Here is a 60948-nt window from a genome sequence, read left to right on the forward strand (position 1 = left end):
TATTAAAATTGTTAAGTTTCACCTAACTAAAAATACAATTTGTTAGTCAGAGAAAAATTAATTAAAGAAAAAAATGGGTTTCAAAATATTATAACAAATAAGTTGTACAATAAATAAATTAAAAGTTTTTGATAAAAAGGCTTCAGCTAATTAATAAAACATTACTCTTAAAGGTTGTGTTTGTTGTTGAAGTTATGTTTATTATTGAGGTGCATTTATCATTGATGTTGTGTTTATCATTGAGGTTGTGTTTATTATTTAGGTTGTGTTGACCACCTTAATTACATGTAAATTGAATAATAAAGGCATATATTTTGGGGTATTTTAACAATCAAAATGTTGATATCACCTTGATAATTTTTTGAAGCATTATTATAACTTACAATATAGGTATCAAACATCACTATTAATAAAAAATATATTACTGTATTTTTTGACTTTTCTAAATACAGTTTCTTTTGTAAAGTTTATATATATGTCAAGTCAGCAAAAAATTTATTGCTAACTTATTTATGACAAAATTAGCTATATCTCAATTTTATATTGTAAAAAATAATTGTTAAAATCTTTTTGAGGGAAATAATAAATTAATTATTTTAAGTTATTTGCAACTAAACATATTACCAACCCCCTCCCACCCTTCCTCCTTTTTTTTTTGTTTTTGTTAAAAGTATAAAGACAAGTTAAAATGAGAATTTTTTTGAGTAGCCATATTGTGCAAAGTAGCATGAAACTAATATTTGAAATCAGAAGCAATAATATAATAATAAAGTAATAAAAGATAATACCCTAAGAATAATACCCTGACAGCCTGGTCAAGTTTTTATATTTAAAAAAATGTTGGTCCTTTACAAAAAAATAAGCTTCAATAAATAAATTTATTATTTCAAATTATTACTCCATTAGGCCTCCAAAAAACTTCAACGAAAAATTTGTAACAAAACAAAATTTGGAAAATATTTGATTCGGAAAATATTTATTTATTTATTTTTTTTTTTTTTTTTTTTTTTTTGTTGGGGGATGGGGTAATGCCTAATTGCCCCCCCCCCCCCCCAAAGTTTCAGAATGGTTCTACGTTTTGTTCATAAAATATTGCTATTTCAAGAGGAAAAACAATTTTGCAAAAAATGCTGATGCAGCTTAAATAAGACAATTGATTCCTGATTATCTCAAAAATCGTAAGGAGAAAAAACTAGCAAACTCCAAATCATTTTTTGTTTTTTTCTGCTGATTTAACATAGAATTATCCTTAAGTGCGTCTAATATGAAAGTTATCTTTATAAATTACAGCAATAATAATACATAATATAGTAATACAGTAATAATACAGTATAATTTTTAATAAGTACAACAGGTTAATCTGTTGTTAGACATATTTTTTTTTTTTTTTTTTTTCTATATTATTATTTATATTATTTTTGGATTTTTATTGTTCAAAATCTTATTATTTACATTTTTGTAAGCTGTTTATTTTAAGTTAGGGAAGTTACAAAAATTTTTGCATAATAAAACATATACGTCTTATTTAATGATTTAAAAATGCTGTCAGTAAACTAAATTGGCTGGGAAAGTATATGATAAATATCAACAACAAAAAAATTAAAAATAAAACTTGTAATTATGTTATAATTGTGTTAAACATAAAAGAGTAAAATTATATTAATATAAGTTGTTAGTTTATTTACTAATGCAAAAGTTTTATTTACTTATACAAAATTTGCAAATACAAAAATTATTTTTTTTAATTTACAAATACAAAACTTACTAAATATCTAAATATGTCGTTAAAATTTACTTGCTGCTCGTGCTGTTAACAAATCTCACTCTGCCCTTTAAATGTTTACAAGAATAGTTTTTTTTTAGGAAAAATCAGATAATCTGGTTGTTGCATATGTTAATTATCTTCATGAACAGTACATGTTAGATTCTCAAATTTTTGACATCTTGGAAATTCAACAATGTATAATGTTACTTACAAATAAAGGATTTCGATCTCCGTTTGATTCTTCTAATCCAATATATTTTGGACGTGAATATAACAATGACATTGATCTACAAGATAGCTTTCCTTGTAAGCAGGCATATTGTGTTATTTATAAATTAGTAAAAATGTTGAATAATAAAATAATATTAAATTGATAAAATTAGATGAATTGCAAAATAACATTTAATGCAAGGTTTAAACACTATCTACACAAAATTAAATATTTATTGAGTGATCTGATGTTTTATTTACTATTTTTTTTAAAAGAGGTTATGATGATGATGATGATGATGATGATGATGATGACGATGATGATGATGATGATGATGATGATGATGATGATGATGATGATGATGATGATGATGATGATGATGATGATGATGATGATGATGATGATGATGATGATGATGATGATGATGATGATGATGATGATGATGATGATGATGATGATGATGATGATGATGATGATGATGATGATGATGATGATGTAATTTAATTCTTGTTTAGTATAAAATATTATTAACTAGAATAATTGAAGAAAATTTAAATTTAAATAAAATATTTACTATTATATCTTAATTACAGTTTATTCTGAATTATTACACTGATTATTATTTTAACTAATTAATATTTTTTATCACTATTTCAAACAGTATTTTACTGTTAGGTTATTTTTATTTACTGTTAATTTTTTATAGCTGCTGACTGGACTTTAATTAGCAGTTGTTATCTTAGTTGTTTATCTGACATTGAAAAAGTTTCTCTAAAGCGCTTCTTAAGTTCGTTGTCAGTACATACATTTATGGTAGTAAGAAAGACAATTAAAACTCTTCATGTTTCTGATTTGGTTAGTTTTTTTTTTGGTTTACTGATGTTTGCCATTGTTATTGCTGTTTACCATAGTTATCACTGTTCACCATTGTTGTTGCTGTTTACCATAGTTATCACTGTTCACCATTTTTATCACTGTTTACCATTGTTATTACTGTTTACCATTGTTATTGCTGTTTACCATTGTTATTGCTGTTTACCATAGTTATTGCTGTTTACCATAGTTACTACTGTTCACCATTGTTATCACTGTTTACCATTGCTATCATTGTTTACAAACCCTAACCCTAACCCTGCTATCACTGTTTACCATTGTTATCACTGTTTACCATTGTGATCACTATTTACCATTGTTATCACTGTTTACCATTGTTATCACTGTTTACAATTGTTGTCACTGTTTACTATAGTTATCACTGTTTACTATAGTTATCACTGTTTACAGTGAATTACCTGCTTAAGTGAATAACAAGCTTATGCTTAAAACTATTTCACACATTGAGTTATATTTGCTGCTTTAGGTGTCGTCAAAAGTAGTGAAAATATTTTTGATCTTTTCTCAGAGCCAAGTTAAATATTTTATGCCTATTTTTTACCTAATGAGGGTTTTTACCTGATAAGGGTTACATTACGTAATGTTTGAGTTAAAAAAAAAAACTTAAAACTATAAAAACAAAAAGAAGAAAAATTTGCGAAGTTTTCAAAGAGGTTTTTGAAATAAATTACTAAAGCAAAAAAGGTTTTTCTTTTAAAATAAATTTCAGAGGTTTTTAGTTAGTTTTACACAACCTTTGTATAAAGAAGATTTATCTGTACATAAAACACTTAAAAAGAAAAAAATTCAAAACTATTCTACATACCTTGACGATCAATTAACAGTGTGGGGAGGGGGGGGAAAGCAGATATTGGCGTCCATTTGTTAAGCATCTTAAAGTAATGATTTAGTTTGTCTGCACACTTGAGGTAAGAAAAACATTTCTCAAATAAAAAAGCAAAAACAACATTTGTTGAAAATATTATACAAGGTCTTAATATGCTCCAAGGGGGTCAAAAAAAACTTTTAAAAAAAGTTATTAAACATTTGCCTCTCACATCCTTCACCTCTTTCATTATTTTTTTTTATTACATATCTATTTTTATTACATATCTACAAATCAAATTTTATTACATATCTACAAATCAAAGTTAACATCTGCTATGACTACCTTCATGATTCTTGCATGTGTGGGTTGGATACCTCTGGTATTTACATTAATGCTTTTTTTTATTTATTAATTAGATTGCTAGTTGTTGGGAAAAATATTTTGAAACTTGGCCACAGACAATTGATGATGCTTACATAATTGACGATCTCGAATGTCCTGAATTTAATCAGGTAGTTGATAGTAAAAGTTATCGAGAGATATACGGCATGCTGGAAGAATTCGATGAACGTTGGAGTAGCGAATTTTCTAAGTTTAATTTTATAAGACCTGGATGTCTTGTAAAAAATACTTCAGGAGAGGTTATATCATCTACATTCTGCTCATTTCTTCTCAAGGTATCTACATTCTGCTCATTTTACTTTTTTCAGGTATACATATTGTTAATTTCTACTAATTACTACTTAAGTAGAAATTAACAAATAAGTAGAAATTCTTGAGGTATCAGTTTCATTATCTTTATTTATAACTATTGATTATACTACATATATTCTCTTTTTTAATATTTGTGTTTATGATATTTGTTTTTATGAATTTTTTCTTTTTAAGGTTTCTGTTTTATGATAATATTATAATATAATAACAAATATTTATTTTATTATAATATTTAATATAAATTAAGTATTTTAATAAAATATGTCAATATTTTAATAAAATAATATTTATATATTATGATATTTTTTATATTTTATTATTATATTAATTATATATTATTATTATAATGTTTATGTCAATATTAACTATATTACATTAATACATTAATTATGTTTATTTCATCGGGTGTATACGCTGCATTTCGCTACATTTTTGTCTCAATTTTCTCTTAGTTAATCGATCCTGTTAATTTAAGTTTAAAAAGTGTTGCACCTTAACATTATCCTCTCCACCCCCTTACTTTGTTCTTTATTCGCCGCTCATTTTTTTAATCATAAATATGTTGTAATTTTATTTTCTCGTCTTTTTTGTTAAAGCTTTCTCCTAATGTGATGATTAGAATTAGAACCAAATATGCAACTAACCATTCATTTCAAATAGGAAATATTTAAAATGATAAAATTATTTAACCAAATATGCAACTAACCATTCATTTCAAATAGGAAATATTTGAAATGATAAAATTATTTAACCAAATATGCAACTAACCATTCATTTCAAATTTTTGAAATGATATTTTTAATCAGCTTTGGCATCTTTTTGATATAAATGTCATTTTAAATTTTTCTAATAACATTGAACATTAAAATTAATTTTTTTTTTCCTCTTTAATTTTAGATGCGATCTTCTGCTTGGCTCGCTAACAATGAAGATGAAAACTCCTTGTATTGTCCTCGAGACCTATTTTTAAGGAATGATCGTTTATTTTCTTTATTGGGGAATAAGGTTAATTATTTAACTAACCGAGTAAAGTCAAAAAACTTTATTCTTACTCTAGGAGTACAAACTGAAGTGAATTTCAAACGGTTCGTTAACGAGTTTATGAAATGGCGTGAACAGACTGTTTTTACCACCAATTACGCCCACACACAAACAATTTATCAATATTTTGAACAACAAAATGCTGTCTATCATGAGATAATTAATGAACTTAAAAAAGATCCGTTCATATTTTTGCCAAGTAATCATTGTAATCAGATTTTTGCTGAATCTTCTGTGGTAGAAGGCAAGTTTTATTCCATTACCAAATTATGTTGGGAGGATCCTTCGGACATACTAAATTGTACAAAAGATGAGGTTGATCACAGGCGCATTCTTAAAGGATACTACCCAGAGCATATGCAAAATTATTTTTTATATACATTAAGAGTAAGTAGATATCCAAGTGTTTGCGAATATGTAAAACTTGCGAGTACAATTGCATCTCAAACCATTCTTCCAGATCGAGACGGATGCGCCAAACTATTTACAATTTTTTCGGTTCTTGGACAATTGATGATTTCTGATAACAAACTAGAAGAGCTAAAAGATTTGAATTTTCCAGAATCAATGGAAGAACGTAGACAGCAATATGAAGGTCTTACTGCTTTTATTGATCCAATATTATCTATGCATATGCAGCAAACAGATTTGCTTAGAGAAAAAATTCTCCCGACGTCTAAAAATAATTTTTCTTGTTTGTCAGATATGCCGCTACTTGTTGATAATAAAGATTTTGCTCATATCTTTCAAGAATGTGAAAAAGTTCCATTAATATTTTTCGATTTCATATTAAACATGATAAAACTAAGTAATTCGTTTCGCTCCAAGCGTGCATTTGAAGCTTTTGACTTTAAAATGATTAAAATCATGGTTTTTTTTAAAGCTTGCGGTGTTTCACTACTTTCTAAGGTTTATATCGAACCTGAAGTTATCACTGAAAATATGAAAAGAGGTTGTGCCACGTGGGAAAAGATTATTCACGAAATTTCTCCAATTGTTCAGCGGTTTTTATATGTTAAATATCCGGTTTTTTATAGCAATTTAACTGCAAAATCATACCACGATTATCTTCAGAATTCTACACTTTTTTCTGTCGATACCCTTGAAACCGTTTATCGGTTATTTGACAGAAGTGATGTTATTGTATCTCGAAAAAAAGTTGCCTGTGTTTCTGATGCAGCTGGAAAGCGTGCTCTTATTTACATAACATCTCAGTATGCTTCTGAAAAAAATATGTTTGAGCAAATTCTTAATGAAGTTTTAAATTTATATGTAAGTCAAAATGAAGAAATAAAAGAGGAATTGTTCGACTTTATTCAAATGTATAATGCGGTGTCAAACAAAACAGATTATTTAAAAAGAAAAAACATTGCAGAGCTTTCTTCCTCTGATATAAGATGGACATATCCAGTAAGTGTTACATATAATGAAAACCAAATAGTCAGTAAACCCAGTCAAAAATTACCACCCGTACAATCGTCTGCCGTAGAAAGTAGCGGGTTAAAATGTTGGCCTCCTCGAAATCCAGTTACTACTGGTTCTATTTTAAATACAGAATCCTCGAAATATACTGAAAATGAAGTTAACGAGAAGTGGAAACCACCTGAATCAACAGTTGCAAACGAAAATTTGTTCACGAGAGATTTAGATATTTTAACAAACGATAATCAAGAATTAAACAGAAAGCGAAAACTTTCTTCGTCTGTACTCGTTGACATTAATGACGAACCGCAGTTGTCTAAAAAAATATGTGCGGGATTACCCCATCCTTCATTGCAGCATGATTTGTGCGCTCCTATTGTTAAAGATGGATTAGTCATTGATAATGAAAGTCCAGCCAATCGTTGGAAGATGACTAAAGTAGATTATGTTCCGTCAGCTGCTTGTCAAAATGTGAAATTCACAAATCAAATCGATTTTGCTCTTTTTGAAAAAATGATTTTGGAAGAGCAATACGATGATCTGCCAATTATTCTATCTGACAGTTATGAAAAAGACTTACCTAAGACAGACCTAAGTCTTGATCAAAATGAAACAGAAAGTAAACAAGTGGTAGGAAAATTAGGTGAAAATCTTGTTTATCGGCATCTGTGTGAAATTTATAAAGACGAAATTTTAAGCGGCAGAACTAAAATTACTTGGCTTAATGAAGTAGAAGAAACCGGCCAGCCGTACGATCTTAAAATTGACTTTACTGATTTAGAGCAAAAGTGCATTTTTATCGAGGTGAAAACAAGTTATTTAGATGGGAAAAAAGAGTTCGAAATTTCACCTAACCAACTTCGATTTGCTTTTGAAAAACAATCAGCTTTTCATTTGTATCGCGTCACCGGAATCAACGCAAGTTTACGAATAAGACGTTTAGTTAATTTATCAATGTACATGGATAGTAAGTCAGTAAGACTATTTATGTTAATTTAAAACATTGCTTTTTAAATATCTTTTTACATTCATGGTGCGTTATGTTTATTTTGAACGCTAACTTTAAATTTAACCCTCACTCTTGGGTTTCCCTAGAATTGTTACGGTTTGAAAAGTAAGATCTTATTTTAAATAAATCTCCTGACTTGAACGCTTAAATTATAATGATATTTCTTTTTGTAATGACTCTTTATTTTAAAGACTTTTTTGAAAGTTTTAAAAATCTTTCTATTGAAAAACTAAAATTTATTATTTTGACCTCTTCTTTTTGATTTTCACCAATGGTCTTTCTGAATTTTTAACATTATTTGAATTAACAACACTTATGATAAGTGTTACCGATATAAACCATCTGATAACAAAAACTCAGCATTAGGATGTCTCAAAAATAAATTTTTTTCGAAAATCAATATGTGGAAAAGTTCAATCATTATGTATTAGTAGCTTATAGTGAAAGTTTCATCCTCCCAAATCAACTCGAAGGAAAAAAAGATGGTTTTAGACAATTTCTATACAATAGAATTTTTCCTGAATTTCTTTGAATATTTTAAAGTTCCGAATATATATAGTTTAAAATGTAAAACACTCACAAAACACTGGTTTCGATTTAAAATATTTCTAATAGAATAAAGAAGATACAGATTTTGTGTGACAATTTTATTTCAGATAATAGTTCTAAATTGAATTGAAAAGCAACAAAAACGTGATGACAGTTGTGAAACTTAATAGATGTTCTGCCGGTATTTCTCTATAACTTTCTTGAATACTTGCTGTCTGTTATTATGGACAACCTAAAAAATAGTCAAGAAAATCAAAAAGGCAGGTTATTTTGTAAAATAATTAAATAATCCTAGCAATAAAACTCCAAGTTTTTAAAATTAATAGCTTAGTTTATTAAATAAAATAATATGGAAATACTTTTAAAAGTTTTACAGACATTATTGTATTGCATGCGCGTACATTGGGCGGGGGTAAGGGTTTGTTAGGTGCGATTGACTTCCTTTTTTTGTTATTAAAAATGAGCATGATATGTGTTTGCTATATATTTAATTGCCTAGTTTTTCAAAAACGACCTTCTCCCCTATTAATTTAAACGCAACAGGTCTGTATAATAATGTTTAGTAATTACCTGAAGAGTATCCTGAAGTCTATACTCGTTATGTCTCCTTCGATTAAAGTCTTGGATCAACTTTATGTGACGTTCTGCCCAATCATTTACCACTATAAGCTGATTTGCACAAGCAGAACTTGACAATTAACTTAGGGGCTCTTTCACTTTCGCAAGCATCTATACCTTTCTCCCTCCACAACAAAAGCTCTTCCTTAGTGATTTTTCCTAGGAGAAAAAAGAGAGAATAACTTTGCTTAGTTATAAAATCATCAAGAGATGACATTGGAACAATGACTGACTGGGTTCCAGGTTTCTCAAGCACCATATATTATTTTTCTGGAACGGCAAAATGCAGCAAGTTTTTAAGGATGTTGTTCTTAACATTGGCATCTAGATCCCTGTCAGTAAAAGACAAACTACAAGCTGGGGAGCTAGATACGAAGTGTGCCGTAGAAGGCTTTTTTTGAGAACTTTCCCAATCTCTGCATAGTTATGTAATCATCTGGCATTTGGAGCTGATAAACTTAAAAGCTCTTTGGTCAATTGAAGGAGCTTGAATTACCATAGGACTCTTCATAAAGAAAAGACCATGGAAAAACACAATTTAATTTGTAGCAGTGTTTGTGTTCTTGACTCTACTGTTTTTGAATCATTCGGATGATAGTTCTGTGTCATCTGCAGGACAAGAAGGTAAAAACAGTCACTCATAAACTTGACCTCATGGGGAGCTCTCGGCTGCTTAAAGAAGAAATTATATCTGTACCCAGGAAGTAAGCCAGTAGCTGGCAAAGATACTTTTTTTTTTAAAAGTCTGAGCAAGTTTAAAAGTCCTTACGGTCTTTTAAACTTGCTCAGAGTTGGGGTTTGAACCACGGAACCTTTGTTTCTGAGGCAAGTGCACAACCACTGCGCTACGGCTGTAGTCTGTAGTTTTGGGAAGTGTTTCTCTGAAGTGCTGTGGTGCAACATTCTTTAGTTTCAACTGCAAGTTGGTGCAAAAGAGCACCTGGTCTAAATCCTGAGATCATTCAAATTTGACAATTCTTTCCGGTTTATTAACTTCTTTATGTATTTGAGGCTTCTGAAGTAAAACATAGAGGTGTTTGCTTGGTCTTTTTGTTGTACCAAAAGCAAGTTCCATGACATGTGACACATGTCTCTCATATATGTGATGTCTGCACATTAGCTAGAGAACAGGCCTCCCCAAAACATGGACAATAACACTCCTTATAGCTCCATTTTTCTTTCCTGTATTGCTAGCTACGGTGCCAGCATACGCCCCAATCATTTGATCTGATAGCTCATAGTATTCGAAAATACTTTGAATGGCTCGAAAATCCTTGAAAGCCTTACAAATAAAACTCCCTACGCTTTCTTGCAGCCTGTCTTAAATCTTCAGCTGGCTCAAGTATAGTATTGTAGCATTTTTATCCAGAAGCCATTTCCCGAAAATATAGCTAACAGTACAGTATATAAATTTATATATGTTTATAAATTTATAGTACAAATATAGCTTGCAGTGCAGTAGTTTGTTTCATAACAGCGTACTATTACAAAATACGCATTTTTTTTTTGTAAACCAAAATAAAATGCGTATCATGCACAGCATACACGTGTTGTTTTTTATTATAATTATCTACACTTAGCAAATTATTTGAAAAAAAATCCTCTTAACAATTGAAAAATAGGGGGCGACTGAATAAGTGCGAATTTCATAACTGCGAATCAGCTTAAGTGCGACTGGCATAAGTGCGAACTGGCATAAATGCGAACTGGCACAAGCGCGAACTGGCATAAGTGCGAATCACTTGCAAAAACTGGCATAAGTGCGAACTAGCACAAGCGCGAACTGGCATAAGTGCGCCAAAAGAATTTGCAAACATTGGCATAAGTGCGAACTGGCATAAGTGCGAACTGCCATAAGTGCGAAACAATTGCAAAAACTGGCATAAGTGCGAACTGGCACAAGCGCGAACTGGCATAAGTGCGCCGAAAGAATTTGCAAACATTGGCATAAGTGCAAATTGGCATAAGTGGCGAATTGGCAAGTTCGCACTTATGCCAGTTCGCACTTATGCCAGTTCGCACTTATGCCAGTTCGCACTTATGCCATTGTTTGCAAATTCTTTCGGCGCACTTATGCCAGTTCGCGCTTGTGCCAGTTCGCACTTATGCCAGTTTTTGCAATTGATTCGCACTTATGCCAGTTTGCACTTATGCCAGTTCGCACTTATGCCAATGTTTGCAAATTCTTTCGGCGCACTTATGCCAGTTCGCGCTTGTGCCAGTTCGCACTTATGCCAGTCTTTGCAACTGCTTCGCACTTATGCAGATTTGCAGTTATGAAATTCGCACTTATTCAGCCTCTTCAAAAATAGACTTTAATGAACTGAAAACTTACCTATTATGTAAAACTTTCAAAAGTCCGCGCGCAATTTTAATGTTAGGAGAATTAGCAATCAAATCTTCTTTTTTTTTTAACGTCTAATTATAATTAATAAATATATTGTTTTTCATTTTTTAAAAGATTTTTGTTATGTATTACAAATAAAAATATGTAAATAATTAAAAAATAATTATATTTATAATTTTAATAAAACATTTACATAAATAAAAAATAAGTATACTAAATTCTCCTAACATAAAAAAAGTTATTGCAAAATAATAAATTCCTAATATAATATTCAACTATATAGAAATTGATTACAACCACCTTCTTTACCTTGGGGTTGATTTGAAAGGCTGAAATATTTACTATAAGCTACTAATACATAATGATAACGATTGAACTTTTCCACATTTTGATTTTCGAAAAAAAAAAATTTTCAAGATACCTTACTCAGCATTTAAAAATTTTATTGATTGGTCCTATGCTAATAAACTCGACATCAATTGGGATAAAATTAAAGCAATCATTTAAACAAATAAGCATGCACCTAAAATAATTGCCAACATCAATCATATTAAATGATAGAAATAGTTATAGATTTTCTTTGCTTGGTGTCATTATAAACAGTAAATTACATAATACATGAGATAAATTCAAAAGCAAAAAATTATTCTCAATAACTAATGTAATTGGTCTAGCCTTCAAAGTTCGTTTACAATTCTTCAAAACATTCATTTTACCTAACTTTGATTAGTGTTCAAGTAAATTTATTACACAATGAAAGAAATACAAAGCCTTAGCAATGTATACTATATGATTTTATTTTTACTACTCAAAATTAATATTAAAAACAAAGAAATATTTCAAATCAATCAACAACTTAAAGCATACAACCTTTCATACAAGTTTTCATCATCGATTTTTATCCAGAACACTAAAACTATTCCTTAAAATAATTTATTACAAGAAACCAATAAACTTATTCAAACAATTTGATTTTATTAGCCTCGATAACATCAAGTACAACACTTTAAATAAAAACTTTTTATACTTCAAAGTGTCTAACAAACACGATATCCGCCGATATTTTGACATTTCCAGTTGGAAAAAACGTCTTTGCATCAATGTTTCTAGATGTCCTTCAACACTGCCACTTACACGATCTATGTTCACCTGGTTCTGCATTATCCTCGGCAATTATCCTCTGCAATTATCCTCTGCATTGTCCTCTGCGATTATCCTCTGCAATTATCTGCAATTATCTGCCTCTGCAATTATCCTCTGCATTATCCTCGACATTATCCTCGACATTATCCTGTAGCAGTTCTGAGACTGAACCTTGTTGTCAAAACTGTGCTAAAAAACTATTAATTGCGTTTTGGCTAGGTACATCACTGGTGTTGTAATATTTTTACATACTCGTTACGTCAGTAAAAGTAAATACCATCTGCAATAGTAAATTTGGTTCGATTAGTCCGTTGCTCGTTCGCGTAATTTTGCATGTTGGTGTGGCAAAACAGCAATCTGAAAATAGCAATAATAAAAAAAAGATAAACTTTTTTTTTGGTCCATTCTATAGTTTGTCTTTATGTATCAAATTTCTTTTTAATCAAAAATTATATATATACTCAAGGTTTTAAACTTAAGTTACGCAAATTGAAGTGTCAACTCGATGTTCGTAAGTATTTATTCTCTCTTAGAGTTGTTAATATTTTAAGGTGATACGTACCCTTTATTTTACAAAAATTAAAAAAAAATCAAAAAAACTATTATTACCATATTTGACATAAAATTTAATGAGAAATACGTTTTTAAAGTTATTTTTTAATATTTTAATTGGTAAAACTGGTTTAAGCACCTTTTTTAATGTCTTAAATTTTTCAGACATATCGACGCCCTTTTTCCCATCTTTCCACTAATTCTTACTTGGTTTTATGGTAAAATGAATTACCAGCTTTTGACAATTATAAGCCCTTCAGCTGCATGTTAAGTTAAATTTATTAGTCATACTTTCAAATCAAAGTTTAGTTCAGTGGAAGTTTTGCAAAACATGCAAATGCACGCATTGTTCATATGTGATTAAAACAATTTTGTAATAACAATATAGCTTTAATTTAGAAATTTATATTTAAATAATATAATAAGAACTCATTCTGGAAATGAAAATAGATTATTTACTTATAATCAATATAGACACATAAAAAAATAAGATTTAACACTCGTTAGAATCTAGTGCTTTGCTGTCAACAAGGGACTCTGACCAGGAAAAATAATACTCGACCAAATAATTATGGAAGACAAAGATAGTTATAACATTACGAATAGTTTTAGTTTATTGAGATTTTTTTAATGAAAGAATGTTGATGTTAAAAATAATGCAGTTAAAAAATAATGAAGTTAAAAAATAATGAAGTTAAAAAATAATAAAGTTAAAAATAATGAAGTTAAGCCACATATCATTAGTTTAGAACTACACCTATCATGTATTTGAAGTTCTTGTCAATGGCATCAAACATTCAAAACTCAAAAGAGTCTTATTGCTTATATATAAAACAAAAACTATAGCTCGAAAGACTTTTGCAAAAACTTCTTTGCTACTAATGATTAAATAGTGGTACCATTTTGAGAAGATTAAAGAGTTTATGGAGCTATAAAATCTTTTACTTCATTATTTGCTTTTTTTTTTTTTTTTTTTCTACCCTCTATTTTTTAAAAACTTACAACAATATTATTATTGCTTTGCATGGTATAAATACTAGTCATAACAAAAACATAACAGTGACCTGAACAGTTTCTGTTGATGGTTAATGACAGAAGAGAGGACACAGCTCACTGAACATCTAAAGGATATTTTTGTATTATAAAAAGTTATTGAAATAAGTATTTGTTTTGCATTACTAAGATTAATGATGAGAATTTTGGTTTAGACCAATAAAATAAAAACTTTGCCAGTTTCACAGTTTATGCTTAATGCATTTGTTAAAAGTAATAAAGTGCGCATAAAAAACATTCATTGAAACCAATCAAAAATAACATCATCAAGATAAGCCATATATGTTTGAAGAAAATAAAAAGCCACTAGAAATGAATTTCAACATAAAATGAAATAGCATGGAGAGTCTCCATGCTTATTTTGCAGGCTTATATTAATGAATTCATAGTGTTTTTGTCAGTTTAATTTTATTTTTGCGTTTTTCTCAGCTTTTTAATAATTAACGATTTTGTTAACATAAAAACATGATATCTTAAAATCAACATAAGCTTTTTGGTTGAAATTTTCACAGTATTTTATTTATAAAATACTGTGAAAATATAAAAAAAAAAAGTGAAAGTATGACAATGAAGAACTAGTGAAAATTTGAAGTCTTGAACTATTTAGATATTTTGTTTACAAAATACCATTTTTTCAGTAATAATCAAGACAAAAAGGCTTGATTAAATATTTTTTTAAATTAAATTATTTCAAAATATTATATTTTGAATAAAAACAAATTAAAAAATTGTTGTATAAATCTTATTCTGAATTTTATTTTTTATGGGTATGTACCACCTTAAATAATTTGCGGTCTAATGTCCTAAATGCCAATAATATCCAGCTTTAAAATAAAAATTAACTTCACCAGTTTTGAAAAATAATGTTCCTGGTAACTGCATCTCATTTATCACTTTTCGCTTATGTTATTGTTGTACTTTATTTATAGTTTTTGTAACCCTTTTTTGTATATTTTTTATATTATTGAGGGGCATGCTGCTAATCTTAATTTTAATTAATTTTATATTTTGAACGGGCCTGCGCGTCCTTTAGAACATGTTCTAATGTTAAATAATAAATTTAGAACTGTTCTAATAAATTTAAGTTAAATCAAACCAAAGCAGGAGAAAGTATAAATTTTGTGGATTATTTCCAACTCGAAAAGTTGTAGAAATGTAGATTATCTATCATCATTTTAGTGATAAAAGTTTATCTTTTTTATCAACATTATGTTAAATTAGTTTTTTAAACTCTTAATTGCTAATTTAACTTGTACCATTAAAATGACAAGTGTTGAAATTATAAAATTTTGTTCATTTTGCAATTGTTCATGATGTTTCAGTGGATTTTGTGCCCTAAAAAACATTTTGGGGAGAGTGTGTATGAAAGAGCCAGGTTTTGAAGGAGCCAATACCATTATTTCTAACTTACTGGTATCCGATCCTTATTGTATTTAATTCTTTGTATGGCAACACTGGATACCTGTAACCCACAAAAAATGTACAGTTCTACTAAAACAAATAGCGTCGTAAGGGAGCACTAAAGATTTTGAAATTGAAAAGTAATGTTTTGGTGGTTTACTTATTTATTTTTAAGTGTAATGTTTTATTTGATAAATGAAACATGCTGCATTCTTATATATATATATATATATATATATATATATATATATATATATATATATATATATATATATATATATATATATATATATATATATATATATATATATATATATATATATATATATATATATATATATATATATATATATATATATATATATATATATATATATATATATATATATATATATATATATATATATATATATATATATATATATATATATATATATTTGCCCTTCATTTACACAAAAAATATCTAAGGTTATGCTATGAATAAGCTGACCTTTTTATTTACCTTTTTTTATACTAAATAATCGTTTTGCGCTTTAACGACTTCATATCTTATTCGTAATGCTTCATTGAGCTTATTCTATCGAAATTAGTTGTTTAATGACTTTTCCTGAAGTTGTAAAACATATCACCGTTTGACTTTAAAATAATATTTAATAAAATTTTTAAAAGTCAAAGTTCTGAAAAAGTCTTTTTTTTTTTTAAAGTTTAAATGATTTTTTAAAACTTTTTTGGTATTGTTTGATTCATTTTATTATATTCTGGCATTTTATTATATTATATAGGCCAAACTTTGGTTATACTAAATATAGGCCAAATATTGCAGATAATAAAACTATTTTAAAATGTAATTGTTTGCAGCAACTAATGCCATTAACTGATTTAAGTTTAGCTCTTACAAAACTATGTAACTTGGAATTTTTTAAATTGGTTTAAAAAACACGAAAATTTCTAAATATAGGTACGATTTAAAGTTTTGCCTCAGAAAAGGTGAAACTCTTACATATAACTACTGAAAAGGATATAATTTAAATTTTATCGCAGTATTTTGGTTAAAGGTTTGCTCTTTTTTGCGTAACTTTTTTTCCTTCTAAATAGTTAAATTCTTAAAAAAGCTTTTTGTTTATAACACAAAAGATCAAAAGATTTGATTTGTCTTGGCGTATAATTTAAGCAAGCATTGTGACATTAAGTTCATTTACCTCTCCTTGAATAATTATAAATTGTTATATATAAAACCTAACTAGTGTGTCACATTACCAAGTAGGGTTAAAATGAGCAGCTTTTTCTTCTTTTTTTTTTTTTACAAAGTTATACGTGATACAATAACGTTAACAATAAAAGTTCCTTTACAAATATATATATATATATATATATATATATATATATATATATATATATATATATATATACAAAGCGTGATAACAGTGTAATAAAAATCAGATAACAATAATAAAAATCCAAATATAAAGTTAAATAGTAGATAAAATAATTAGTAATGCTGCAAAATGTTATTAAGGGAAAGAATTAAGTTTTTTATTTTGTTTTTAAAAAGACAAAAAGAATTTGGTCGATCAAAATATTGCAAAACTTTATTCCATAAGTGTTGTGGATAATAGGCAGGACAAAATTGATTAAAACTTGTTTGACATAAAGGTTCCTTAAAAAATTTTTTTTAAGAGTGTATTTGTTGCTGGGTTTTAAACTGAAAGGATCTTTAAAGACGGAGGGTGGGAGGGAGATAATAGATTGTTTTATCCGCATATAAGTAAAGCATAAAATTTTCAAAACGTTGAGTTCAAATATATTTAAAACTTTCATTTCAATAAAATAAGCTTTACAAAGAAAAAAAAGATCAGCAAAGTTAATTATGCGAATAGCTCGTTTCTGACAGCGATAACGATGATGAACTTTTTTCAGTACTTTCCAAAGGCATCATTAGCGTAGCTTATGTAGCAGTGATAAGTGAGAAGTAAAGTTGTTTTAGGTTTTTCTTATTGAAATAAGTTTGAGCTTTGTATAAAACTCCAATGTTTTTAGAAACTTTAGCGCATGCATAATTAATATGCTGATTCCAAGTAATGTTCTTATTGAGATAAACTCATCGAGTTTCGAAAAAAATATATAATCAGTGATGGAAAAAATAATAAATATACTATCTAAACATTTAGAATGCTTTTTATTCGCAGCAATTAATGTTAAATGATGTTGAATTTTTATGTTTTTATAAATTTTATTGTTAAAAATTATATTTAAAAAAAAGATTATGAAATTTTTTTCAATTTTTCAAATGTTACTAACAATTTTGATTGAAGTAGACGGAAATTTACTGGAAAAAATAATAAATACAGAAATGGTTAATTTGATCGTATATTTGAAAAAATTAAGAAAATTTAATGTTTATAAAACAAATATTTAACAAAATAATTAAAAACAATTAAGAACAAAAAAAACTTTTCTTTTTTTCTGAAAAAAGTAATTACTTTATGTAATATTTACAAAAATTGCATAATATTTTGTTCCATGTCATTTATTTTTTTTCTTTGATTAGCCTTTTGGGCATGCTGTTGATCAATTAATCGCATGTTAATAGTAGAATAGCGTACCATGATGTTTTCACAGCCTCCCACAGATCCCTTTTGTTCCGAGGCTTTTTTTTTGCAACCTCATCCTTTACAATTTTCCATAAATTTTCTATTGGATTTAAATCTGGCAATTGTGCTGGCCAGTCCGATTGTCTTATACCATTATTTGGAACTATCTCTTTGTGATAGAAGCTGTATGTTTTGGATTTAATTTGTTGAAATATCCAGAGCAGCGGCATGTTATCCTCAGCCTAAGGAAGCATTGTTTCTTTAAGTATATTAGTATAAATATTAGCTGTCATAGTGTCTGTTATAAAATAGATAAGACCAATACCAGATGACGAGAAACATCCCCACACCTTAATGCTACCACCACCAAATTTAAGTGTTTTTTAAGTGTAATGTGGGTCAAACTCTTTATTTGGTGGTCTGTGGAAAAACTGCTTACCATCTGATCCAAAGATATTAAATTTAGATTCATCTGTCCACAAAACTGTGCCCCATTTCTTATTTGAATATGCAGAATATTTATGACAAAACTCTTTTCTGGCTTTTATATGTCGTTTTTTCAATAAAGGCACACTTCTAGGTGATCTTGAAAACAAATTAGCTTCAACTAAATGTCCTCTAATTGTTCGTGCTGTTACATTTTACTCTAAGTTTTTTTTAATGGTGAAGCTGCAGATAAATGGGTTCTTTTAGCTTCACGAATAATTAATTTATCTTCTTTGTAATTTGTTTTTCTTTTGCGACCTCTAGTTTCCACTCATATTTTGGGTTTAAAAGCGTTTTGAACCATTCCAACAGAACGCTTAGTTATTTTTGAAATCTCCCTATAAGACTTTCCACGGCATTTAAGCCGTTGAATTACTAAGATCTCAGCTGAGGTGCAATGTGACTTTCTACCTATAATATCTTAAGTTAAAACTGTTGTATGAATTAAGTTACTAATATACATACTAATATCACAATATCATATTTTTAAATATTGAAAATACTTACAGATTAAAAGTAAGAGGCAATACCTTCAACTTCAGCAATGTTATTTACTCTAATTGTAATTAATTAACTGAAACTATATTAGTATAATATATTAGTAAACTGTAAATAATTAACTGAACATAATTAAAAAACTTATTAAACATACTATGTTTCAAAATATAAAGTAAAATATTATTCAGTAGGAAGGTCAGTTTGAGAGGGAGTGACTAAAACAGTCAGGGTTGAAGATTTGAAGGGGAAGGTTGAGGGAAGTGATCCTCCTATTAAATAAAATTAGGGGAAGAGACTGTTACTTCCTCCAAATCCTCTTCCTACGAGGTATTAACAATAACCAGAGTCAAACACATACTTGAAAAGTAATAAAAGTTGAAAATTAAAGAAAACAAAAAGATTTTTCATTATTTATTATTTTTTTCAGTAAATTTTCGGCTACTTTAAGCAAAATTGTTAATAACATGAGAAAAATTGAATAACAAGTTTATAATTTTTTTTAAAATATAATTTTTAACAATGAGGTTAATAAAAGTATAAAATTTAATATCAGTTAACATCAATTGCTGTAAATAAAACGCATTTTTATAAATGTTTAGATATATTTATTATTTTATTCACCACTGTATTTTTTATCGTAATTGGTATGACAGTTGCAATTTATATGTGTGCACTGGATACAATGTTATAGGTGTTGATTTAAATTAGTTTAATTTGTGTTAAAACTACTACAGTCATGGACAAAAGTTTGCGACAACTGCAATTTTTTACAAAAAACACTCAAAATTTAGAAAAACAAGTAGTAAATTATAAATCAGTACATATATTTCGAATGTTTATTCACACTATACAGGTTAAACAGCATGTCTATCATATTTTAGTATTTACAATGAAATCCTTTATTTTTGAGAATATTTTCAATACGTCCTGGCATCAATTCACACAGTTTCTTGCAATAGTCCGGCGTAATCTCCTGCACCCACACGCGTTTAATCCAGTTGATGAGGTCATCTTCAGAACTTGGGCTATGTGCAGCAATCTTCTGCTTCATTACAGTCCAAACATTCTCAATAATATTGAGATCTGGACTGTTGCCTGGCCAAGGCTCCAGTAGCGGGATGTTTTCAGAACGCAGCCAGTCCTTAACAGCCTTGGTACCTTGACAAGGTGCGCCATCATGCTGGAAATGAGTGATACCATGTATTGGTACAAATGGTGGCAGCTTATCCATCAGTATACTCAAGTAAACAGCACCATTGATCGTTGTATTTTTAGGCATAATCCAAATGCCGGAATAACGGCTACCAGAGACTGCTCCCCAAACCATAACTTTTGGAGCCTGTTTGACTGTCGGTATAACGTACTTTGGATTATGCCTCTGGTTTGGTGGGCGTCTGACATGTCTAAAAAATGAGTAGAATTGCGTGAATGTTGTCTCATCTGACAACATCACTTGTTTTCACTGGGCTGGTGTTCACTGCCTGTACTTCTGACAAAACGCTATACGATCGCGAATATTCTTTGGTGAAAGCTTCGGCTTCCGTACTGGTCGGTAAGATTTCAAGCCTGCATCAAATAATTGTCTGCGTATTGTCCGACTGTTTGGTTTCTTGGATGGTGATCCAGGCAGTTTGTCTCTAATGGCACTTGAGGATGCTCTTGGTGATTTTTTTGCTGCCTTTATTATAGCATTATCCATACGGTTGCTTGTAACCTTCGGACGCCCAGCGCGTGAACGGGATTTAAAACTCTTTACAGTAGCTACAACAGTGGAATGTGAAATACCGAGCTTTTTGGCTATCTGTCTTATAGAAATATTCTCTTTGTACAAAATAACGACCTGAGCTCGCTTTTCAGATGTCAGTTCTTTACCGCGTACCATTTTAACTAGTACTGCTTCAAGTAAGGTCTCCGTAATATAAAATGTTCCAAAATATTTCAGTTATATCTGAAAATAAACATGTAAACATCAATTTTAGACTCTAATTGACAATTAGCACAAATTGGTACAAAATTGTAACACTAAAGTAGCTCAAAAGCAATTCAGAGTAGAATACATTGAAAAATATGCGAAAATCGCAGTGGTCGCAAACTTTTGTCCATGACTGTATGTAAGAATTAACGAAAAATAAAAATTTTAAATAAAAAAAAAATTATGTTTTAGTAACAACTCCATAATTGCGTGTGTAGCGCAGATTCTCTTGGTTGACCGTATCAAATACAAAAAAATATATATGTAAAAAATGATTTGGTTTTCGAGGTGAAGTTGATTTAATCGGTTTGTTTGTCCAAATTTAGTAAAAAGTGGTTGTTTCGTATGTATTTTTTAAAGAAAGCCCTAAAATAGATAGAAACCTACTTTGGAGAAACATGGTTGGAACACGAGATGTTGAGTTAGCTGATAAAGTCGTCAATTCGATTAACGAATCACTTTGTCAGTCGATTGCGTTAATTGATCAAGTTATATTAAATACAACCAAATAGTAGATATTTAAAAAAAAAGGTGATTTACACAGAATTTAAAAGTTACGAAATTTCTTTTTTTTGTTCTTTATTACAATATTTATTCAAATGTATACAAGAAATAAAATTACAGGCAAAAAATCCGTTAAAAAGAGTAAAACTTTAACAATATTTAATAAACAAAACAAAGAACGTGGACACTCGAAAAAGACCATTAGGTCTTCTCACCAAGAACTGCTAAAAAAAAAAAAAAAATTACATTACGTTACCGTACAAAAATAAATATATTATGTTACAGTACATGCAAGTAAAATAAAGTCAACTCATAAATATGATCAAAAAACAGTAAAAATTCATGTTGCAACATATTTATATAAATACGTATTTACATAAAGTTTAAGTAACTTATTACAATAAGCTCACGTAAAAAAATAAAAATATACACATACATATACACATAAAAATTGAGATTCGTCTACGTTTTAAAGTATATAATTATATTTTCATGGAAAAAATGAGTTTTTTAAGATTTTTTTTAGGTGGTAAGCTGGTAAAAAAACATGAAAAATTTGTATTCAAACTTTATCATAGATTTCAAAAATGTATATTGTCATTGTATTTTTTTTATTTTTTATTTAAAAAAACAAGGTTTTTTAGGGTATGGTAAAAACTTAATTTAAAAAATTTTTGCGGTGCACAAAAAATTATTGAAATCGGTCAAATTTATTTTTTTCTTTATTACTTAATTTCAATCGGCATGGGATATCCAGGCCTGTATGGGTTTTCTGCTTTTAAAAAGCAGTTTGGCGGAGTCAAAAAACTATATTGATCTAAAACTTATACGCGATTCATAATTGTTTTTCATCTCCTGATGTTCAACTTCCAAGTAAAGGTAATCGTGGTAAAAAATCGTCCGAAATAAATGTAAGATCAGTTATTGCATTTCGTGAACTGGGTAAAGGACATGAAGCACTAAAATCTTTTGGGACTATTATGAATATGCTTGCACCACTAGTCTATTCAGCATATGATGACATTAATAAATTTCTTTTACCTGTTTATATTGACAGTGCTATTGCTAGTATGGGTGATGCAGCCAAAGAGTTACACTGTACATTAAAACCTGGTAATATCGAAACCGACATTTTTGGTTGTAGAATAAGTTTGGATGGTTCATGATAAAAGCGTGGTCATTGTTCGCTGAATGGCATTGTCAATGCTATTTCGACAGAAAACAAAAAGGTAATAAATTACAAGGTTTTTCAAAGTTTTGTAAAGGATGTTTAAATTAGGAAAATCGAAAAGGAACTAATGAGCACAATAAATGGATCAAAACGCATAAGTGTAAATTGAACCATGCCTAAAGTTCAGGAGAAATGGAATCTGCTGGTGCGGTGGAAATATTTTCTTCATCTATTGAAAAATATAATATTCGGTACTCCCATTACATTGGCTTTGGCGATACTAAATCTTTTAAAAAAGTTAAAGAATCAAAGCCATATGGTGAAGATTTGGAACCTATAAAATCTGAATGTGTTGGTCATGTTCAAAAGAGACTTGGCACACGGCTCTGCAAACTTCGTGTTAGCATGCAAGGTAAAACCTTATCATATGGCAAAGGACTTTGCGGGAAGGAAAGATTAACTAATAATATTGTTAACAAAATGCAGAACTATTTTGGCATGGCTATTTGCCAAAATTCTCTTTCAAGTTGGAATGGTAACAAAAGTACTGCTTTGTATATGATGAAAAAAGGAGTACTGGCAGTATTGTGGCACTGTACAGGTATTAAAGATCCTGAAGTTTGTCACCAGTTTTGTCCCCGCACTAATGATACTTGGTGTAATTACTGGAAAAATATCGAGCGGTACAAACCATCAGTTAATTTATCAATTGCAGTGAAAACTGCAATCTATCCAATTTTTAAGGATTTACGTAGCGATGATCTTTTGAATCGCTATTTAGATGGATCAAAACCCAAATGAGGCTTTGATTCAAATTGTGTAGAAAAGATGTCCGAAAGATGCTATTGTTTCAAAAACCACTTTAGAAATTGGAGTTGCATCTGCAATAATAAGTTTTAATGATGGTATATCTGGACTTGTACGACTTTTTGATAAAATTAAATTGTCTATTGGAACAAAAACAGTTATAGGTTTAATCAAAAAAGACGCACTTCGGATTAAAAATATGAATAAAAAATCAACCAAAAAGAGTATGGAAAGAAGAATTTTGATTAGAGCAAAGAGAAAAGGATATTTGGATAAAGAAAAAGAACTAGAAGGAGAGGAATCATACCGACTTGGAAATTTTTTAGATTTTGTTTTTTAATGTATTGTTTTCTTGGTTTTCCGAAATCTCGTTGTAGGTCATTAAAAATATAGATTTTGGAAGATCTATTTAAGCTTTCATCTTGAAATTTTCAACACTTGTTTAACTTATAGAGCACTAGTGCCTAAAGCAGAATAAAGCTATATACTCAAGTACTTAATGAGAAATCAGTCACTGAGCATTGAACTATTTATCTAAAAATTTAAAATTAAAAGAATCTTCGCCATTTTGAAACGGTTGATCAATTTTTAAAAATTTTGCTTTAGGCACTAGATAATTATATATTCTTTTACTGTAGCAAATTTCATACTGATACTAGTTATGTATCTCTTAAAAACCATGTCTTGCTTTCTAGCTTATTTTTAAAATTTTTGCTGACTCAATTTTTTTTTTTGTAATCTTTATTTTTATGATGACTGTTGTGTGTGTTAATTTCAGTTTCAAACAATAAATATTAAACATTCTAGTTTTTTTACCAGCTTACCACCTTAAAAAGAATCAAACTTAGGTTCTTAAGAAATATCATTTATAGTATTTAAAACTATACTATTCCATAAAAATGGTTTGCGAAATAAAATAAAGAAACTTCCAAAATTAGTATGAGAAAATGGTTGTATAATCAAATTTTCGTTTCCATAAAATATATTTATTTATATCTCTTTGCAAACACAAGTCGCAGAAAGAAACGGGCAATAGGTTGTTTTTACATTTATACATAAAACAAAGAATATTAAAAACATTTAGCTTGTATATATTGAGAGCTTTCATTCTATATAAAAGAGGCTTTGCATAAGCAAGACGGTCCTTGAAATTTATAAGGCGCGCAACATGATACTGTTGCCGATAGAGGGGTTCAAGTTTACCTTTATTTGTACTACCCCATGCAACGTTTGCATAGTTAATATGACAATGAATTAAAGAGTATTATGATTGAATTGAGGTACGCTTGTTAAAAACGCATCTTGTTTTGTATAAAATACCTATACTCTTTGAAATTTTACCGCACAAGTTAGCAATGTGGTTTTTCCATGTTAAATTTTCGTCAATAAGATACCTGAAAATTTTGTCACTAAAACTCTTTCAATACACGGATTTATAGTCTCAGTTCCGTTCCGCGTATTATCTCAAAATTTTTTAGAAAAGTAATTATTTCTAGAATTTGAGAAGATTTGATATTATTGATATTACTTTGATATAAAATCTATGATACAAAATTTTTTTAACGCCTAATATCTTTCCTAGCCAAATTCATCACTAATTTAAGTTCGAAATATTCATCTTACTAAACAATTTTGTGATAATTTACGGAACAGAACTGAGACTATAAACCTGTGTATTATTATACTATCCGTATAAATAAAAGGCTGGTTACAAGGCAGCAGGTGTTTTTTGGGATAAAATTGGATGATATATTCTTTTTCGCATAAACAAACTGCTTTTTTTATTACTTAGATAGCTTTTTAGCAAAATTAAAATATTTGCAGTAATTCTGTACCATTCTAACTTTTTAAAAAGAATTTTGCGATCAATAGTTTATATATATATATATCAACTTTCTTTTATCATAATAGTATCAAAGGCTTTAGCCAAATCAATAAAAACAAAATGTAAATTGATTTTTTTCAAATGAATTAGAAATATTTACTTTTTTCAATTTACTAGAAATAGTAAATTGAAAAATTGCATGTTCAGTAGGGTTGTTTTTTCGGAATCCATATTGATTACTGTATAATAAATTGTTAATAGTAACTAAATTAGCCCTAGACTACCCCAACATGCGCTTTTCTTCATGAACTATCAAAAATAAAAATAAATCTATGTGCTTCTTTAGAAAAAAAAATTCTTCGAACAAAAACATACATACACACGATTTTTAAAAAATATCGGTTGTTTATTTCATAAACTTGGGTTTATCGCGAGGGGTAAATAAATGATTTTTTTTATGTCCTACAAACTAAAAATATAAGTCGCAAAATACATATTAAACTATCCAAGGAAACAAAATAAAAAAAAGTATTTAACTGCAATAAATATTATAATCGATTATCCATTATATAATCTCCATCACTATCTTGCACTTTTGTCATTTTGTTAGTAATCTTGTTGGTACTTGTTGGTACTCTTAAATCCCTATTCATAAAATTATGGTGAATTTGAACGTCATTGACATTTTAAAAACTTTAAGATTCAGCTTTTGTTGCGTGAACAGGAATAATTAAAAATGGGATGGTGCTATGTCTAAGAAATATTAAGGATGTAATAAAACCTCCGAGTTTTGTTGTCTTTTTTTTTTTCTTGGGTTAATCTTGCATCATGCTGCCAGACATAATGCAAGATTATTATGTTATTATATTGCAAATTTACCACATTATTATATTGCAAAATGACTCCTTTTTTGTTGAGCAGACCTGGTTATTTTACTAACATTTGGCTATGCAATATATCCAATACTTTATAATTTTAACCGAAAGTAACTGTTACGGCTGATATCCAACAATTGGATACATTGCACAAACAATTTTTGGCAAAATGACCTAATGAGAAAATATATATATATATATATATATATATATATATATATATATATATATATATATATATATATATATATATATATATATATATGTGCGTGTGTGTTTATATATGTATATATATTTGCATATATATTTATATATATAAATATATGATTTTTAAAATCAGAAAAATAACTAAACTTGCAGGTAATTTTTTTTGAATTCTTGAAAAGAACAGAACAAAAGTTCGCTATTGTAAAAATCTTTTCAACACGTACAAGTTATAGTTAAAAAAGTATTCAATAACCAAGAGCACATCCATCAGCTCTACTGTCTGAACCGCACCATAACACTCGATTACCTTGCTCGTCACGACGAACCTGAATAACTTGACCTTGTCCAAACATCAAACGATTAAAATTTGAAACATTTACAACATTATGACCGAGAACTTTTAATTCTTCGAAAACTTTTTCAGGAATTCCTTCTTCTAGATATACTGTATGGGGTTTAATGCTGTAATGTTTAACAAAGCATCGAGGGTGACAGAGGGCGTTTTGAGGCGACATACCAAAATCAATAAGGTTTAACAAAACCTAGTTTGTAAATTAAATATGAATATATATATATATATATATATATATATATATATATATATATATATATATATATATATATATATATACATATATATATATATATATATATATATATATAAATTAGTAAAAAACACTTATCTAACTTTTTTCTTCAACTTTGAGTTTCACCATTGCTGGATCATCAGGAAGAGTTCTCTTCCTGATGAGGCAGCAATGGTGAAACTAAATGCTCTTTTGCTATTAAATATAAATATGTATAAGGACTTTCAAATTAAAATTACAAATTCCGCTTTTGTCAATTACAAGATGTTCTCTTCTTATAGAAAATCATACTTTTTTTCAATAGAAAAAAATTTGTCAAGTCACTCAAATCATGATTTCTAATTAATAGAACAACCATACTCACCCTGTAACAAGATTTTTCAGATATCATAACTTTTTAATTTATAAGCTCACACCCTATTTATTTATATGATTTTCAAATTGTGTAAAATATAACAATTTTGATATAAAATGATATATTATTAAAATTCAAATATAATGGTTTTAAACCTGCACGTGACCTTGTGGTTGCATAAAACCACCTGTAACTCCGAAGCATGCAAATAAGTCATTGTTTGAAGCATGTGTTACCATTGCAGGAATAATTGTATGATAACTTCTTTTTCTAGGACCAACACAGTTTCCATGGTTTTTACGAAGCAAAAAGTTTGATGCTCTGTTCTAAAAAATTTTATTGTTTTATATATATTTCTTTTATAAAACATTTCAATTTTTAATTATTTGTTATACAATATATACTGACCTGAAGGACAAAACCACAATCTTTTGGGACTAAACCACTACCAAACACATAATAATTGCTATTGATAAAAGAGCAAGCGTTTCCATCGTTGTCAACAACTGAAAAATAGACTGTATCGGTTCCAGTATTTACACCTGAGCGGGAATAAATTTTTGGAGAGGCTCTAAATTTTTTTAAAATTTACAGTTGAATTTGAAAACAACTTTATAAATTATACTTAAGGGTCAAGCTATAATTGATATTTAACGCTCAAAGTAAGTTTAGAAATTTGTGGTAAAAACATATAACAAAAACGTTACTTAATGGCGTTTTAGTTTTGGTAACAAGTTTAACGCTTTACTATGTTTAAAAAGGTAACAATTATTCACATACTTTTCAAGATTAATACTTCGACGCATTTCTTCTGCATATTTCTTCGATAAAAATGGTTCAACGTTATTAGGTTTAAATACAGGATCAGAAATACATTTAAATCCTTCTTCAAAAGCAAGATTTGTTGATTCAATCAGTTTATGAAATAAAGATGACGACATCCTTACTTCTGCAAAGTAAGCATACTATAATTTTTTCACAAATAAAGAAAATGTATATATATATATATATATATATATATATATATATATATATATATATATATATATATATATATATATATATATATATATATATATATATATATATATATGATTTATATAATAAATAAGATAGTGTGTTTTACAAATAACAATAATAATTATAGTTAATGCTGTTGAGATAAAGCGCCAGGCAATATCTATGACAGCCGGTATATATTAATTAATGAACAAGTTATTTCAGTTTCTAAATAATAAAGCATTAATAATAAGCTTTCTTGATTTTTTTGCTATTGCTTATAAGTCAATCAACTGCAAGTTTGATTTGAAGCTCTTAACTGTAATAGATTGAACAACTTCTGCTGGTAGGTTATTTCATTCATCAACAATTTATTGCTAAAAAAGTAATGCCTTTTCAAACAATTTCTAACCAATTCAGGTTTCATTCAACGTTTTATTCCTCTAATGTTAGATGCAGGACCTGATAAGAAAATAGAGTTCATTGTTTGATTTTGTTTAATAACAGTTATTTCAATATCTTTAAATATTTTGAATTGCTGGGTCAAGTCGCCTCTTAGCCGTCTAGCCTCTGATGTTGTCAAATCCAAAATTTCCAATACTTTTTTGAACTCAAGATGTCTTATTTCCGATATCATTTTGGTTGTTCTTCGTTGAACTTTTTCTAGTTCATTAATATCTTTTGTATAATACGGACTCCATGCTAGTATGATTTTCAATTGTGATTGACAAAAGTGGTATTTGTAATTTTGATTAGAAAGTCTTTATACATATTCATGTTTTATAGCAAATGTTAAAATAATAATTATGTTTCCATTGCATTCATATTTGCAATGGGAAAAACCTCGAAGACTACTGGCTTGTACAGGTTTTGCAAGTGGCTGGTACCGGATTTGCAAGCCAGTAATGGTTACTCAATTCATTCCATTTGGCTTATGTTGAGGTACATCTTGAAATATTAGATAAGATTGCTTCATTGCCGTCAATTTTAAATTCAATAGCGTAGCAGTGGTCCTTGGGTTTTAGGGTACAAAATTACGAGACATGCTTTATGGCTCAATTTTGAACAGCTTCATGCAAAAATACAAATGAGACACTACGTAAGAACAGAAAAAGACCTGGAATATTTCAAGAATCCAATGTCAAACGCTTTGGCAAAATCAGGCTGAACTACGTCAAAACGTGCCCTTATAGCATAAGTAAAATGATTACAGAAAAAAAACACATAAAAACTCCAGTTCTATATATATGTTTTTAATAACACAATATTGTGCTTTGAAAGCTTTGAAGAATGAATGAACATTAAATTTAATGTTCATACATAACGAGAAAAAAAAAAAAATTGTATGTTACTTTATAAAGTAACATATAACTTTTTTTTTTTCAATAAAGTTGACAAGTTATAGGAAAACATAAAAGTATTAAAATAATAAAATATGTCCTTAAAGAAAAGAAATATTTGTTATAACACTGCAATGAACGTGCAAAACAATCAGTATGAAAATACATTGAAAGTGTTTAGCGAACTTAAAGAAAGTTTCAAAATCATAAAAGTAAAAAATTAGAAAAAGATGAGGTGTTTAAATAAAAAATTGCAATAAAAGATATAAATAGAAGAAACAATCTACGCTTTGCAGGATTTGAAGAAAACAAAAATGGAATCTAAGAAGAAAGCAAAACAAAAACAAAACTATTTATTAAAAAAAACTTGGCAAATCAAACAACATCTACATTCAAACTAGAACGGGGAAAAAATTAAAGCGGAATAAAGAGGGATTATTGCAAAGGTCTTAAATTTTGACGTTAAAGAAAAAATTTTAAATCAATACAAACATTTTATACAATGAAAAAAAATTAATTTCGAATCTTTTAAAAAACAACTGTCGCTACTATGTTGCAATCAGATAAACTTTTGCGATAATGCAAATCAAATTTATAATAAATTTTTTGAAACATTTTACTCTGTATATTATGCGAACTTTCCAGTTTGTGAAAAAATTATTGGTCCTAAAGTCTTTGGATTACTAATATACTAATTACTAATTAACTAAACAGTACTTGGAATCTAAAAAATAAAGCAGAATTTGAACATAAAATACTAAAAAAAAACAACCGATTTAAATGAAAAAAATATTAATATGAAGAACACAACCATTTATTTGAAAAAAGAATTTATTTAAAAAGATGAATTATCATCTGATTTATCACCTGATAAGTTTGATAAAGCATTTAAGTCTATTAAGAAAAATAATCAACAGACAGACTAAAAAGTAATATAATAATAAATTTTAATAAAAGTCAAAAGTATTTTTTTTTAAAGTTCGATTTCAAAATATTGGGTGTTACCTTTTACACCAGACTGAGTAAAACTACTTGTTTCAATTGGGTAGTAGTTCTAAAGAAAGTAGAGAAAAAACTCAACTTTCCAGGACTACGTACTAGAAACTAGACGTACTGTCACATTTTTTTTTTAAACATCTCGCTTCCAACAAGGCTGCAAGCAACCACTAATTAGGGTTGGAAGTTACTGGAAAAGAAAAGATGAAGGTTGTAGAGCAAGATAACTATTGACAGACGACTTAACCCTTAAAGGACGGCGGGGTATTTTACTACCCCAGAAGAGTTTGTTTTTAACTGCCACATCAACAAATTTTGACTATTTGAACTGCCACTTCAGAACATCTTTTATTATCATTTAAGGAAGATGTTAGTGTAAAATGTTTTTGTTTTACTAATTAATTGACAATAATATTGTTTGTTAAAAATTTAGTTACGTTAAAGACGGTTGGGGTATTTTTATACCCCATGCAAGTTTTCCCATTTTTTAGTTAGTGAATCAATCAATAGTTATATGAATCATGTTTAGTTTAATACTTGTTTGTGTTTTAGTTATTTTTTAATAGGTATGGGGTATGATTTATCTTTTTCATGAGTAAATTATACTATATATGCATTATATATATACAATCACTGTAGCAACAATAGTGTGCTCATGTTGCATATATTTTGTTTTTATGTCAAAAATATTTATATTATTGATACAAAATAATAATGCCTAAAGAATTTGTTATATATTTTTCACATATTTTGTTTGATAAACACTGAAACTATTTTTTAGAATAAATAAACTAATATAATGAGTCGCCCAAGAAGAAATGCTGCAGTTGAGGCTAATAATATAATTTTTAGTTTAAATGAATTATCTTCAAGTGATGACTCAGCTGACGAAAATCTTACAGATGATGAAGAAGATATTATTACAGCTGACGATGAATCAGATGCTATTATCTCTGATGAAAGTGATGAAGAAGTTGTTCAGGAAAATCACATATTAAATCAAAACATGATTTCAAAGAATGGTGAGGAAATTTGGAGTAAACTTCCATGTGTAGATGCTGCTCAGCCACGTGCACACAATATTATTCGACAACCAACTGGCCCAACAAGGTTTGCAGCTCAGGTTTGCGGCCAAAGTGTGGATGCTGCCTTTAAACTCTTTATAACACCAGAAATGATTAGAATTATTGTCAACTGCACTAATGCTGAAGCTCGTAGAATAAGACTAGAAGGATGGATTGACACAACAGTAAATGAACTTTATGAGTTTATTGGAATTCTTCTTCTGGAGTGTTCCATTCTAAAAACCAAAGCATAAAAGAACTTTGGAGTAGATTAGATGGCATACCAATATTTTCGGCTTCAATGCAAAGAGATCGATTTGTTAACTTGCGACGATGCATTCGATTTGATGAGAGAGAAACAAGAAATCAAAGACGGTTTGAACACAAATTTGCACCTTTAAGAAATATAATGGAAATGTTTATTACTAAATGTAAGAGCAACTACAATCCAAGTGCATATCTCACTGTCGATGAGAAACTAGTTACATTTAGGGGACGTTGTCCATTTAAGATGTTTATACCTACTAAGCCAGGAAAGTATGGAATGAAGATATGGATATTATGTGATGCTGAAACCTCTTATTGCATAAACTTGCAACCGTATATTGGTAGAGTAAATGGAGCACGTGATGTTGGACAAGGTACACGAGTAGTTCTTGAACTAACTGATCACTTAAATGGAAGTGGTAGACACATAACAGCTGATAATTTTTTTACAAACATTCATCTTGCACGTGCATTGCTAGGACGTAAAATGACATACACTGGCACCATTAAAAAAAATAAAGGAGAAATACCAAAAAAGTTATTGCCAGCCTTACATCGACCAGTTTACTCTAGCATCTTTGGTTTTCAAAATGACTCTACAATAGTTTCTTATGTACCTAAGAAAAACAAAGCAGTAATATTATTATCAACCTTCCATCACAGTAATGACATTGTTGTGGACCATAATGAAAAACCACATATTATTCTAGATTACAACAAATATAAAGGTGGAGTTGACACATTAGACCAGGTTGTCAGGTGCTACTCGAGTCGCCGAAAGAGTAACCGATGGCTATTTACAATGTTTTTGTAATATTTTGGATATTGCAGCATACAATGCTTTGATTTTATTCTTATCAATTCACCCAAATTATAAAAATGGGGCTTCTCATAGAAGAAGAGAATTTTTAAAAGAATTATCAAAAAGTCTTATTAAAAAATTTGATGCAAACGACAATCTACCACAAACAGTTGCAAATAATAATCTTCGCCAAGTAATTGCACAAAATAGCCTTTTAAATCAAGGTCAACCAATACCAGAGCAGCATATAAAAAGATGCTATATGTGTTCTCGTGTTCATGACAGAAAAACCCGTCTGCAAAATTGTTTGCAATAGTTGCCTTATATAGAAGATATATTTTGTTTTTATTTGAATAAATTATCTCAAATATCACTTTTATTTAAAAAAAAATTGAGAAAATTGATATTTTTGTTAAAAGCACGCATTTTAATTTAAAAAGTTCAACATATTTTGTATAAAAACCTATATTTTTAGTTAGGGTAGTTTAATACCCCAGCCGTCCTTAACGTAACTTTTTTTTCCCGTCCTTTAAGGGTTGAAGGATTGCAAATTATATGAATCAGGAAAGCAAAATGATGGAAACGAATTCCGAAGAACTGATGTTCAAGGAAAAAAAACTAGACAAATAAGAGTTTATGGAGCACCTAAGAACAGTCACAGAAAAAGTGTGAGACTTAATTAAATGACGAGTAACACGAGAATGAATTATAGTAGATGGTACAAGAGACATAGGGATAAGAACATGTTGATAAATACGCTAGCAATGTCAAAAGTGTGGTGTCTTGCAAACGTGTTGCCCATTGCAAATTTGATAATAAAACGTATGCATAGAGCCATTTTGGAAAACTTTTTGCAAAAGACCAATTTAATCCGGTCAAAAGAGATTTTATCTCTAAAGGAGCAAAGTTTTGCACTTTGCCTTAAAACACTCTTTCAAGAAAGAATGCGGAGAGACCAAACCCACAATTATTACTACTTTTCAAAGTATTAGTTGGCAAGTTCACTATTAAAGTTTACAAACCAAAACCTCGAATTTTTTAAGACAAAACAATTTTCCAAAACATTGGAACAACAAAACGTCTCATTGCGACAAAACAACAATTGAAATATTAGACAAAAACGGGGCCCTGTTTATCATCCCCCTAAATCAACAAAAACTTTTTACTTAGAAGTGGCAAGAAGCAAAAAGACAGAGGTGCCAGTGGACCCAAATTTTCAAAAAACTTTGCCTCCCACGCTACATAAAGAAAACATTTACATCTACAGCAGTAATATCAAAGAACCTTGCTAAAAACTTTTGTTAAAATATTTTAATCGCATTTAAAAGTATTTGCCACAAACTGTTATCCGTTAATAGAGAGCAACTATAGCATCTGCAAACTTCACTATAAAATGCAATTGTATTTCCATATTTCAACAGTCAAAACTGCACGAGATATTTTCACCCATTTAGTTTTTGTGACTCATTATACAAATCTTGGAGAAGACTGATGTTAAATATGAAATCAAAGATATGTTCTGCTTTTTTCTGATATTGTCTATTTCAGGAAATTTCTTTTTTAACAAGACAAGTTACACCCAAGTAAGTGTTCTCTATTATTCGTACACGGTATATCTTGCATTTTACACGGTATATCTTGCATTTAGATCATCTAAAAACTTTCATAATCATATTCAACCTAACACTTTACAATATGTTTAATCGGTAGAGTCACTTTTTTCATAAATTTCAACAAATATTTTAAGATCTTCGGTACCGTATGATAGTCTAAAGTTTCCAATGATTTATATAAAACATTTCAGATAAATCTTCACTCTAATCTGTGAAAATGGCACATGGGAACCTTTTTGTAAGCTGTACCTTGGTTTTTTTAATTTTTTGGCACTTTTTTTTTTTCTATTTCTGAGATTAGATATTTTTTTTGTTCTGAATAGAGCTAATGTGGATTAATTCTGTTATCAGTACGTTTTAACTTAGTAAAGTTACAGTTAAGTAAAGTTACAGTTAAGTAAAGTTACAGTTAAGTAAAGTTACAGTTAAGTAAAGTTACAGTTAAGTAAAGTTACAGTTAAGTAAAGTTACAGTTAAGTAAAGTTACAGTTAAGTAAAGTTACAGTTATGTAAAGTTACAGTTAAGTAAAGTTACAGTTAAGTTAAGTTACAGTTAAGTAAAGCTGTTACCAGTAGATCTAGCTACTTCAACCTTTACTTCAGAAAGTAAAACTTATTACAACTAAAATTGAAATCAGTTGTATCTTTAACTAAAATTTTGATAGTGGCAGTACTTGGTTAAGTTTAAATACACCCGAGCTCGATCCGACGTCGGCATTAAAATAGGATACTCTGTTCTGAACAATTGAGAAATAATTAACTAAAATCTCAATATAGCAAACTGAACAACTATAAATACAGAAAGAACTATAAATACAAAAGCAACTATAATAAGAAGCAATGTCTAAAATCAATTATATTTTTTCAATAAGTATTAGGTTAAAAGTGTTTACATATCTACAATCGTATAAGTTTAAAAAAACAAAACAAAACAAAAACAACAGATTTAGCATCATTTTAACGTAAAGTTGTTTCAAAAATGAAAAATTAACCCACAAGTTTTTTTTTGCATTAAGAGAACGGTATTATAGAGCAATAGAAAACCTATACATTTAATCGTGGGAACATTCCATTTCTCACAATGGCTGATTTTTGATCGCTAGTTAAAACATTTTTTAATCTTGGGAACATAATGTTTACAGACGATACTAATTTATTTTATGTATCCACATCAATTACAGAACTTTATGAAACTACAAATACTGAACTTGAAAAAATTAACGGTTGGTTAAAATCTAATAAATTATCGCTAAACATAGAAAAAACCAAATACATTCTATTTCATTCTAACCTTAAATGCCTCCTGATCTCATGGAAATCACATATAAATGTATTAAATACCAAAATATTACAAAACATTGGTATCTTTTACAAAGCTAGTTCTATACTGTCTCCTGATTATTTATAGTTTCTATACTTCTCGGTTATACAAAGCTACTGCATATACGCTAATGTTGCATGGCGAGTACTCAAAAATACAAACTAATAACACTATATCGAAAACAAAAACATGCTGGAATAGTTTTTAATAAGGATAGACTCTCGCATGCTGAGCCACTTTTAAAAAATTTGAAAGCATTAAATGTATATCAAATCAATATATTCCAAAATTTGTTATTTACGCTTAAATATAAACTAGGACTTATTCTTTCTCACTTTTCAAAGAATTTCTTTCAAATTAGCAAAAATAGATACCATACCAGAGGAACGGTAAACTTCAACATACCTTTTAAAAAAATCAATCTCTCGCGCATTTCCATTTTGTACAGTGGTCCTTGTCTATATAACAAAATAATATCCAAAAATACTCAACTGGAAAAATCGAATAACTTAAAAACTCTGATAACGTTATTAAAAGATCTCATTTTAAACACTAAAAACTTTATGAATTTTTATTAACCCCAAAGCATTTAAAACTATGTATAAAACTTTGTTCCGAAAACCAATGTAAACTCTCATAACTCTAATAATTCTAAAAACTCTAAATAACTCAAAAACAACAACAACAACAATAACAACAACAACTACAACAACAACAACAACAACAACAACAACAACAACAACAACAACAACAACAACAACAGCAACAACAAAAAACAAAAACACAAATAATAGGCTTATTTATCAACACATGAACGACTATATATTACCTATTTAGCAAATCGTGTACCTACTTATATTTATGTGTATTGAAATAAAATTAAAAAAACTAAAAACTTCTTTTTGTCGGTATTCTTTGTATTTTGCATTTTGCATTTTTATTTTCATTCTGCTAAAACTCATAAAATTATTTTTTTTAATATAAACTTATTCTAAATTGAAGTATTCAAAATATTAGTAACGCATAAGCGGTTCTTGATAACAAGATCATAGGTCTTAGTGTATAGGTGAAGATGATAGGTCAAGATCATAGGTCAAGATCATAGGTCGAATTCATAGGTCAAGATCGTAATGCAAGTTTGCCGCGTTCTTTGAAGTAATTTCTAATACTTTACAGTTTTAATTTGTATATTTTTTGTATAACGCAATTTTGTGACTTTTTTTTTGAATTTTACTTACTCTCTAAAAATTGTATTATATATTACGAATTTGTAAAGATTAAAGAACAAAAAAATTATTAAAAAAAAAAAAAAATTTATTAATGCTTATGTTTTGTGTTTCAATGATCCAGTATTAATTATTTTAAAAGATTTTTTCACATTAAAAACAAATTATAAATATAATCTGCGAAATAATAACTTTTTAGGTAAACCATTTTGAAAGAACTCATTCTTTCATTGGATAATCTATTTATATATGTTTAGCAGTATATTTATTTATTACTTTAGATATTGTAAAAAGTCTTTAAGTTTTTGTGCCATTCTTTATTATTTTAATTTTTTTTAATTAATTATTTTAGGTGCCCCACAAAGTCCCTGCGGTCTTATCACAGAGCACCGCGGAAGAGCATTTGAAAGAAAGTTCACGCCTCCTTCATTACTGATGTTATTAGGCTTGGACAGGGGTGGCGTTGATCCACGGATCTCTTGTTTCTAAGACAAGCGCGCAAACCACTGCGCTACGGCTGCTCTAACATTTTAATGGCAAGCCTGTATTTGTGTAAGTCAATAAAAATATTAAAAATTTACGCGTCTTTGAAAGTATATGTATGTATGCTACTTTTGAAGCTGACCTATTCATTGGCAGTGGTTTGGTGTTTTTGATGCATAAACGCAACAAAGTTTGGTTATCTGGCCTCAAACTCAGTGACACCATTGTATGGCTTTAGTTTCTTCTTCGCACCTTCTCGGATAACCGGAACTTATTTCGGAAGTACAAAAGTAAAAATGTATTTTTATTATGTTTTAATATAAATAATTAATACAAATATTATTTTTATGGATGAAATGTAAATGCTTTACACGAAAGCTTCAAAAAAAGCCAACTCCAATTTTATGAGTTATTTGCAGTCAGTAGAAGCAGTCAGTAGAAGGAGTCAATTGTAACAGTCTATAGAAACAGTCAGTAGTCCTGTATAAGAATAGAAGAACAGTGAGTTTTTTTTGTTATATTAAAAAAATAGTTACAAACAAACAATTTTTGTTCTGTTTTATTTGAGATAAAAATGCGAGATACTAGAGTAAATGCGCACCAAAAAGATTAAGAATGTTATTGCAAGTTTATGAAAAAATTTAAAACTTGAAAATTTAAGTATCGAATTCAACTGAACCAAGTAAAAGATTTTACAAAATAAATATAGAATCTCAAACGAAGAAGTTTAAAGTTAAAAAGGTTCATCAAGTTATTTTTTGAAAGCAGGTATAAACTACTTTTATGTTGTAGATTAAAAAAGTCAAGTTTCAGAACTAAGTGCTTGACCTTAGATTATACGATACCGAGGTTCCTAACTCTAGTTAAATCATAAAATAAGAAAAATTCATTAAGATGATTAATGATAATTCAGCGCTAATCCTAAAAAGAATTTAACACTATGTTTACTGCATTTCATACCATATTAAAACTGTAAATATCATATTATGGTAAAAAATGTAAGAGTCAGATGTTACATTATTAAATGTTAGCTCGAGTAAAATTTGATTTATTTTACCTTTTTCTATATTGTATCCTTCTAATATATTTAATATCATCAACGGAACTACGCCTTGACCATTAGGTGGCATTTCCCATACTCTAAAACCTCTGTAGTCAGTAAATATTGGTTCATCAAAAGTGCTGCAATGGGATTCCATATCCTCCATTGTTAAACAGCCGCCATTCCCTTGAACAGTTTTAACGATTTCATCGGCAATTCTTCCTTTATAAAAACCTTCTTTTCCATTTATTGCCAAATCCTTTTAATTTAGTTTAGAAATTGTTTAAAATTTATTATTGTTATCATAATTTTTTAAACAACTTTTTTTTTATATTAGTTTATTTATTTAACATCTAACATGTTAACATACATATTTATTGTTACAAAAGCTTAAAAAGTAAAGAGTTAATTTAAAAGGTAAAAAAAATCTATAAAGATAAAAAGCACTGATTTTACCTTTTAAAAAAAATCAATTTATTAATAACTCAAAATCAACAAAATTATTACGAAAAGATATACCTTTAGTACTTGAGCAAATTTTTGATTTCGAATAAGTTGACCTGTTGTAGGAGGTTTACCATTGACTAATAAATCAGTTCCATAGGAAGTAGCATTTGTTTTTAGGTGCAAGTAGTTTTGCTGGTTTAAAGTAGCAGTAACTTCGTGCAGAAAAAACCCGTCTTCGGCTAATCGAATTGCTGGACCAAATATATCTTCTAAAGATTTCTTAAAGTAGTGGCTTACAATTAATAACATTTATAATTAATTTAAATTATAACTAGGCAATTTCGTTTCCAAAAAGCTATAATAAATTGTTATCAAACAAAGCATTTCAAAATATTTGTTTAAAACCAAGTTATGTTTAAAAGGTTTATGAAAATCATTAAAAAAAAACTGTCCAATAAAAAATTGAATTATTATCATAATTATGGGCAATTACAGTATCTATAATTTTTTTCTTTGTTAGTAAATAAATGTAATTATAAGGACAATTGTAAGTACAAGTTAAGGTAAAAGTAAAAACAGCTTATTGTAAAAAAGGTAAATAAAAAAACAACTTTATGATGTTTTTTGTTGGCCATTGATTATTGGTACGTAAAGATTTCTTTTTTTTTTTGATTTTATTTAGTAAATAAAGGTGACATATAACATGGGAACATTTTATTATTTCAAAAAGGTTAAAAAAGTAAAAAAGCTTTGAATTGTTTTAAAGTAAGACCAAGAGAAGACCAAGTCATAGTAACCAAGACAAGCTCAAGAACAAGACTTAAGAACACAGTTCAAAACCAAAAACAAGACCTTGTGGTCTCGTCTTGAGACCTTGTGGTCTCGTCTTGGTCGCGGAACTCGTCCCCTTTTATCTATTAAAAAAAAAGCTCTTAAAAAATTTTTTTTTAAATAAATTTTTTCAATATTGTTAGAAATTTAAAAAAAAATTAATTTTATAATTTTTTTCTTTTCCATAGTAAATACTATGAGTCAGCTAGCCCTGTGAAAATTTTGCTAATTTAACCTAAAAAGCTTTTTTCCAATAAACAGTCTATAGATCTTAAAAAACGGCAATTATTCAAAAAAATCGGACTAGATATAGTAGAGCCTTTTTGAATGAAATTTTTTAATAATTTTTTTTTTCATACGATTTACTATTTTCATTTTAAAGTAAAAAGGATGCAATGTTTTTTGCTTATTTTAATTTTAATTTTAGTTTTAGGTGCCTCAAGAAGACTTAACAGTCTTATCACAGAGCACTGCGGAAAAGCATTTAAATAGGAAGTTCACGCGTCCTTCAACCCTGACCCTAACTCTAACCCTAAACCTATTGTAAAATTTGCCCAGAGCTTGCATCGAACCCGGGATTTCTTGCTTCTAAAGCAAACGCTCTAACCTCTTGTTAACGTATTTGTCCAAAATAAATTCAAATGCGCATACGCAAATCCTAACAATTCTATAGTAAATGATGAAATGGTCAATTGACCCATGCTGCCAATTAGCTCTAGCCTTCCCTACAGCTGTTTTTGTTTTTTGAATAAATAAAGAATTAAATCTTATATAGTATTGTTTTAATTTTTTTTCTCAATCATCATTCGATAAAAACTAATTAACTTAATTAGTTTTTACATCATTAAATGATAAAGTGTATAAAATAATTTAATTACATTTTAAGACGAAATTATGCGTTTACGGAGAAACCCTTCGGATGTCAAAAATGCTAACGCAAGGCGACGAGAGAATAAGAAGTTTTATTTATTGAAGTATGGTGCTCCTTCTAAATGGCAATATTCCTGCAGATGAAGGTGGACTGCAACTTCACACAAATACCCTAATGAAACACCGTTACCCAAAAAAGCACCCACTATTGTCAATCTTGAACAACAACAACTATTGAACAACAACAGCTGACAAGACATGCTATATTTGGTGAAAGTTGTTATCTGTCAGAAAATGTTCTACCAACTAACCTTCAAGTTATAAGGAGATTTTTAAAACTGAAAAAAAGGCTAAATGATTGTAACAAAGTCAAACAGAAAACTGTTGCTCAATATTGTTGGAGGGTAGCTCAAGGCTTCAAAAAAAAAAGAGAAAGAAAATCAAAAACTGATTTAATTAGCAATTGTTTCAAATAAAGAATTCAAAAATATCAAAAGAAAAGAAGTGTAAAAAAAACATAATATAAAAAAAGAAATTTTTAACGAATAAACACTCAAAATTAACATCTAAAAAAATAAATTTTTTTAAATGTTAACAAGAAAATTTGAATATCGATTTTAACTTAACAAAAAGAGAAAAAAAAGAAAAAAAAAATAGAAAAAAAAGAGATAAGTTGATAAATTAATAAGAAGATAAGAAGGAAAGATCAGTTTTTATAATTTTTATTTTTGTTATTGTTGAATTTATTATTTTTTATCATATTTTAAATATTACTCTTTAATTTTTTTTATACTACTACAACTTATTATTAGATTACTTACTTTGATGTATAATATTAAATATTTATTTTTAATATTGTTATTATATTTTTAATTTACATTTCTCTTGACTTTGATTAGTTTTTTTACTTAGTTTGATTTTATAACTTTCTTCAATATTTTTGTTTTTGTTATAGTTTGCTGTTTATTTGGCTGTTGCATTGTTGTTTAAGTACCACTATTATTATTTTTTTTATTATATTGTTAGTTTTTTCGATGTCGTAATTGGTTGTTCCTACTAATCTATTCATACGCATTTTTTTATTTTAACAATTATTAATAACATAACTATTAACTTCCTGCTTATTGTTTCTTACATTCTCTCTAATATTGCGGTTCCACTATGGTTTTTTACTGTCATTTCAATGCCGCTCATCTCAATGTAATATTTGATAATTTTGGACGCATACAAAATGTAACAGGCTTAATGATACTAAGTACAGCTTGGTATAATTAAGTTGCTTTTTTCATCTTATCATTGTTACAAAAACATTTTGAGGATTTAGATAAAATTAATTAATTTTGATTTTTCCATTATTGGTATAAGTAAAACAAGGATAAAAAAAGGAACATCCTCAATTCGTCCAGTTCTCATTGATAATTACAACATTGAGCACACACCAACGGAATCCTCTTGTGGTGGCACATTATTTATTTATCAAAAAAACTAATTTACACACGAAGAGATGATTTAATGATTTATACACTTAATTGTTAAGAATCCACGTTTGTTGAAGTTATTTTTTCTAAAAAGTCTAATATTATTGTTACATTTATAGACACCCTTGCATAGATATTAATATTTTTAATAATATCATGTTTGTCTTACTTCAAAAAATATCTGCTGAAAATAAATCTATTTTCCTACTTGGCGATTATAATATTGATCTGATGCAATCAAATAATGACATTGCGACGTCTGTTTTTCAAACTTTTTTTTTTATATAATATTCGCCCTTTTATTACTTTGCCGACTAGAATTGCTAATCATGAACTTTGTAGAATGAACTTTGCTACAATTATTGATAAAATTTTCTCTAGTTTAATAGCTAATGAAATTGTTACAGGAAATTTGACAACTTATGTTTCTGATCACTTACCTTAATTTTGTATTTGTCCCAATTTCAATAAATTATTTATACCACACAGACACAATTTCTATAGCAGGAGTAAAAACTTTAATAAAGAAATTTTAAATCTGATTTATCAAAAATTAACTGGGACGATGTTATAAAGACCTATGATAGTAACACATGTTTCCAAACGTTTATTACTGAAACAGCATTGATTTTAGATTGCTAGGCCCCGCTTAAAAAAACAAGTATCAAAAACTTCAAATGTCGATTCAAACCATGGATTACAAAAGGAATTATAAAATCTATTAAAGTGCGCAACCTTTTCCAACAAAAAATATAAGATCTAAAGAGCTTATATTTTTTGTTGGAAAAGGTTTTTTTGTTTGAAAGTATTTTTAAAAGATATATTTATATCTTTTAAAAATACTTTCAAACAAAAAAAGTTTGAAAGTATTTTTAAAAGATATAAATATATGATAAGTACATTAATTAAACTTAGTAAAGAAACCCATTTATCCCATTTTTTCTCAGAAAATGTAAAAAATCTTCGCGAACTTTGGAAAGGCATTAACATTCTAATTAATTTAAAAAATTTTAATAAATCATCTCCCAACTGTTTACAAGAAAATGAAATTTATATAACTGATCCAACTCTAATCTCTGAATCATTGAACACTTTTTTTACAAATGTTGCTCATAAACTCAAATCCAATATTCATTATTATCTTAAACAAATATTCCAGAAATTTCATCTCTTATATCTAAATTGAATCTAAAAAAATTATAAGGTCAAAACTTTTTATTAGGTCCATTGTATTTTGATTTCTGAATTAAATTATTGTGGAATTCGTGGTATTGTAAACTGGTTTTGATCTTATCTTTCAGATCGAAAACAATTTGTAAGTATTAATGGTTTCAATTCTAGTAATAAATCAGTTTTGTGTGGTGTTCCTCAAGGTTTTGTTCTAAGTCCTCTTTTTATTTTTATTTGCGTTAACAACCTAATCAACTCTGTTCACTTCTCTTCAGTTCATCTATTTGCTGATGATAGAAATCCCTTGCACATCAACAAATCGTATCATTCTTTATGTAAAAATGTTAATTCGGATCTAAAAGATATAGTTCACTGGTTAAATACTAACCTAATATGTCTCAACACCAAAAAAACTGAACTAATATTTTTTTCATCTCCGAGAAAAAACTATTTCTTTAAAAATGTTGAAATCAAAATCAAAATTATTAATAAACGGCTATATCTTTCAAAAGTTTTAAATATTTTGGTGTATTAATTGATTGCAATCTTTCATGGAACTTTCATATTAATGAAAGAAAAGCAAGAAACTTGTATGCTTTCGATAATTTGTCATTTTGTTGATAAAGTTACATTAAAGAATATTTACTATGCATTATTCTTATCTCATCTTAGATATTGTTGTCAAGTTTGGGGTCAAGTTGGAAACTATTGCATTAACAAGCTGCTATCGTCTCAGCGTCAATCCATTAGAATAATAAACTTGCAAACAATCAATTCAAATACATCGAAGTCCTTCAAAAAACTTTTCATTCCAACATTTCTAGCGCTAGTAAAGTATGCTAATTTTCTTTTTGCTTTTGACTCCTTAAACAAAAACTTACCATTTCCTATCATAAACTTGTTCACAGAAAGTAAACTATTACATTCCTACTCTTCTAGATATTAATGGAAAACTAAATACCATCTTTTAAAACCCACTCGTATGGTAAAAGTTATATTGTTTATCAGTGTGTCTGTGAATGGAACAGGAGCCTTGAGTGCATTTTGAATTAGTCCAAAAAACTATATCCTAAAATACCTTTACTCCATCTTAAGCAACATCAATTAAAAAAAATTTTGAAAAACTTTTTATTCTAAGTTTTAGACATATTATCCTTACGATTAAAATATTCTTTTAACTTTCTTTTTGTCATTACTACAGTTATCATCAGTACTTTTTGTTTATTTTTTTCTTTTTTTTATTATTAAAACCTGCAAATTATGATTTCTACATGTTTGCTTCAATGTATGTTCTATGTGCTTTAATCTATGTGTTTACGGTCCATATGTTTCAATGCATGTCTTTGGTTATTAATACTTATATTGTGTTTAAATATTGGTGTCACTCCTTTGATCAGATTTCTGTATGAATGACACCATCCTAAATAAATCATTAACTTATTATTATAAACAATTTTATGCTCATAACTTCCACTATAATATTTTTTTTTTTTTTTTTCTTTGTAATTTATGTAAACATACTTAATATTACTATTACTATAATTTGTATTAATTTTTTTTTTATCTTATTATAATAGTAATAATAATAATATATTATTATAATATATTATTATTATTACTATTGTTATTATTGTTATTATTATTATTATTATTATTATTATCAAAACTATTATAAAAATGATTTACGGAAAATAAATAGCTTGTTGTTGTTGTTGTTGTTGTTGTTGTTGTTGTTGTTGTTTTTGTTGTTGTTGTTGTTGTTGTTGTTGTTGTTGTTGTTGTTGCTGTTGTTGTTGTTGTTGTTGTTGTTGTTCAATTCCAATTTTTTTTTTTTTTTGCGATACAAATTTATTTATGTTGTAAACCGTAATATAAATACAAATAGCAGGGGCAAGAAGAAGACATAATTGGTCTTATCACCAAACCCCTTAAAAAACTTTACAGACTTAATCTGTGGTGAAACGTGTTTACGCCTTAATTACTACCCGAGAAGAATTGTGTCGCCTAAAATCTAGTTTTAAATGTTATGTGATTTCTAGAAGAGCTTGGATTTTTTTTTGAAAATGCGTCATATAAATCCTTGATGTTAAGCATTAAATCTACTTAGCAAATGACTGTTTTCTGAGAGCATTAAAGAGAATCAAAAGTACCACCGATAGAACAATTGTTCTTACTGGATCGAAGAAATTCTCGTCGTTTTTATATTGGTGGTGTTGATACAGTAGTAACAACCAGGTTGCAGAGTCGTTTATAGGAAGTATGGTAATGAAGGACAAATTTCGATATACAGAGTAGTTGAAGCTGAGAGATTGTGTTTCAGGTGGTGGATGATATTATGAAGGGCTCAAGTGAAGAGGGTTTTATAGTAAAATTACAGTGATTTCTTGCCTGCTACTGCTACCCAAGCGGAGGAAATAAGAAAGCCCTAGCAAATCTAGGAGATAGATATGGTATATCAGACTAAGCCGCAACATCCCTGGCAACTGCAGTCCTTATCGGTGTTGGCGTGATTATTAGATTATTAGGACGATTAGAGCTTGGTGGTTGACAAAAGGAAAGTTCGGTGTGAAAGGCTTAAATTAAGGAAATCTTTTTGTAAGGATTTGAGGAAAACAAGCAAAAGCGTCACAGACATTTATTTTGATAGCAGAAAAAATAAAAGATAAATAAAAGTTATCAGAAACAATAAACATAGCAATATAAGTTTCTAAAAAGAAACATTATAAAGGTAACATCATTAAATTTTTTTTTAATTTTTTTTAGGCGCATTAAGAAAAAGAAAAATTTTAATTAATTTTAAATATTGTTAATATGTAGAGTATTTATGTATATGAATAATGTTAAACGTATTTAGTTTTTTGCATTTTTTTTTTTTTGTGGATTGAGTTCTTGCGACTTATTTTGCTGTTTACTTTTCATTTAATTTGTTGGTTCACGTACATTTATTCTCCTGCTCATTCTCCTTTTTTCGTTTTTGTTAGCTGTATTATTAATATTTTTACCTTAATATTTTTGTTCTGATTCTGATTTTTTTAATATTGTTGTTCTTTTTTTATGACTTTTTTCAACTACATGTTTTATTGTAGTTTACTCTATTATTTTCTTGTCTTAATATTTGTTTAATTTTATTTGCTGATTTTATTAACGTTTCACTCCATTGATTGGTTTTTAACTATATAAGTGACACCGAATCTAATTTTGTAAATTATAGTTAAATTTATAATTATTAACTTTATAGTTAAATAAATGGATACAAACAAAAAAAGCAACAACAACAATAAAAAAAACAAAAAAAAAACAGATAAGCAATTATGTAACGAGGCCATTATGGAAACCCATGTTCAAATTCTTGTTTTGTATGATACAGTTTTTATATTTTTTATAATGGTTATTTAAATATATTTGAAGACGCGACTATCAATATTCCCATAAAATATCGTAAAAATAAATATATCTTAAACAAATGGAATAAAATTCATAAAAAAGAAGTTTTTATTTAAAATATTTAAATAACTCTTTTGAAGATGTCGACCTTAAAAAAATTCAAATGTATATCGTCGTTGCGCAGTCAATACCATTTGATCCCATGTGATCAAATCCAAAGTTTACAGGAGGAAGGAAAAACTGAATCACAGACGCATTTTTCATTCCAAAGGCATATAAGCTGCTTACTTATATGTGAGATATGTATTATAACACTATTATGTAAAATAAACTTAAGAAAGTGAATTTTTTTATTAAATTGTGTCACTTAGGCGATACTGCCTTATTTTTATATCACATAGGTGTTACTGCCTTGGATTAAATTTCTATGTAAATGACGTTTCTTGGATTTGAAATTAAATTAGTTGCTACTACCAATAACAAAACGAAGTAAAAAAGACTCTGCAAGAAATAATTGTTTTGATTAAAGTTTAAATTTATTCTTCGAAAAAAACAAGATAAATCAATTTGTTTATCTTTGTTATCTATGTTATTTTTGTTATCTATTTTATATAATATTTGTTTCATTACCTAATATTTCATATTTTTTAGTGCAAAAACAATAAAAATATGTTGACCATTAAATGCTAATTTGTTTTATTGACATGTCAGTACGCTTTGTAAATGGAACACGCCAGTTTTTAACGGAACTTCCTGACTTACATTTTATAACACTATTATGCTAAATTAAGAACTAAAAATATTTTGACTTTTGAAAAAATGCTATTACAAACAAGTTCATATTACAATATCATATTAAAAAGGAAGATCCTATGCAATCGAAACACGTTTATAGAGGCTCAGTGAGGTAAGTTATCATAGAAAGCGTGTCAGTCACTCGGCAGAACGTCATTGAGCTCTTGAAGATGCTGATATTTCTTCGGCTTTATTTTTAGCCTGTCTTGATGGAGAAGGTTAAAAGTTATCGGAAAGTTAATTTTCTTTAGTCTTCTTGCCAGAAGTTTCTAATCTTCGTCAAAGTCCAGTTTGTAGAACATTCTTCCATCGGGCTTATACCATAGACATCGAAGGTTTGTCACCGTTGGATCGCCGGCAGAAAGTCCAGAAGGTATTGATGAGTATACCATTGTCGATGTTTCAGAATACTTCTTTACAAAAGTATGATCTACTTCAAATAAATTGCATGGTGAAGGTTTTGTTTGGGCATCCTTCACGCATTTAATGTAATCGCTAGGAAGATAAATTTCTTTCTTTTTTGAGCTCTTTTCAATTGTGCTATGCACTAAATCGTACTCCTTTTGGGTGTGCCCCTTTTCTAAGAATTTCTGGTAGATGTCAATATTTAACTCTATACTTAAATGATATCAGGGCATTTGACATAATGCTATTGCGGTTATGATACGTTTATCCATCTGAATATTAAATCACAGGAAGTTTTTCCTTTTTTGTTACTTCTCTTATTGCGCAACTCGCAAACGTGTCAGCAGACAAATCAGCTTCTGATTCGTTAAACCAGTAAAAAGTGTCAACATGAGTGGAAAAATTGTAAACAGTGAAATTGTGGCAGTTCAACTTGGTTTTGTAGTGTGGGATACTGGCGTAAAGGTAAAGGCTGATTTTCACCGCTTGAACGTTTATAGTAAACACATGATGTCTAACCTCCTTTACTGTCATTTATTTATTTAGGTTGTCTTTGTCATTATTATTTTCTTCTCTAGCTCGGTTCTTTTTTACAATGTGCCTGTCATAAGTTCCCTTTCGTTTCTAAGGAAAAGGTGAAACTTTCTGCTTACTTCCCTTCTAGAAATTTCTTCTTTCGTCTTTTTTTGTTTTAGACTTGGCACAAAATCTACCTTTTGTGCCAAGTTTGCGACAAACACTTTCCGTTGATCTCAGTTCATTTCAGTCCAGAATTTGGAAAATATTTTTTTTCTATCTTCTTCCGTAAATTTTTCACAAACCCGATTTTCGCCTGAGCACACTTTCGTGATGTGCAGGCCACTCCCTTTCATTTCCCTTCCATCACAGGGTTTATCATGCCTACTATTTTCTCCTTTCGGTTTGGAAAATCCTAAATACGGCAAGCCCTCCATTCTTAGTCTTATGTTTTTTTCTCTTTTCCAATCTAATAGTGATAGTTTTACCTTTCTTTGAGGTCATTCCTCATCATTCTGACTAGGGTCTTCATTTTGAGGGATTTCCACCTCGTTAATCTCAGCATCAGGATAAATACCCAACTCACAATTTAAGTCTGGATTGCCAATTGAACTCCCTGCAATGGAATCTACGTTTTATCTCGTATTTATCTTAATTTCTTTATTTGAGTTGTACGGGATTGGAACAACACAATATGCATGGTCTACATTTAGCACCTCGCAAACACTCAAGTCACTTAAATTTAAATTACTCTGTGATTTGTCAGCAGTTTGAAGTTCTTAATCGAACACTGTATCAAAATTGTTGTCACTACTGAGTGTTGAAACAATTTCAGCTTCAGGCATTACTTGAGCACTGCTCCTTTCTTCATAAATGAATTCCGGCATAATTATGTTAACTCTATTATTTCCTATAACATAAGAGAAAAACTATCATTAGGTACTTTCAAACTATGTTTTCAAGTTAAGTCATAAGTAAATACTTCATGATCCATATTGTACATGCACTGAAAAATTATTTCAGTTTTTTCAGGCAAAAATAGCTTATAACGTTTTTTCGAAAACTAACAAGTCTTTTACAGGGTTTATGCGAAATGTAAAATATTTTTTAAGAAAATGTAAAACATTTTTTAAGAAAATATAAAACATTTTTTAAGAATTTATAAAACATTTCTTTAGAAAATACAAAACAAATTGTAAGAAAATAAAAAACAAATTTAAAAATTATAAAACATTAAAAATATATATAAAAAACAATTTTTAAGAAAATAAAAAACATTTTAGTTATTTAAAAGTGTATTTATGATATGTAAAGTTATACAAAAATTTCTAAAGAATAAAGTGTATTTTTTAAATATAACTAAAACTCATTATATTTAAAAATAACGGGTGATGCGGAAGTTATCGGACAAATCCTAATTTCATTATTTGAGCATAATAATTAGTTTTTGTGGTTTTATGCGTAGGCATAAACGTTCTATAAAATATAAACTTTATTATTTGAAACACCATTATTTAAAATGAGGTTAAGTGCAGCTGAACGAGAATCTTTTCGAAAGCGACTAAAAATGTTTTTTGTAAATAAACCTAATATAAAAAAAAAAAATCATAAATCATTTTGAAAAGGAAGGATTTGCTCGAAGTACAATATATGATAACCTAAAAAAACTTGAAACTGTTCAATCGTTTTCTGATAGAAAGCACCCTGGTCGTCCGACATCCTGGACTAGAGAAAAGAAAGCCGAATTAACGAGACTTGTCAACAATCGAAAAGGGGTCAGTCAGAGAAAAATAGGTATTAAATTCGGTGTAAATCAATCGACAATTGGTTGTCAGTTAAAAAAAATGAATATTAAATATAGAAAACGCGAAAAGACTCCAAAATACACTATAGAACAACAAATAAAGGCAAAGAAAAGAAGCAGGAAACTAGTTAACCAACTCTATAACACAAAATCGCTTCTAGTCATCGATGACGAAAAATATTTTTGTTTTGCAGGGGTAAACATGCCTGGAAATTCTGGATACTACACAAACAACAAAAAGACATGCCCAGAAAGTGTTCGTTTTATAGGAAAAGAGAAATTTCCAAAAAAATTATTAATGTGGATAGCCATATCTGACCGTGGTATGTCCGAGCCATTGTTTTGCACTTCCAAGGCTGTAGCGATTAATTCATCAATCTATATTAATGAATTTAGAAAAACGACTTCTTCCATTTATTCACAAGTATCATGGAGACTTAAACTATTTATTTTGGCCAGATTTACCAAATTCTCGTTATTCTAAAGATTCTCTAAATTAGATGAACCAATATGTCTATTACGTTGATAAAGAATCCAATCCCCCAAATGTGCCTCAAGCACGACCAATTGAAAACTTTTGGGGACATTTGGCATAGAAGGTTTACGAGGGAGATTGGCAAGCTTCAACAGAGCAAGTTTTGATTGATCGCATTAAACTAAAACTACAAGAAATTGATTTAAACTTTTTACAGTCGCATATGAAAGTCGGTAGAGCAAAATTGAGATCAATTGCAGATGGTGGTGTTTTTTCATATAAAAAATAATATATTTTTATTAAAAGATAAATGCTTTATTTAAAAAAAATATAGTAGTAGTTTGTTTTTTTATTTATAAATAAGTTGTTGACGTTTTTATTTTGTCCAATAACTTCCGCATCACCCGTTATAATATAAATAACAAAGCATCCACTTTAATAAAATTCTTGCCTTGCTATGCCTTTCAAAACCCATCTTCTCATATTACAATGCCAACCACAAAAATCAATGCCAATTGTCGGTATAAGCGAATTTAAAGCAGCCTTAACTTCATTGCTAGTTTTTGGAAACGGCCTTATAGAAGTCTTAAATTGTTGGTTATAAAATCACAAAAAATATCGCCATTATAGGCACCATCCACTTAAATATCGCCATTATAGGCACCATCTTAAAGCTTAGAATACCATTAACTGTTATAGCGGCCATTAGACGATTTGCTGGCACTTTAACAAAACATTTTGTATTCTTTATAGATTAGCCATATTGCTTAGAAGTATGTTAGTTAAAGCCGGTTTCATCTGGAAATAGTTACTATCAGGAATCGAATTAATAGTCCTGCAAAAACTTTGTCTTAAATCAACGTTTTGCGGCGAGTTCCTTTCTTTTGGTACTAATGTAAGTCGTTTTCTTGTGAACTCCATCGACTTCAAATACTTAGATATTGTTGGTATAGATGCATTAATATTCCTTTCAATGAGAATGTTTCTCAATGATGCTAAAGTATCATTGAGAAACATTCTCATTGTAATAGTAAGAGTTGGATCATGCACAATTAACAATCGAATTTCAGATTTAAGTGACTCGTCATAAGAGCTGCGCCTTTCTTTTTTTACTGATGTGATTTCATCATAACTAATTCCTTTACTGATTTTATTAGAAATAGAACGTGTTGCAGAAACTGATATTTCAACTTCTTCCGCTATTTCTTTTCACTTCATTTCTTTAAGAATTGACTTTCTTATGGTTCTTACAACATCCTTTGTAATAAGTGTTCTTTTTTTCCTTTCTCTTTCATTTTCCATTTATCAATTAAAACAACAAAATAAAGCTTGAATAAAATATTTTAATTATAAGCATAGTAAGGCATGATTGCATATGTATCGCATTTAAAAAGCTTTCTATGGATAAAAAAAAGCATTTTTTTAAATATGGATATAGTAAATTTTCTATTTTTCATTGTACTTAATATAAACTTAAAACTATAACGAGTATTACTCACCATATTAAATCTTTTAAGTTTGGAATAAAAGTTTTATATCTTATAAATTATCAAACTTTTATTCCATACTAAAAAGTCTGATTCCAAACTTTAAGGTATGATAAAAAGTTTGATAATAGACTCAAAAAATTATACTTTTAAGGCACTTACAACTAACAACTAATTTACTACCCTCGTCCTTTTTTTTATTTTTTATAGTTCTCTTCTTTGACAGGAATAAACCTCACAAATTCCAAAGTGTTATGGAGTAATTACGTAATTAAATGTTTTATATTTTCTTAAAAAATGTTTTATATTTTCTTAAAAAATGTCTTACATTTTCTTAAAAAATGTTTTATATTTTCTTAAAAAATGTTTTATATTTCGCATAAACCCTGTAAGAATAATAATCTGTAAACTAGACTTCTAAAAATCAGATTGAACTTAAATTTATATAATTCTATGTAATCAATAATAAAACAAATGATTAAACAGCTTTAATAGTAGTTTCACGTTGTAAAGAAATTATTTAAAAAAAACAAACATATTAATTACAATTCAAGTTTGCTTTTACGCAAACGCATCTCTTACGACTTCAGGATAAGTCAATAAAACAATTACTTTCAATAGAATATGGTCAATGAAGCATTACAAAACTCGTTAAGGCGCAACGCAATTACTTTGTTTAAAAATAAAGTAAATAAAAAAGGCACGTGCTGCTCAGATAGGCGATGTTGCGCGCAAATCTTCACAAAGGCTTTACTTTTATTGCAGCGCCTCTGGTGGGCTATATTTAAAGTTATGATGATACCAACAGATGCGTCACGTAGGCGGTATTGCATGCGCAAATACGATATATATATATATATTAAATCACACCATATTCTCCCAATTTTTTAAGGCAGTTATATAAAAGTTTTTTAAACTTATTTCATAGGGTAGAAGCTTTAACTCTGGAATAAGTTTAGTTGCTCGCTGTTTAACAGTTTCTAAATTATTTATGTTATCTTTTTACAAGGATTCCATATTGCAGAGCCAACAGCACCTGAAGAACATGTTTATAAAATTGCAATAAATGAATCATAAAAACAATGCAAGAAATGAAACTAAACAAAACCTTTCCGGATCCAAATTTTTCCACACAATCAATCCAAGCAGCTGCGGCACCTGGAACCATTACAGAATACGCTGAAGAACGAGGAATTTTTTTAAAGGCTTTTTCGATGGAGATACCCTGTTCAGAAAGCAAGTCTATAGTTAATTTGTTTGGAGATCTTCCACTAAAGAAATAAAAACAGAGTTGTGTATAACTTTGATATTTTCACAATAAACTTTTGTATTAATAAGTTTTTGTAATATATGTTAAATGGTTATATTTTAATGTTTATAATTTCACAACTAAATTTATGGCTGAAGCATGAAAAAAACATTATTTGTCGTATCTCTTTAAGGGGGTACCCCCCTCTGATTTTAAATCTAAGCATTTTTACAAAAAATGATTATTGGTAACATGCTTATATTAAATTAAGAATAATGGAATAACTTTTTTTTTGAAAGTCCATATTGTTGCCATGGTAACCACAAAATACCCCTAAAATGACCAAAAAATGACTTTACGCCGGCCAAAATACAAAGAAATTGAGTCATTTTCACCTTTCCATACTGAACCATAGTGTTGTTATAAGGCAGGTCTATGATATGAGTGGAACAGATTTTTCATAACTTTTTCTCACCACCTCAACAGGACGACCGAAGTTTAAGGTCAAATTTTTTATCATTTTATTGACCCAAAACTTTTTTTTTTTAATTTAAATAAAATCCATTCCATTCATATCATAGAGTATAATAAGGACAACACTTCATGAAAATTTCATAAAAAAATATCATATCGTTCTCCAAATATATTGGCCGGCGTCCACAAATTGCAATTCTGAGAAAAACCCGATTAAAGTAAAAACTTTAAATACAGTAATATTTTATTCATAAAATAGGTAAAAATAATAATCCAAACTTTCAAAATCCACCAGGTACATACAAGTCACCATCTTTTTCAATTATTTTGTCATTTTTTTTTAACTTTTTGGCACGTAAAAATTGCCGTCTTGACTTATTATCAGGGTTTATTCGATATTCAGCATTTCGTTTTCTTTCATTATTTAATACTTTGCATCCTGCAATCATATGAAAGCCTGGTTCCATGTTCAGTTCTTTAAAAATATCAAATGATGCTTTTGCTCCAATATTAAAGTAAGCAACAGCATCATATACACCAATTTCTAATTGGGTAAGGGAGACAAATGTTTGTTTTGGTATACGGTCCCAAATCATTCTATTAAATGATTCATTAGCATTTTGTGTTTTGCCGTGCAAACATTTTTGAAACTCACTGTCTTTACTTAACTCTTCAAATATATATCTCACTTTCATAAAACGTCCATTGGTAAACCCGGTCCTGGCTTATATGTTGTTGTTTTATTTATTTTATCAGCATTGTATTTGCACCAGCTGTCTGAACCAGTAGGGCAGTGTGGAAAATGTAAACTATTATTTTTCGATGAAGCCACATGAAAAAAGCGATGCTAACACTCCTGCCTTCATTTCCTTTAGGTTACCTACATTTTGTCTGATTGCAACTCCAACAAAATTTTGTAAGCGATCAATTGTCGCATCTGTAAGACGCCCTTTACCACCAAGGCCTTTTTCTTTTTTCTTTAAATTCCGCAGCCGTGTTCCAACTCTCTTTTGATAATGTCCAACGCATTCCAGCTTTTCAACTTCTATATCAGAGTATGTATTTTTAACATTCACATAACTTTTACTGTCTCCATCACCTAAATATTGAATATATCTTAACTGGCGATTATCAATAGAACGCTGAAAAACACGTTTTGCTCCTTCTGGCTCCATACCACCAGCAGAACCTTGGTAATTATACTTACAAACATGGGAATTTCTCCATTGTGCATAAGCATTTGGATTAGACTTTTGAAGGTCTTGATTAATACTACAACCTTTACAATATCTAGACATGACTTCAATATCTAACACTTTGCCACTAACAGTAGAGATAACAGAAAAGACTCCATTCAGTGATGAATATCCTCGTTTGTGCCATGTACCATCGCAGGATACACAAATATCAGTTGGTGCCAAAGATGTTTTTTGCAATTTATTTGCAGCATTTATCATTGTTTGTTCTGCTACAGTTTTAACAGCTGTTGCAATTATTTTCAGTAGTTTTTCAAAGTTGTTTTTAGTCATAGGCTTAGGTAAATTCATAAAAGTGCAAAACTTTTTTATGCCTGCATATCCATGACCCAATAGTCGCATGCAATAAATTATTCGCTTATTAATATCAAATCCTTTTTTATTATTATCATTGATAGAGGTGTAGAACTGATGAAGATAGTTGCAATCTTTTTTTTGACACTTAAGATATAACAAGGAAGATGTCGTTTATTATATCTCTCACCTAATGAGAGTGTGGGACTACCACATTCTGGACACAGAAAAGAACTAAAGACAGAAATCAAAACAGCAACATCAATGATACGGTAACCAGATATACAAGGTTTCAAAACAAGTGTAACTTCTAAGTCTTCAACTTTTCGAGACGAAGCTGACAAATTAAGTGAGTTTTCATTATTTTGTTCCAAAACACAAGTGCTGTTAGCAGCATTTAAATTAATTGTTGGCAACTCAATACTAACATTATCAGAAACACTATCAATGTTCACAGATTTATTAAGATTTCCAATAAATCCTTTTCTTTTACGGTGAGTTTGTGTACGTTGCTTATTCGACAATCTTTTCCCATTTTCACTAATAAAACTAAGCTGATAAAATAACACTAACTGATTTAAATTGTCGTACTTGATGTAGCAACCTTTACAAAAATTCTCGAAAAATTCATAAAGAAGCTGTTCAAGCTTGTACTTGACTATTATAACACACATTAGGGTTGAATAAAGATAAAATATAGGATGCATACAGTTAAACAAGTGCGTTGCTATGGCATTGCTAGGGATATCACGTTAAGATAGATTATTTAAATAGACAAATTAAGATAGTTATAGGTTAATTTGCTACTTTTAAAACAATTTTTATAATCATACACAGGTAAAAGTAGTTAAAAACAATTTTTTTTTTTTTTTGAAAATATTGAAATTTTAAGGGGGGATAGCCCCTTAATACAAATTCATAATTTTTTACAAACTTTTACAAGAATATATAGCACGTAGATATCCCCAATTCCGAACAGCCCCTCCGAGAAGCTTTAGTTCTCTTATTGTTTCCACTTTTATTTTTGGGAAATTTTAAAAAAGGAAAACCAATTAAAAATTAGAAGGCAAGGCTAATGAGAATATGAAAAAGTATATCAAAATCATATACTGATTCTATAGAATTTTTTAATTGCAAGTAAAATACCATTTAAAACCCTGAAAAAACCAACAATTTAAAACCGCAAATAGCAATTTAAATTGCATGCAGTTCAATGTAGAACTTGACGGTGTTTATTTATCTTGAAAAAAAAAATCAAATATTAACAACACTTTGTAATATATTGAAAAAAAAAACTTTTTTTGCGTAATTTAAACATTTATAAAATTCCGAATAGATTTTGGAATGTTAGCGAATTTTTATAGTCGTTGCAAAAGTTGGCTTTTATACATGCAACTAATTAACAAAAATTTTTAACGATGGTATTTTGACGACGCGAACACTAAGTAACGCTTTTAAGTTTTTGTAAAAAATTTTTTAACGTTTTGTTTATCTTAACGTTTGCTAATAAAAAATTGTCAAAAGTTAACAAAAGTGTAACCGCGAAAGAAAAATTAAACTTAGTTTTGAGGCTATTAATTATGAGAAAATGTCATATTCAGAAGCCGCTTTATGGTATAACCACTGATCTCAAAATATAACTAATAATATGAATATAAATATATGATCTCAAAATAATATATATTGAGATCATTGGGTATAACATTCCTAAAACAACTGTTTTTTACAGATTAAAATGAATAAAAGATTGCTAAGTTAAAAGCAAAAAAAGTAATGGATAGGCTAATTGTTGAACTTGTTTAGTTTATGCGTGACATTGGCTTCAGCTTTAAAAAAAATTAAATTTTAATTGTGGGCGAAAACTATTTAAATAAACCTAAACAAGTTCATTCATTAAAGGTAAACTAACTTGAAAGTGGGACTATAGCGTCATGAGGAAATTTACAGAAAACATTTGTCAAAGAAAAGCTACTAGCATGCAAGCTGTGAGAGTGGTGTCTTCGCAACCGGCAATTAGTGATGAATGGTTCACCCAAGTTGACCTGTTTTTCTAGATCATAATTTATATGAAAAGCTGTTTCATGCGTTTAAGTGTTACGAAAGTGAGTTGATATGCGATTAAGGTAAAGTTATTGTTCTTCGTCGAAAAAGATTAAAAAATCCAAAACAATTCGCCCCTGCAAAAACAAAACAAATGACTACAATTTTAACTTGCTGCTATGCTTTTGGAAGTTTCCTCCCACATCTAGTTAGTTACAAAGGTCAAAATTTAATAGAAACATGGGTTTCATTTTATTGGTTTAATAGAAGCTTGGGTTCAAGGTGGAGCTTCTGATGTTTATTATTTTACCAGTAGATTGAATAAAAAGCGAAAACATCGTGAAATGATTTCGTTCAATTTTTTTACTTTAAGCCAATCAAACTTCAAGGATATAAACTTTTATTTTTAGTTAGCCACGCATCTCACATCAATTTTGAGTTAAAAATTATCTGAATCAAACAACATAATCTAATTACAATTACCAGCTCACGCAAGTAATTTGCCACCACTAAATGTAAATGTTTTTAAAACTGTAGAATGGAGGCAAATTGTAAAAGTTTACTTTGCTAGAAATTGCTACTTAAGTTTGAGGAGTCGTTAGTTTCTTGCCATGTTAAGACCTTACAAATAAAGGCTTTAAGGCGGAAAATGGACGAATTGATTTCAAAAATAATGGTATAATTCCACTCTGTTGTTTAAAAATAACTCCACATAAAACTGCAACTGGGGCTATTTTTCATGATGTAACAAATGACAAATTTGACAATTGTTCTTCTGAATAGTTGGACAACTTTCACGTGTTTCACTGATAATACTATTGAATAAGTTAAAAAAATTTTCAACAAAGTTCAACTCTATGAACATTCAGCAATAGAAATATTAAAGAAGTTAATGGTACAATAATGCTGTTGAACAAGCATCTTTGATAATAAAAATCAGTGCTCAGTGTGCTTATAGATAGATTAAAGGCTCTTACCGGTGGGAAAGAAAAGGGAACAATAGTTAAAAGAACAACATGTTATAATCTGACTGAATTATCTAGAGTGGCTCACGACAAAGTGAAGCTGCTAAAAATGCAGCAAAAAAAAAATGAAAAAGCAGCAAAAAAAATTATTCGAGAAAAAATAATTAGACGCAGCCATTCTCAAACTACAACTTTTTTATTTTATTTTTTAAAAACTTTTACATATCTGTACAGTAAATCATGGATTACCACACTAGGGTTGCTACCTCCCAATAATAAAAACTGCGATACTTTTAATTAATGCTTTTAATTTTACTTTTACTACAATACACTGTACCAATGTATTGTTGTATCCAGGGCCGCCCCAAACGAAGGGTGTATGGGGTTAAGGATCTTTTATTTTTTGATATTTCTAGGTGGCAAAAAGTACAGACCCCCCCCCCCCCACACTCATCCTCATAAAAGACCTCTTCGGGACGGCCCTGGTTGTACCCTTACATTAAAGTATAAAAGTAGTAATACTTTAGAAATCTTTTTACTTAACTCTTAGCTAGAAGTCTATGCAAGTATAGGCTGTTTACTATTTTAAATTGAAAGCTATTTATTGGGATTTGAAATGGATGTTCGGAATAAGGAAAATGTGTCCCTAATTCCGAAAGAAAGCTTCATCTTTAAAAATTATAAAAAAACAACATTTTCATTACTAATATACTTCCAATATGGTTTGATTTAATTTAAAGTTCCAATTTGTTTATTTATAAAAATTGTTATGAAATTCCAAAACAAAGCGGAGGTATTCGACTAAAAAGTGCTACTTTGTTTAAAATTAAGAAAATTTACGGTATTTATAACTTAGAAATGTAAAAAAGTTACACATTTTGATTTTTAAATTTGAACACAATAAGTGCATTGTAATGCGCATAAATGATAATCAGAGTCGTGGCTTGGCACCCTGACACCCCCTAAAGTTTCCATAAACAAGTAATTTTATTGGGACCATATAGAAATTCAGGCGCCCTATTTCAAATTTAGGGAAATCTTTTTTTTTTCTTTAGTAAAACCTTGTGGAAAATTTAAAACTTTTTTTTTGGAGGGAGGGGGGTTTGCAACCCACTAGCCACGGGGCTGATAATAACTAATAATATAATACTCTAAACGACGCTTAGTGATCTAAATTATCATGGTTAACTATAAATTTTTGTATTTAACTGCGCTTAGTATATTAAAAATTACCTTCCGTTAATTCCCTTCACCGTTTTTAGTTTGTTATCATAAAATAACACAAAACAATCTCCACCAAGTCCAGTCATTCCTGGGTCAACTAAATTTAAAACAGCGGCAATACCAACGGCAGCTTCAGCAGCATTGGCTCCATTTTTTAACAAACTTAAACCAACTTCACTAGCAATTGGATTACTAGTTGCAACAGCTGCATGTTTTGCAAGAACTGTTGATCTCCGAGAATAAAACTTCTCACCAAGCATATTCAAAATTTTTGATTCAATAATTATAAAAAAAAAAGATTTAAAATAAAGTTTTATATATATACATATATATGTATATATAATATACATATATATGTATATATATAATATATATGTATATATAATATCCATATATATATAATATATATGTACATATAATATATATATATATATATATATATATATATATATATATATATATATATATATACAAATGTATTAGTATGTGTATTTATTTATATGAATTAAATATATGCATGTGTATAAATATATACATATATATATATATATATACATATATATATATATATATATATATATATATATATATATATATATATGTATATATATATATATATACATATATATATATATATATATATATATATATATATATATATATATATATATATATATATATATATACATATATATATATATATATATATATATATATATAACCTAACCACTAGGATGCACATACCAGTGTATTTTAGTGCCGGTCCCAAGCCCGGAAAAGTAGGGAGGGTTGCGTCAGGAAGGGCGTCCCGTGTAAAAACTGCGCCAAATGAAATGATGCGGATCAACAATAGATGGAGGAATTTTGATCCGCTGTGCAACCCCTAAACGGAAAATGCCGAAAAAAAAAGAAGATATATATATATACATGTATATATGTATATATATATATATGTTTTATATACATATATATATACATATATATATATATATATATATATATATATATATATATATATATATATATATATATACACATATACTATTATTTACAATTAGTTCTATTTCTTGGAAATAATAGTCAACATAGCGGCTACTACCACCATAAAATAACTAAGAGGCACTAATAAAAGAGGGATCAATGGGCCGCCCACCACTTTTCGCCATTTGAGCTCCTCTGTTTTATTAAGGTGGTAATAACCGCTTTAAGCTGGTTAAGATAGTTAT

General features: G+C 28.7%; 2 protein-coding genes across 2 annotated transcripts in view; one reads left to right on the top strand and one right to left on the bottom strand.

Annotated features, from left to right (window-relative positions):
• The window catches only part of LOC100210255 (uncharacterized), a 73066-nt gene extending 65180 nt beyond the window's left edge, over nt 1-7886 (top strand). The window contains exons 18-21 of the mRNA XM_065789132.1: nt 1864-2071; nt 2683-2831; nt 4095-4355; nt 5290-7886. Coding sequence (XP_065645204.1) covers nt 1864-2071; nt 2683-2831; nt 4095-4355; nt 5290-7854 — 3183 coding nt within the window. The 3' untranslated portion in view covers nt 7855-7886. The remainder of the gene's footprint in view (nt 1-1863; nt 2072-2682; nt 2832-4094; nt 4356-5289) is intronic.
• Nucleotides 7887-26610: 18724 nt separating this feature from the next.
• LOC100210807 (glutathione hydrolase-like YwrD proenzyme) lies at nt 26611-60002 on the bottom strand. Its single transcript, XM_065789133.1, has 8 exons — nt 59732-60002; nt 53329-53491; nt 39078-39284; nt 38574-38817; nt 28186-28354; nt 27814-27976; nt 27561-27731; nt 26611-27005 (listed from the first exon to the last, which is right to left on the bottom strand). The coding sequence occupies exons 1-8, from the start codon at nt 59980-59982 to the stop codon at nt 26709-26711; spliced, it is 1665 nt and encodes a 554-aa protein (XP_065645205.1). The 5' UTR covers nt 59983-60002; the 3' UTR covers nt 26611-26708.
• Nucleotides 60003-60948: the final 946 nt, after the last annotated feature.

Source organism: Hydra vulgaris, chromosome 01 (genome assembly GCF_038396675.1).
Source record: "Hydra vulgaris chromosome 01, alternate assembly HydraT2T_AEP".
NCBI classification, from domain to species: Eukaryota; Metazoa; Cnidaria; class Hydrozoa; order Anthoathecata; family Hydridae; genus Hydra; species Hydra vulgaris.

Coding starts and splice junctions, on each gene's coding strand:
- LOC100210807 (XM_065789133.1), bottom strand. CDS start 59,982: ATGCTTGGTGAGAAGTTTTATTCTCGGAGATCAACAGTTCTTGCAAAA. Junction 28,355..38,573: donor AGGATACAATATAGAAAAAG/GTAAAATAAATC, acceptor CTTACTTTGCAG/AAGTAAGGATGTCGTCATCT. Junction 27,006..27,560: donor AACCACAAGGTCACGTGCAG/GTTTAAAACCAT, acceptor TTTACAAACTAG/GTTTTGTTAAACCTTATTGA.